Source organism: Pinus tabuliformis, chromosome 7, assembly GCF_031772625.1.
Source record: "Pinus tabuliformis cultivar Carrire ecotype Pingquan chromosome 7, CPIR1, whole genome shotgun sequence".
NCBI classification, from domain to species: Eukaryota; Viridiplantae; Streptophyta; class Pinopsida; order Pinales; family Pinaceae; genus Pinus; species Pinus tabuliformis.
Window position 1 is genome coordinate 231855840 of NC_142293.1, and position 72089 is coordinate 231927928.

A 72089-nucleotide genomic window follows, 5' to 3' on the forward strand; every position below is an offset into this window, starting at 1 on the left:
ACCTATGACTATACTGAAGATGAGCAAAAGTTGAAACTTTTCCCTTCCACTCTCAAAGATGCAGCACTACGCTGGTTCATGGGTTTACCTGGGAATATTATCACTACTTGGGCTCAGATGCAGCAAGCTTTCAACACCAAGTACCGGGATTACTGTAGGTCCAAGGAAACAAAGGGGGAAATCTTTCGGATGTCCATGGGAAATGATGAGTCCTTAGAGGATTATGAGGAGAGGTTCCAACTAAGCTATAAGCGGGCCAGGTGCACACTTGACCCTGAATCCCTCAAGTTGGTCCTACTCCGAGGAGTCCCTGAAGACCTCTTAGATACCCTTCACATGCTAGCTGGAGGGGACATTTACCAACTGCCTTATGAGGACATCAAGACTGTATTCAGAAACCACTCCAGGGCAGCTCGGAAACGAGGTAGAGGAAACCACCTCTCCACTAGTGTCCCTTTCTCCAAACATGAGCTTGCAAACCAATTAGAAGATCTTAAGAGTGAGGTGAGACAAGCCATTTCCATGCAGCTTGATACATTCAGGATTCAGCAAAAGAAAGAAGAGGCTGAGAGAGCCTTGGCTGTCTTCTGTCCTAGGTGCACAAGGAGGCACCCTAAGAACGAATGTCCATTGCATTCGGTTGAAGTGTTTTTCGTTTGTGAGGAGGACCATCCCACAAATCAGTGTCCAACCTTACCTGGGTTTAAATCCATGTACCAAGGGACCGAAGCTCCCACAGAGCCTCTCTATTACCTCAACCAAAGGAGGCCACAAGGATCTAGACCTTATTAGCAGGGGATGCAAGGGGCATCTCAAGCTTATTACAACCCCAACCATTCAACTCCTATGCCTTCCTGGGGTCCCCCTGCTCATCCTTCATGGTCCATGCCTCCTCCATGGTCTTATCCACCTCAGTACCCCACTCAACCTACTTCTCATCCATATCACTCACATACCCAGCCACAGCCTCAATGGAATGCACCTCAATCGGGGTGGAGGCCCCAATACAACACTCCTCCTGCCATTTTGCCTCCACCACCAGTGCAACCTCAACCATTACCTCCTGCTCCTCCGAGGCAACCTCAAATGCCTGCTCAACCGAACCCGAACCCCAACAATAGACAAGCCCAGCATGTATACACTGGGGAAACCTCATGCCCTACCTATGCTGTGGAGATCCAGGAGATCAATCTTAGATCTGGAAAGACTCTTCCAGATCGCCAGCCTCCTCCCCCAGAGGATGAGGAAGACCATCAGGAGAGTGAACCAAAGCCTATTCCACCCTTTCCTGAGAGACTAACAACCACCACACAACCTAACCTAGAAGAAGATGAGCTTTTGGGTGAGCTCAATCAGTTGTGTGTAAAAATCCCACTCCTCCAAGCCATCAAGGATGTGCCAATATATAACAAGCTGGTTAAGGAGAAGTGTTTCAAACACCCAGGCAGACGGAAGAAAGATGCCTCAACTATCAATGTCATAGGAAAGCTGTCTGACCTTATGCTAGGACAAGTCATCTGCCCAAAGTACCTAGATCCTGGAAGTCCTGTAGTAGATGTTCACATCAATGGCACCATTATCCCCCACACCTTGAGCGATTTGGGGGCGGCCATCAATGTGATGACCAGGGATACCATGCTTAAACTCAATCTACAGGGTTCCTTGAGGAAGACCTCGACAGTACTGCAATTAGCAGATCGCTCCACCATGACTCCCGAAGGGATTGTGGAGGATGTCTTGGTCTCCATTGATTCTTGGGAATACCCTGCAGACTTCCTGGTTCTGCAACCAAAGGCCAAGCTTACTGGATATCCTCTCATTTTGGGAAGGCCTTGGTTAGCTACTGCAGATGCTTACATAAGTTGTCGGGCAGGAAACATGACCATCAAAAATGGTCCCATGTCCAAGCAGCTAGTCCTATACCCTCCTGCCCAACCCTCTTTAGAGCATGACTTACCACTCTGGTTGGAGGAAGGAGAAGAAGACGAGGTGTATTCAGCACCTCTGTGTACCCTAGATACCACTAGAAGAAACCCCCCAACCGAGGATGACTTGATCGAGAACTTGATCCAAAACCCACCTTCCAGTGCACTACCCTTAGAAAAATTGGTGGAGGATGCCCAAGCTAGCACCTTAGTGGATCTTTGTACAACCAACCCTGTCACTCCCAGAGTTAAGAATGTGGAGTTCGGCCCTGAGAAAGCATTGAAGATCAGCTCCTCCTTATCTCCTTCTCAGGAAAAGGAGCTGTGTAGTCTGTTGGCCAACCACCTAGATGCTTTTGCTTGGAGCTATAAGGAAATGAAAGGAGTCCATCCTTCGGTCTGTACCCATCATATATACATCAAAGAGGATTGTAAACCGGTTAGGCAACCGCAGAGGAGAATGAATCCTGCCCTTAAGGACATTTTCAAGGAAGAATTGCAAAAATTGTTGGATGCCGGATTCATCTACCCCATCTCAGATAGTGAATGGGTGTCCCCTCTAGTGTTGGTTCCCAAGAAGAATGGGAAGTGGAGAATCTGTGTGGATTACCGTGAGCTGAACAAAGCTACCAAGAAAGACCATTTCCCTCTACCTTTCATAGATCAAGTGTTGGATGGACTGGCAGGAAAGAAGTTCTTCTCTTTCCTGGATGGGTTTAGCGGGTACAATCAAATCCAAATCAGCCCGGAAGACCAAGATAAGACCACCTTCACTTGTCCTTGGGGTACCTTTGCCTACCGAGTCCTTCCCTTTGGGCTATGCAATGCTCCTGCTACCTTTCAGAGAGCTGTCTTGAGCATCTTCTCGGAGCTGGTCCATGATGCAGTGGAAATATACATGGATGACTTTACTCCATATGGGGCCAACTTCCAGGAAGCATTGTCCAACCTGGGGAAAGTCCTAACCAAATGCACCGAGATGAACCTGTCCCTCAGTCCTGAAAAATGTGAATTCCTGATGACTGAAGGGACCGTGCTAGGCCATACCATTTCTTCCCAAGGATTGCAGGTGGATCCTAACAAAATTGCTCTCATCAAGAGGGTTCCACCTCCCCAAAAGGTAAGGGATGTCCAGAGTTTCTTGGGATTAGCAGGATACTACCGGAGATTCATTAAAGATTTCAGCAAGCTAGCCTCGCCATTGTTTGGTTTGTTGGCAAAAGATGTGGAGTTTAAATGGACTGACGATTGTCAGAGGGCTTTAAATGAGTTGAAGGACAAGTTGGTGTCAGCCCCAATCCTGAGAGGTCCAAACTGGGCCCTATCTTTCCACATCCACACTGATGCCTCGAACAAAGCCATAGGTGCAGCTTTAGGACAAGTTGAGCAGAAACTTCCATATGCCATTTACTTTGTTAGCAAAAACTTGTCCAAAGCTGAGCTGAATTACACTGTAACCGAGAAGGAATTCTTGGCTGTGGTCCATGCATTGAACAAGTTCCGACATTATATTACTGGTTACCAGACCTTTGTACATACTGACCATGTTGCTATTAGATATTTAATGAATAAACCAGATGTGAATGCTCGTATAATTAGATGGTTACTTTTATTGCAGCAGTTTGATCTAACCATTGTTGATAAACCAGGTAGAGAAAATGTTGTTGCTGACTTCTTCTCTAGATTGGATTTGTCTGCAGATGAAGATGGGACGGTGGATGACCAGATGCCTGATGAGCATCTGTTTGCTATCTCAGTACTCTCTCCATGGTTTGCTGATATAGCAAACTACCTTGTTTCAGCTCAGTTCCCTCCGCATCTCTCTTCAAAAGAGAAGAGCAGAATCATCATAAAAAGTGCCTCATTCACTTGGATCGGGGGCAACCTGTTCAAGCTTGGCCCCGATCAGATCTTAAGGCGTTGTGTAAGGGAGGAGGAAGTCTTTGATATCCTCCTCACTTGTCATGATGGGCCTTGTGGAGGGCATTTTGCAGCAAAGAGAACTGCCTTCAAGATCCTGCAGGCAGGCTACTATTGGCCCACACTTCATCAAGATGTCAGAAGATATGTCAGTCAGTGTGACCAATGCCAAAGAATGGGGAAACCGACCCAAAGGGATGAGATGCCTCTCAAATCTCAAGTGACTCTTGAGACATTTGAGAAGTGGGGCATGGACTTTGTGGGTCCAATCAATCCCTCTTCAAGGCAAAGATCCTACATCATTGTGTGTACTGACTACTTGAAAAAGTGGGCAGAGACTAAAGCAATCAAAGCAGCAACAGAAGAAAAGGTGGCCGAGTTCCTAAGAGAGAACATCTTCTATAAGTTTGGCTATCCAAGAGAGCTGGTCACCGATCAAGGGAGCCAGTTCACCTCCAACCTGGTTGAAGATCTCCTAGCTCATCACAAGATCAAGCATAGGACTTCCACTCCCTATCATCCTCAAGCAAATGGGCAGGTGGAAGTCACCAATAGAGCATTAGAAGGGATCTTGACCAAAGTGGTGAGCAGCAGCAGAAAAGATTGGGCAGATCGTCTGGTTGAGGCCACATGGGCCTACAACACCACTTGGAAGACCACCACCGGTTTCACACCATATGAGCTGGTCTATGGGAAGAAATCTTTGTTGTCCATTGAGTTTGAGTATAACACTTTGAGGATGGCAGCTCAGCTGGACCTAGATCTCAGCCATGCATAACAAGAAAGGTTGCTGCAGCTGAATGGCCTGGATGAGCACCGCATGCAGGCCCTCCTTCACTCAGAAGTGGTTCAACTTCAGAGGAAGGTGTGGCATGACCAACATCTCCATGACAAGCAATTTCAGCCGGGAGATTGGGCTTTGTTGTATGATTCCAGATACAAAGATTTCAAGGGGAAGTTGAGAACTAGATGGCTAGGACCATATACAGTGGAGAAGTGCCATGACAATGGATCTGTCCTCATTCGAACCATTGATGAGGAAGCCATTCCCATGCTTGTCAATGGGCATCGATTGAAGATCTACAGGAGACCTCTCTCAAGACAAGAGTTTATCAAAACTATGGAGAAATCTGTATTGGTCATAGAGAAGGGTTCTGCCTCTGCCTCTGGCACACCCTGAAAGAAGCTCTGAAAAAAAAAAAAAAAGGAAAAAAAAAAAAGAAAAAAAAAGAAAAAAAAAAAAATAAAGATCCTTGGGTGAAAACCTCTCTGAGGCGCCCAAGGCAGGTAGTAGGGGTGAAAACCTCATTGAGGCGCTCCTATTGCTTTTTCAAAAAAAAAAAAAGAGAAAAGGTTGAAAAAGATCCTTGAGTGAAAACCTCTCTGAGGCGCTCAGGGCAGGTAGCAAGGGTGAAAACCTCTTTGGGGCGCCCCTGTTATCTTTTCAAAAAAAGGGAAGAAAAAAGAAAAAATAATAAGCACAATATGAAAATTGCATGCAAGTTGCAGATGTTCTATGGAGGAGAAGGAGCCTCTTCAATCACAGCCAAGGGTCCTTATCATGCTGTCAAGGAACCTCATCAGTACCTCCTCCAAGAGCACCCATGTTTTTCAAGGTATGTGCAATTTTATCATGGTTTGAATCTTCTACAGGAAGCTGCTGTCTTTCTACAGGAAGGCGCAGTCTTTCTACAGGAAGGCGCGGATTTTCTACAGGAAAGTGCAGACTTTCTACAGGAAGGCCGAACTTTCTACAGGAAGCTCTGTGTCTACAGGAAACTTCCTGTAGAAGTCTGGGACGGCCAAAAATTTGTTTCAAACGGAGATCTAGCGGCTGAGGAATGGGTTGGATGCATGCATGCCACTGATTGGCACCCCTGAACATTGTTGTAACCTTGCTCCACCATCCTCGTCGCCATGCAACCAAGATCCCTGCAGCAGCAAACCAGATCAATGAGTTCTCGTGGTAAAGCCATTTGTCAAAGAAGAGCAAGCACCGAGAGTTCATACCACATCCATGTCGAGCATCAGAAGCTCCGGGAGCGTGATGAGAAGATTCTATCCCTCGTCGTGCAGCATGCACCCAAGGAGGCGAGACTGTTACAAGGCACCCCGCGGGAATCCTGTAACAGTCAAACCTGCATGAGTGGATACCATTCACAGCACCGGCCTCTGCAAACAACACACGGACGCAGGCAACCAGATCATCCACTCCATCGCCAGAATCCTGTAGCCATGAGCCTCCGGGACTGTGTAAGCCGCATGCAGCAGGTAGATCTGCTCCCCGTCGTCCAAAAACCGAAAAATCGTGTGCAGCCGCGCGCAGGTAAGTGTCTCAACCCTTCCTTCCACCAAATCGCATGAGTATTACTTTGATTTGTTTTGCATGGCATAGAAATGAATGGTTGAGCGGCCGTATGGCCAGTTGACTGGCCACGTCGGCCAGTTATGGTATAGTCGGATGCTTGGGTGGCAGCCACGACAAAGAAATACGCAGCACGCACGTGAGGATAGTCCCGTCAGCCGAGAAACGAGTTTAACCGAAAAGGGCGGCGGCAGATCTGTGGGAATGAATGCGGCAGCGACTGAATGTGCAGGTGAATGATGGGTGACGTCGCCCAACGGTCCGGCGGGGACAGCTCACCCCCCGCGCCACGAGCTGCGCCGATTCAAAATCTAATCGGCTAGATTATGCGCATGTATTCATCAACCTCCACTTCAAAACTCGAGTGGCTCTTCTGATTTCCTCTAAACGTTGATACGTCGAGCTTTCGGCTACCAAAACACCGGTGAAGCACCTCTCGACCGCTGGCCAACTACAATCCTCCCCGAAGTTTGCACACTGCTCCTACAGGAACAGTTTCTACAGGAACGCAGTCCTACAGGAAGCAGTCTCTACAGGAACGCGGTTCTACAGGAAGGTGAATTCCTCACGTAAGAAAAGGTGGCAGAAAAAAGGTAACCCTGAAACTCCTTCCGCAATTGGCTTTCAAAGGTGGCAAGATCATTATTCACAGTCTGGTCATAAAAATATCGGATTGTTGTGCCTATATTATCGCTTCTACAGGATAGCAGTATAATTAGACTGTGTTTCGTGAATTGTATGCATGCTCTGCCTAAAATAGACCGAATCTCCTTTGCATTTGTCACCTTTAGTCAAAACCCCCGTGTTCATCATGCCGGGTGGGTTTATCAGGCGGGAACCCACAGATTCCACCAAATTAAGGAGAAATCCCGCAGTGGTAGAGCTCTTCACCAGAGCACAATGGATGCCTTTTTGTGATAAGCTGCAGGGCTACGATGATGAAGTAGCCGAGGAATTCTTGCAGGCATTGAAGCCTAAATCCCAGACACTGGCCACAGTAAGCTTCAGAGGTCTAAGCCTCCAACTCACCCCAGAACATATAAGTCAGATCACAGAGCTGCCCATGGGTCTGCCGTGGGATAAAGAAGAGCGGAAGCAGAGCCAGCAAGCAAAGAAAGAATTCTTTCCACCTGAGGAAGAATTCTCAGAGGATAAAAACGGGGTGAGAAGAACGAGTTTATCACCACCTTGGAATGAAGTCAGTTTGCAAATCATGAAATATATTACTTGAGAAGGTCGGTTCAGCATCATGTATGCATATCACTTTCGGTTACTCACTGAGTTGAGGCACCGAATTGACCTTCCTATAGAGAAAAAACTGAGCATCCCTCATTATCTCTTGCAGTCCCTAATGGAGTGTGCTACCAAGCTAAGAGAGGGCATACCTGATCAGATAGCCCACCATGGGTTAATAAAATTGCTTGTGGAGGATGCACTGCACTCATATAAAGTTCCCCTCTCCTGGGAGTCATTTAGGAATCTAACACGAGATAGGGACATTAAAATGTTGATTGAAGATAGTGGCTCCTCCAGCAGTGAAGACAAGGAAGCAGTGGCTGAGGAAAAGAAGGACAAAGAAAAGGGTGGCACACCAATCCTGTCAGCAAGGGAAAAGAGGATGAAAGGCAGAATGGACAAAGCTGAGGTAGTCCACGTCAGCCCAAGTACCTCAATAGCACTTGCAACCAAAGCAAAAAGCAAAATTCGGGCAGGCAAGCAAGCAAAGACGGAGACACCTGTACCTACAAGAAGACAGAAGCAGGCTTCTACAGGAAGCCCGAAAATTACTAAGGAACAGACTTCTACAGGAAGTCCGGAAACAAAGACACAGGCTTCTACAGGAAGCCCAAAGACTCAAGAAAAGGCTCCTACAGGAAGCCCAAAGCTTCTAAAGGAAAAGGCTCCTACAGGAAGCCCAAAACCGGTCAAGAAAGGGTCTTCTACAGGAAGCCCGAAATTGCAGAAACAGACTTCTACAGGAAGCCCCAAAAAGGTAAAAACCAAAGAAAAGGAGGTGGATGTTCTGGCACGGGAGGCAGCAGCTGTATTAGCTGGCCTCAATACGCCACCTAAGCCAAAAGACAAAAGGAAGAGGGAGACTCCTCTGTACTTTAAGGCTCGGAGAAGTGTTAGGATAAAGACGGGCAAGCCACAGGCCCAATCCAGCAGCCCGATCATCATCGAAGATACACCTACTTCTCCCAAAGAAAAGTCACCCTCCAAGGTCACAGTCACCTACGAGAAAGGGAGTCCAAAAAAAAATACATGGCAGGAAAAGTTAGAAAAAACTCAGCTACAGGAAGCAGAAAACGTTCTACAGGATACTCTGGCCCGGCTACAGGAAACAGAAAAGAGGGAAGGAGAAGGACCCTCATCACCAAGGGAGGGTGAGGCAGAATTGCCTGAAGAGATAGCAAGAGAACACATACCAGAACCTAGCCCTTCGCCCAATCTGAATTCATATTACACCTTTTTAGAGGCGGGCAAAATCATACCGCAGAAATTCACCGTGCCTCTATTTTTTGAACTAGAGAAAGAGAGAGTCTGTTCCCACACATGGATGCAGATCGCCAAATCAAAGGGTGTGGCAGACATAGACCCTCTACAGGATCAACTCAGGGAGGTCAGGAGTGAATTCACCATGGCTAAACATGTGGTTAGTTGCCAGCAGGCACTTCTACAGGAAGAAAATCAGAAGCTACGGTTGCAGCTACAAGAACTAAAGACAGGGGCAGGAACATCCTCCAAGGACATCACAAATGAACAAGAAGGCAAAAAGGAGCTGACCACCAGTCTTGAAGAGCCAATGACACTTCTACAGGAGGCAGAACAGCAGACAAGAATTGAAGTGCAAGCCTTAAAGGAACAACTGCTACAAAAGGAAGAACAATTGGCCTGCATGGCCAGTTGGGCCATGGAAGCAATTCAGTGCAGAACGCCCGCAAAATCTTATGGATTGTTTTTAAAAGATCAATGGCTTCAATTCCAAATAAACACCTTGGCCCAAAGAGGTATTGCACACATCGAAAACCCACAGCAATTCTCTGAAGTATGCACTACTAGTTCGGCAGAAGACAAAGCCAAATTGGCAGAGTTTTACCTCCACAACTTGGCTTTGCCTAATGAAGTCTCATGGGATCCCAACATTGCCTTGGGTGATATGCAATTGATGGCCCTCGCCCCATGGTTAAACCATGAAGATCAAAGAGCAGTTGAAGAAAAATCGGTCATGAACCGAGAAGTGATCGAACCACTGTTCATTAGGCCGGAACTAGAGGACCCGATGGCACTCATCTCAACCCACCAACAGTTGGCTACGGATCCCACAGCTTCCTTGAAGTTTATGGACCAACAAGCCTAGGCCATAGCTCACTTTGAAGACATGGAAAGGTTGTTGGGAGAAAGTGCTGCCTAGGCTTGTGCACGCAGATGGAATACCATGGCCCACAGCCTGAAAATCCGGGAGTACCATACCCCCATCCGAATGAGAGAAGCTTTGGCAAGGGTTTACCTTTACAAGAAGTCCATGCAAAGCCTCCAGGCCAGCTGGATTGGCCTTAAACTCAGCCCACCACTATTGCTGGGATTGACTGAAGGAAGTACAAAGGAAGATGACAGTCAACAATGGGAAGAGGTAAACGGAAAAGCAGGGTTTCACATCTACAGAGAGGACCCTACCACAGAACCTTGGGATGCAAGAGAAGCAGTGAAAGCAATGAAAGATGAGGACCTGGACTAAGTTTCTCAAGGATGAGCAAATAGTTTAGCTGGGGGGTGATGATGAGCCCCAATTTTTGGTATAATTTGGGCTCATTTGGCCTACTTGTTTTGCTCAAACCATTCACTTTTTACTGATTATGCATGCATTTCTTAGTTTATTCGTGTTGTTTGTAGGAAGAAGGGTAGACACTTTATCTACGTGACTAATGCATTATGATCTCAGGTTTTTGCATTAAAAGGGAGAAAAGACCACGTGAAAAGGAGACAAGGAGACAAGGAGGTGGCACTGCTGGTTTTTAGGAGAGGATGTCCACAGTCTTGGGACCTTCCTCGTGATTCCCACCAAGAACTCCGAGCTCCAATCCATCTCCCCACCGAGCTTAGAAGCAGCCAGTTTTTCTACAGGAACAACAGTTATAACTGTTCTACAGGAACAACAATTATGACTGTCCTACAGGATCAGCAAGTTAAACTTCAGTTGGACAGTCGAGCTCCTAAAACCAAGGACACTTGTTGGATGATCGTTTTTGCATAAGTATGGAGGTCGTAGCCTTTGATAGGTTGTTGAAACTCTCGCATTACTATTGTAATTTTTGAGCACAGCTCGGTCTTTGTTCCTTTTTGTAAGCCAATTTGGCATGATATCAGATTATGAATAAAGAAGGCAGATTTTGATCTAGTTCTGAGTTTTCTCAAGGAGCTATAGCTCTCAGGTTAGGGCCCAACCTGAGAGCGATAGATCTCCTCAGTGTTGTAATGTGTTATCATTTCATTCCAGCACTTTGAGTTTGTTTATTTCCACATGCAATTCGAATTCACAGTTTGGTTATTTAGTCGTTTTTTATGAGCATAGATAGGACTAGTTTATGGTGATTTTCTTTCAGTTGCTTCAGTTTGATAGGAGGATAGATATAATCTCTTGGAGCTCCAACAAAAAAGGTTGAGAAAGTATCCACTGCCATCTCCGTTTGGAGATTGGAGTGCAGCCTATACCAGCCACAAAAATACGCAGTTCTTCACTTTATACATGCTGCAACATAGTCTCGTTTATGATAGATCTTTCCATGCACTTCACTCTTGCACCATACACCTTCATCACTGCTTCATGCACATTCCTCACACGCTTTATCTTGCTGTTCATTGAGTTCAGGTAGCTTAGGTTAATGAATTTTCATCTTGGTGACAGTCATAAGCATTTGTTTCATTTACACTGCTTTTCCTCATTCTATTACCTCCTTCTTCATCTTGATCACGCATACAACCACATCCTCAACCTCTGTTACGCTCTGTTATCTCCCAAACTCCTCCACTCCTCACGTAACTCCATCCTTTAGACATTTAATTGTTTTAACCCTTCATCCATCACCCACTTCATCCACTCGTTCTTCATCCTACTTCTCCACTCCTGAGCCATCCCCAGCCTTATTCCTACCTTACACATCTTCCCCTACCATTCCATCACTCCTCCATCACTTCAAACACCCACGGTAGGTCATCCTGTAGCAATTTGTAGACTTCCTGTAGAAACCTGTGCATTTCCTGTAGAATCCCATGCAGACATCCTGTAGGAGGCCACTCACTCGGTTGATGAGCCTCTGAACGTGAGGAACCTCTGTGGACTGATGCTAAGGATCTCTGGGGACCTCTCCTAGCCTCCCCAACCTTTCCCAAGCTTTCCTTCCTTCCGCATCACATCTGCACAACCAAACCCTAATAAGCACAAAATCACAATCACTCCATCCACTTAAAGAGAAAATACAAAAACATGTCTTTTATGCTGCAAGTAGATTAGATTCATGCATTTTCACTTATTAGAGGTAATGGCATCATTGGTAGAAGTTTCCTTCACATTCTTTGCATCATAGAGGTTAGACTAGTCAAATTAGGGTTTCCTAGGGTTTCCAGGCTTTGATTTGCTTTCAGTTCATTTTTGCCAAGTAGATTAATCTTCTTTGAGCTAGCTTTCGTCCATCATTGATAAAGCTTCTTCTGTGAGCCTATAGAAGTTGGCTTGAGCCCTAGCGGACATGTGCGAGTTGACCAAGTGACAGCTGCGACAAGAGCTAGTACTTGTGCATACAGCACCGTCGCTTCCAAGTTTGTACGAACTACCGGGTTGATAAAATTAAGAGACAGGAAGCCCCAGGAGTTGTAGCATTATTGCTACAATACTGGAGCTCACCAGCCGTCGAAAGCTTTAAGGGAGTTCGACGGTGAGGATAGGGTTGGGGAACCCAGGGTGAGCCAACATGAAGCTGACATGACGAGGTTGAAGCACCTTCATCAATGATAGTTTTGTCTATAACTTTACCTTTCGAAGTGATATGCACCCGAAATGAAAGCTGGTGGGAAAGGGGAGCTTTATACTTGTCCATGTTGAAAATAGCAAGCATGGAATCCGTAGGGTCAATACCTTGGATAGCCGAAAGCAAAGTTTTTCTTTGGGTGGGGCATGTTTGTAATACTTCAAGCGTCGACATAGTCGACGGCGCTTGCGCTAAATCCTCTACGATGTTGTAGTGTTGGGCGGAACATGCAGATGTATTGTGTGTTGTGCGTCGAAGTGCCCCTTTTGGGGGTCGAATTACAAAGTCCTCAACCGACCTTTCGATATGAAAATCGCTGGGCGACGATGGGTTTTGACTTGAGGATGGTTCTGCTGCAAGAGCGATAGGAGCTCCATAAGATTTGGCTCTTATGGCGAGTTCTACCCTTTCAAATGTGAAAATGGTAGAAGATCCTTCACCAGCCGAAGCATGTTGTGAACCATCGTTGCCCCCTGACGTGGGTTGCAGTTGGTTTGCAATAAGATTTTGCTGCTGTTAAGTGGGAAAAGGATTCCTAAGGACAACAGGGGTCTTACCAATGTCCCTTTTGGCAGGGTAATATATGCATTCCTGAAGCCGCGAACAACACCAGGTTGCATGGTCTTCAGCACAGAGTTTGCAAGGAAATCTGGCAGGTGTATCCTTTTCATCAGCAGTAGGTGCAGTGGCCTTCTTTTTTTGGTTGGGTTTCTTTGTTGACTACTCTTCAGAAGGAGCGGTCTTTTTCTTGTTCTTCTTGTTCTTGCCACTGGATTTCTGTGTAGACTGCAGAGAGTTTATCGCAGTGGTAGGAAGAGCAGTCAATTTGGTGGTAGCGGAAGCATTGGGGTTGCCAGGGGCATTGGGGATTATGTCGTAAAGAGTGCCAGACTATGAATATATAAAATCTGAGTGTTGGGCATGACGTATGGATTGGTCTTTTGTAACCACACCACCTAAAGCGACATCTCTAGCGATTTGCAGAAGTAACGACCTACAGAACTAGTCCGTTAAGAGAAATTCTGGGAGGGGAGCTTTGACTAACCTCCGCCTACATCTCCATTCATGAATATGATCGGAGATGTGGGTGGCGGTATCCTGATGAAATGAAGTGAGGAGCTTTGTCCAAGTCTCATAGCGGATAGGTAGCTGGAAGTGCTTCAGGAATTCCATCGCTAATTTATTGAAGGTATTTACTGACGCGCGTGGTAACTCAATATACCACTTTGCTGCATTGCCAGTAAGGGTGCAGGGAAAAAGACGTAACCGGACACTATCATCCACCATGGAGTTAGAAACACTCCAAAGATGGTAGGTGGTGATATGGGTGCCCAGATCCTCCCCTTGCTTGCCATTGAACTTGGGAATGTCTGTTGGTATTTTATGCGGGATCGGCAGCCATTGTAAGTTGTGATAGACAGGGTCGTTTTCCAGCTTGTATAAGTCAGGAATATTAAACATTTCCAAAAAGGGCAGAGAGTGAGGTGCCCCTGACTCGGACCATGGTGATGACGGATGACCTAAGGAGCTATGTGCTCCTCCCATCATTTGGTTCGCCATAGTGTACATGGGTTGCGTGGTGTAGCAGTTGCTTTGCGGTATGGTGTTGTAGAGTGGATTTCCATGAGGATTTTGATACTAGGGTATGAAATTTCCCCCAGTATAAGCGGTGCCCCCTTGACTCATCTGAGGCTATGAGTAGGGTGCCCCCATGGACTGGTTGGGAACCCCTTGTGGATTTCCAACCGACACAAAACTAACCATTTGGCTTTGATTGACAGAGGGAACACTCATGTCAATTAGCGACTGTCTAGGCATACCTGAGAATGGAGAGGGAATTGTGACATTCCCTACCAGCATGTGCATATTGGGAACCCCCCCAAATATTTGAATCTGGGGTTTGGAACTATACATTGGTATCTGACCGTGTTGTTGGTAAACAGGAACCGCACCCATAGTGCCGCATTGAGTGTTATATGGAGCATTATTTGTGGCACTTGTCGAAGGTATGAATTGTGGCACCATAGGAGTGGAACCTAGCATCTGCTGGGTTCCACTGATAGAGGGTGTTATGTGAGTTGTCGTACCTGGGAAAAACGGGATAGCGGGATTCCACATTACTGGTGTTGTGATGACCATCGACTGGGGAAGTAGTAGACGACCAACTGTGTCTCTAAAATTCCACAACCTGTGAGTCGTCGGATGGATAGATGGGAAAGTTCCACCTACTGAAGAAGGAAGTATAGGTACCACGGGAACCACGATAGGGTTCGACGGATTTTTGAGCGGAGTGTTAAAGTGAGGAAGAAATCCTTCCGTGAAGAAATCCTCCAGCAAACTGGAATCGTCGGTCATCCACACAGATCCCATGTGAGATTTCGGAGACTGATTCCTCGAAGATGAGGAATCTGAGTCAGTGGAACTCATCGGATCTTCCACAATGAGTGGAGGAAGTCCTAACAATCGTCTAGAGTGAAGACAAGAGCCGGATGTAGCCACGGTGACCGTTAAGTTTTATCAAATAAATTTTAATGTGATATTCTTTAAAGTCTCAAAAATGATAGCACTCAGGTACCTAAAAATAAAAAATACACTAAATATATCAATCAACAAATAGAGGGAAAGTACCTCATCTGATAAGCACTGATCACTGGAGATGAAACCTAGTATCTCAATGAATAACAGAGAAGGATGGCCAAATGTATGGTTACGATTACTCTAGAGCTTCGCCCGAACCTCAGATTGAGGGGCCAAGTACTCTCGTGAAGATGAGCACCCTCCCAAAAACTAAAGACAGAGTAGATCCGTCCATGTTAGGTACTAGGACAGCCCGTCCCAGTCACCTTGTGTAAGTACCTAGAAGTTTTGGCCACTAGAGATACCTCAAATCATAGAAATTACCAGGGGGGACATAGTCGTAGACAGCATGCTATGTGGGCAGGAAACCTGAGTCCTCGACTCAGTTTCGAAATCCTCGAAGGGACCCCCAGTACACAGAATTCCCAAAGGATTTGTAAGAGAAGGCAAGCTACCTTCAATTACAGTCTGATGTTGTCTCGTATTTCGCTCCATTATTAGTGGACTGGTCCTGGTAATATGAGTTCAGAAGGATTTTTCAAACGTTAACGACACTAGTTTTGGTTTTCAACCTTGGGCAGTTCACTCACATGCTTATCCCAAGATCCTAGCCTAGCTAATGTTGGTTTTCTCAAAAGAGCAACTAATTGATTTTAATATAAATTTTAAGTGTACTTGATTATTTTTCTTCGGTAGGGATGTTGACGTATGAATATGGTGAGACTCTTGACTCAATAAATCATGCAGAATAATGCTTTGAAAAAAAAATCAATTTTTTATACAAACAAGTCTTATTCTACATATTCATCTATTCACATATTCATAGATTCGCCTGCGCATCTAAAGCCATTCAACACTTGCATAACCAAAAGATTATTTTTCCAATATTCACTAACAACTACTGAAAGCCAAAATGAAGCAGCTTACAACTATTTCGACAGAAGGATGAATACAATTTATCAGTCTTTCTTTCAAAAATAATGTATTTTAAGAGAGAAAAACTAAAACTTTTTCCTAAAAAGAAAATTTCAGGACACCAAATTTGCTAACATAATATAGTTACAGATCTTACTTCACCCCATGAGAAAATTCCCCCGCCCCTTTTGGTCCACAAACACTACTGGAAATCATGGAAATGGGAGACTAACGCTCTGTTTCAATGTAAACAGAGATTTAGTTGGTCCACTAACACCCCTTGTACACAGGCACAATGCTTTATAAAGCGTTGTTTAGCCTGGTAACCTGCGTTAGTGAGGGAAATTTCTCAAACAGAGGGCCTTTAGAATTAGTTTCTGAGGAGAATGCAAACTAGTAGGATGTAACAAGATAGTTGGTGGATCAAAAAAGGATTTGAAGAAGTAGGGAGCTCTTAGAAGAAAGAGAAGAACTGAGAGGAGTCCGGGTAAACTGGGAACTAGATGTATAGTCCCCAGTAGAGTCGCCAATTCTGCTATGGGATAAAATGCACGGTGTATGGAGAATGAAAACTACCCTCAAATGCATTCCTAGGATGTTTGACAGACTGTAAGATTATCTACAGAATCTACCAAGTTATACACATGTTCATCTATCAAATATCAGTTAACCAAGTATGGAAAGAGTGTTTACCTCAAATATCCTTCTAGATTTGTTTGGAGATCTCAATACAGCCAAGAAGAACTCCTCCAAAGCCGGCTCCAAGACAATTCCTGCACAAAGGAAAGGCAAACACAATCACAACATACAATCTAGAGAACTAATATAAGAATTCACAATGAACATATATTTGTATACAACTTAAACTACTCAACTTGACAAGTATCGAAATTAAAAACTCAATGAACAATTTTATTGACACTATGGAGTAGGGAACACAACTATAGTTCTGTATTTATAATGGAAGAGTGATTACAACCATCTGTTGTATCAGCCTTCCCTTGCCCCTTCTTCCTCTATCTCTCTCTCTCTTTCAGCTCACTTCTTCAAGTGTATGACAGTTCACAAAGCCTTAATGGGCTATCCTTTCAAATGCTCTAACCCCTTTCACAATGGCCCTCTCATTGTTTATGTAGCAATCGAGTTAGGGCTTCCAAGATCCTCCTAGAGTTCATTAGGGAAAAAGCCATGAACCTGCCCTGTTTTCAAGATTTTTCCCATTTGCCTTCATTCTCAGATTGGAATTTCCCCAAATAATTCGATTTTTGGGACTTTCCCTGCTTTTCTTGAGAAAATTTAGGGATAAATATCTAGATATTTGTGAGCAGATTCGTTGGCTTGACCCACTGAACATCTCTTAGTTTCACTAACTCTCCCCCTAGTCCAACAACTTGAGTTAGCAGGGTGACTAACACTCCTCTATGCTTGGTAACAAGCTTTATAAAGCAGGTTAGCAGTGCAAAACCAGCGTTAGTGTGGATTCAAGGCCTGCAATTGTGGTCTTTGCTTCAGTCATGCTATCTTTCATCTCTGAGTTGATGAGGAGGTAATTTTGTCCTATAACATTCACATGCCTTAAATCTTGATCAAGACCCTTCTTTTGAATCTTGTGATGACCGTCTTCAAACTGATGATCCTAAAGAGACCAAGATTGATTCTACACCTTTTGTATATACTCCTATACCTTATAAAATTCTAGATCGATACAAGCCTTTGATTTTACCTCCTATATCCCATGATTTCCCTAAAAACCATGACCTATATCTACCAAGATTTGATGGTGAATGTGACAACATCACTACTAAGAGACATGTACTGAATTTTGAGTCTTTTCTCGACCTTTTTAAAGTTGATGAGGAGGATGTCAGTATTAGGCTTTTTGCTCTTTCTTTGCAAGGAAAAGTAAATAGTTGGTTCAAAACCCTGCTTGATGCAAGCATCTCAGATTTCCAGTAGTTCGTCAAAGTGTTCCTCGACAAGTGAGTGGTCAGACAGAACCATTTCTTAATTCTAGAAGAATATAACCAGCTGAAAACACTGCCAAGGGAGACAGTACAACAGTTTTCTGCCAGATTTAACCAAGTTTATTATTCGATGCCTGTGAATATAATACCTCCTCCTAGATCCACTCTCTTGCACTACCCGGAAGCCTTTGATCCGGAAATGGAGTTTTAGCTGAGGGAAAGGAACCTTGCAACACTTGAAGAGATGCAAAACAATGCAGTATATGTAGAGGCTAATTTGTTGATCAGAGGTAAAACTCAACATTTTGGTAAGTGCGGTAGAAGAGATGATGCAAAATATCACCACAAGGAATGATTATGATGTTCAAGATCATGGCTCGCTGATTGAAGAAGAACTAGTGGCTGATCCAAAACATCTTCTTTCTTATCCTAGTTGTCATAGATATGATAATAATTGTTTTATCGATCATCTTGTAGAAGAGATATCTATTGATATGACATGTATGCTTGATGATGTGTTTTATACTAATGATTTGCCTAAGTTTGATCAGTATGATGATGATTATGTTCTCCAAACAGAAGCTAGTCTTGCAAACAAATCAACAGCTGGTTTGTGGAAGGAGGAAGTTCATTTTCAACAGCTTGAATACAATGATCAACCATCACATATTAGCTATGGAAGTGAGGAGGAAAGTGCAGCAAATGTTGAAGTAAGTGAAGGATCTTTTCCTTTTTGTTTTACTTCATTTCAGTTCATCAGAGACAACTTTCATGCAATCAGAAATCAATTGCTGATAAGTTTTGATTTGGAGCTTCTTGAGGGCAAAGAAATCCTTGTTCAAGACTTCTCATATCCAGATTTGCAACCTTTGAATGCCATTGATTGTCAGGTTGTAGATGAAGACTTGGAAGCTGGAACATATTATCAAATGATGCAAGATGATTTCATACCATTATGTTTTGAATCATTTTAGTTTTTGAAGGGAAATTTGCATAGTATATCTTCAATAAAGGATGGGCAACCTATAGAAAATCATGCAATATCATCAGAACCAATAGAAAATGTCTTGCAACAGTCTTTTCAAGCTTTTCACGATCCAATAGCTGATGTGTTGGATGATGTCTGCAGTCGAAGTCCTTCTTCATTAGCTACCTGTGATCTTGAAACAATTATTGATACAAACTTGATTTGGCAGTCAGTTTCTTTGTCATTATTAGTAGGAGTCTCATCACAAAGCTCAGATAAAAGTTCGCCTTCATGGTATGAGGAGAAGTAAAGTAATCCATTGGATGAGCTAAGTCCCAGTGTGCATGAATTTCAAGATCCTTATGCAGTGTTTTTGGAGTCAGATAGAGAATCCATATTATTCAACGGATTCGTTTACAAGTTTTCATGGCAGTTTCCTTTTAGTGGTTCTCTCTTGTTGTTCATAAGAAAGAACTTGCGGAGAATTCAAATAGTAGCCAAAATACTTACATGGTTGCATTGGTTGTTTCATTTCACTTTATCAGGTGATGAATGGAACAATTAGAGTATGTTTTATTGAATAAGCTCCATTTTGAGCATATTTTCCAGTTTGTCAGTTGTGTTTTAGAATTGAGTCAATTTCAAGTCTGTTTGTGTCTTTGATTCATCAGTATTTAGTCACGTAATTTCAGCTTGAGTTTATTGATTCCATTGCCCAATGGATAAGGCACTGGTCTGCTTTCCCAAAGATCTGTGGTTCTTGGCACCTCCAAGTAGCTACCATCCCCATTGGAGCCAATGTTAGTGTTAGTCTTTGAACCTTCCTCCAGTGATCAAACATGCTCTTACAAAGTGATTTTAAGGTGTCAAAGTCAAATTTTGTCATTTCAGTGAGTCTTCAAGTAAAATTTTGTCATTAGGTATTAGGTTTAGGATTTGTTTTCACTCCTTTAAAAGTTTTCCAAGTGTCGGTTCATGTCACCATTCAGCTCATGTACCATCATTCAAACAGTTTTCATCATCATTTCAGGTTCCAATGTGTCATTTTACACCTTGTTTGTGCTTCAGTTGTGCTTAGGTAAGGCACATTTCCCTCTCATAAGGTTTTTGTTTCTGAGCAAGAAAAAATGAATTTGGAAAAAGTGAGAGAGGTTTTTTCCCAAAATAGGCCAAGTAATAAAAACCACCATCACTTTTTACACAGGTGTCATGGTTTTAGAGAAATGTCAAAATAATAGTTGCCTCAGGAGGGTTGTTTCACCTCTCGAGTGACCTTGGGAAAATCAAGATTTCTCCTAGCCGGGTTGACCAAATGACTTGCTTAATGAGTCAAATGATAAATAGACACAAAGAGATTTCCAATGAGCTATCATGAGCTTGATTTGGAGTTGATAAAGACCTTCAAAAGTTGACTGCAATAGCACTCTGCATTTAGGCAGCCTCATTTTTCACATTTTGACTAGTCTTGGGATATTTTACTTTTAACGGGGAAATGAACTCCAAATTGAAAATTTGAAGATATTTTTGAAATTAGACTCAATAGTGTTTCCAACAAGCTATCCCGCGCCCAATTTGGACTCTAAGAAGGCCTCCAAAATTGATCTGCAAAAAGGCGTTGCGCACCTGTCAGTTGGCGCTGCGCATTGGATGGTTCCTCTCAGTGCAAAATAACACTGGCGCTTCACATTAAAGTGGCATTGCACACCTATTGAACCCTCCCAAAAACTGATCCAAATCACTCCAATTTGCCTTAGTTCTCCAAATTTTCCTCTTGACAAGTAAGTAACACAATTATTCTTGTTGAAAAAGGGTTTTTTTTTTTGCATCAGTCTATGGTAATTGTGTTTATCAAAAACCAAACCCTATTTTTCACCAAATCCTCTCATAAAACTTTAAATATCATTCATAGGTTGTTGTCATATCTCATCCATTGGTTGTCCCCCTAAAACCCTATTCCCTCTATCCTATTACGTCCCACTCACTCTCCCCCCTAAACTTCATTCCCTTATATAAATTTCCCTAGATCTCATCCCTTCATACAAACTTCCCAAACCCTACACCATCCCTAAAACCCTATTTACATACATAACCCTTTACCTTAACCCTATACCCTCAATTCTCAAAACCCTAGTCATCCCCTTCATACCCTATTCTCTCAAACCCTACGCTCTATCAAATCTCACTCATATCCCTACTTCCTCTCACTCATTCCCTTTCCTTCGAAAATCTCTTCATACTCATCATTCACCTACATTATCTTTCTTTCCCCACTAGCATATACAGTCAAATAAGACAATGGACAGTGATTATGAGACTGGGGAAGAGACCCTCAGTGACAGTTCTAGGGAACTAAACTTGTAGCAGAGGAGACCTCACAAAGGAGGAAAGATAAACAGGGAGGAAGCCCATTAGCCTCAGAGAATTACTTGCTTGTCCCTTTGCCATCACATGTTTCCAGCATCAGCCTTGTTATGAGTTTTGTGAAATGGTGGAGAGGGTCAAATATCACTATGAATTAGCAAGGCTATTTGTGTCTCACTTGGACAATAGTGAAGTACAACTTTTTGGTTTCACTTTCACTCTGTCACCTGCCATTATTTCAGAGGCTACAAGCATCCAAAACATAGGTGAAAAATGGAACAAGGAGGAGAAAAAATTAGAAATTGTTGCTGATGCCTTCTTAGCTCATCATAGCAGTGCTTGAGGTTGCTCTGTACCAAATTTGGGGCAATTTTGAGAATTTTTTGTCATTTTCAAATTTTGAAATTAGAAAAATAGGAAAACCCAATAGGTGCACAGTGCCACTGCCACTGCGCTTTTGATGGGGACATTATTTTGAGAAATGGCTTACACCATTGGATTCAATACGAAAAAATAAGTAAACCCAGAAAATTTGGTGAAGATATTGGCCACCAAAAGGGCAAAAAAAAACCCAAAAAATGCCCTCACTGCCACTTTTTTGACCCACAGGAAGCAGTGTTGGAAGAATCAACTTTTGGAGGGGAAAATGACGTCCAACTCATGAAATTTAAATTTTTCCAAAAACAAGATAGGCAGGACTTTCCAACAAGCCATCTTGGGCCTGATTTGAATGATTGGAAGACCTTCAAAATGACCTATGAAGTGGCACTGCGCATTAAATTTCTGGCACTGCGCATTAAATGAATTTTGCCAGTTTTTGCTAGAAAAGCCAAATTTCGCCTAGTTTTCTCTACAGTTGACTTTTTCTTGCTCTCTTGGTGAAATTAGCATGGTAAATGATGTAAATTGATGTAATTATAGATGTAAAATGCTTGATAGGGTAGATACATCAAGTCAAAGGTGGTTTTGAGCTGAATGAATTGGTTTCCTTGGTTTTAGAGCCAAGCTGTTACACTGCCTACTTTTGTGTTCCTAGTTTAGATATGGTTGAAACCACCTCTTTTCTCATGGATTCGACCCCTGATGGATAGCTTAGATGGTTTTGAGGTCTATATGGTGTCTTTTTTCAGTCATTTGCAAGGGTTGGACCCTTTTGGAAGTGGTGCACTCATTGTATACTTGTATCAACAGATTGGCAAGGAATAAAACTAGGTTTTATAGCTATTTTTGTGGGATTCTTGTGATATTGAGTTTATGTATTGTTTCTTCTTTGTAATGAGTTTATATGACGTTTTATATGTATCCACATCTCTCTTTCTCTCTTCTAAACTAAATGAATCAAGGTGAATAGACAAAATACACTAATTTAGAGTGCTTTGTCTTGGGAATGCATTTGGTTTTCTATGTTTTCAACAGTTTGAAGAGGATTCATGTTCTTCATGCCTTCCTCAACCCCTCAGTAGTCTAAATCTACCATCTCAATCATTTTCTAGTACATAAATCCTTTGTCTACTTTCCCCACAGAACATGTCTGTATCCTTTATTTGATTTCCCGGACCCAACCTGCCTGCTCCATTTGATCCAGCAACAAAACCTTAAAAATCAACCCAAAATCCTTTGAGCTACTATATCTAGTCTAAAATCTACATTCAAATCAATCATCTCAAGTCATAATTGCAACCATCCTAATTGAGATTGACAAGGAGAGAGCCCTCTCCTGACCTGGTAAGGTTAGCTACTAGTTTAAGCGTGGTTTGTAGTTACCCTAAAATTGCCTCCTTTCAGCCTGAGGTTGATCTAGGCCCTAAAATAGTGGCAACCATACTAGGGAATGTATTTTTATGTTCCTCAGCAAATGTATCAAGTTTAGATCTGATTGTTGATGGTGGACAACAATCAAACACCGGAAGGCTAAAATCATTCGTCTGGCGACTCTAAATCAGTTTCAAGATCAGATCCAAGGACTCCACTAGAGGATGAACCCGACCAGCAGAAACATGAAAGGACAATATGGAAAGATCAAGTATTCAAGTTGTAATTTCATCCAAGACATTATGTCCTTTGTTATAATTTTTTTTTTCTCTTTTCCCAAGAATGTCAAGAAGGCTTTGCAAAGTATATTGTATTTGAGACAAGATCCTAGACCTGCATTTAATTATTTCCCTTTGAAGATTGTGAATACCAAATATTCACTGCTGTGGGGTAAAATGCATGGTGTATGGATAATGAAAACTACCCTCAAAGGCTTTCCCGGGACCTTTGACAGACTGTAAGATTATCGACAAAAGCTACCAAGTTATACACATGTTCATCTATCAAATATCAGCTAACCAAGTATGGAAAGAGTGTTTACCTCAAATCTCCTTCTAGACTTGTTTGGAGATCTCAATGCAGCCAAGAAGAACTCCTCCAAAGCCAGCTCCAAGAAAATTCCTGCACAAAGGAAAGGCAAACACAATCACATCATACAATCTAGAAAACTAATATAAGAATGCACAATGAACATATATTTGTATACAACTTAAACTACTCAACTCGACAAGTATCGAAATGAACAACTCAATGAACAATGTTACCAACACTATGGAGTAGGGAACACAATTGTAGTTCTGTATTTATAATGGAAGAGTGATTACAACCATCCGTTGTATTAGCCTTCCCTTCCCCTTCTTCCTCTCTCTCTCTCTCTCTCTCTCTCTCTCTCTTTCAGCTCACTTCTTCAAGTGTATGACAGTTCACAACAACTTAATGGCCTATCTTTTCAAATGCTCTAACCCCTTTCACAATGGCCCTCTCACTGCTTATGTGGCAATCAAGTTAGGGCTGCCACGCTCCTCCTAGAGCTCGTTAGGGAAAAAGCCATGAACCTGCCCTGTTTTCAAGCTTTTTCCCATTTTCCTTCATTCTCATATTGGAATTTCCCCAAATAATTCGATTTTTGGGACTTTCCCTGCTTTTCTTGAGAAAATTTAGGGATAAATATCTAGATATTTGTGATCAAATTCGTTGGCTTGACCCACTGAACATCTCTTAGTTTCACTAACACTCCCCCTGGTCTAACAACTTGAGTTAGCAAGGTGACTAACACTCCACTATGCTTGGTAACAAGCTTTATAAAGCATGTTAGCTGTGCAAAACCAGTGTTAGTGTGGATTCAAGGCCTACAATTGTGGTCTTTCCTTCAGTCATGCTGTCTTTCACCTCTGATTTGATCAGGGGGTCATTTTGTCCTATAACAGATGCCCCCTAAAGTGTGAGATCAGAGGCAGAGGTGATGGCGAGAATACTTTACTAAACTTGTAATTTTTTTTCAAAATTTTTAGAGAGAGAAGCTTTGGGTGGCAAGGAAAACCTAATACAACAACATACATATATATAAACTGCTAAAATCATGTCTTAAGTCAGGCATTCCCATGCTCAATAGCTATGTCAGAGAAATATTCTCTTCTGAGATATAACAATGTTGGCCGCCGATAAGCACAGAGTGGATCCAGTGTCATAATAGATCATCCTGAAATAGCTATCTCCAAAGAACAATATTCGCAGCTTGGGAGAGGAAACAAGGCTAAATGATGCAAACCTCTACCCAAGGTATTAATTTCTGCTTCACCGAATAGCATAGATCAGTACATTTGATAAGATGTGTTGACGTCGAACATGCACGAAAATCATCTGATTACCAGTCAATAATGGAGACCATTAACAGATGCGAGGAAGGCCACCAATAATGGTGATGGTCTCCAAGATGCACAGTGAAAACTAGCGAGTGTGAAAGATTTCTTTGTCATCGAACACTCATAGAATCGCTTAACCAGGAGCCAATAATGAAAACCAGTGGTCAAACACAAGGTAACCTGCCACTAATGTTTTCAAGTACCAAGGCACTGAATGTGTTTTTGGGTTATCTTCCTAGATAGAGAGTTGAAGTCAATAGGAAGAAACCTGTCGAAAGGTAGGTAATGACGTGTCCTACTTCAGTTGACACGAAATCAGACAAGAATAATTTTGTTTTTTGAGGAATCTTTTGAGCATTTGGGTCTAAACAACGGAGGGCATGATGAAAGGATATGTATGATTGGTTGATAGAGGAAACAAACGGGAACCCTTGAACAATAGAAGGCATGACAACGGTTTTAACTAGACAGCACTAGACTCATGAACACTACAGAGTGTTAGGATACGAAGATGAAATTACATCGGGGTATATAGCCTAAAACTCATAGGTTGGTAGGGTTCATATTGAGAGGCCATTAAAATGAAGGTTTATCTTAGGGAGTGTCATGTTGAGGGGAACGATTGCTTCCAAACCATGCTTTCAAATATGGAATACAATTGTGTTACCTACTTTCCCCATCTGATTTATTAATGAGTCCAGACGGGTAAACTCATCGATATTTTCATTTTTAAGGAGTCTAAAAAGGATCGCAAAAAGAACGACTCTTTGACCTATCTAATTAGTTTAATGAGTCCAAACAAGCAAACTCGTCGATTTTTTCATGTTTTTCTGAAAAGTATCGTAAAAATAATGACTCTATATCTTGTCTGTGTAATTTAAAGAGTTCAAACTAGACAAATCAGTGTTCTTTTCATATTTAGAGAGTTTGAAAATATCATAAAGAGAGACTCCATGGTGGTCCCTTTGTCATAGTTGTTAACTGGATGCGACAAAAGGTTAATAGTATACCCGGATCGGTTACTTTTTCGTCTTTTAATCTATTTAACCTGGATAAAGAGAAACCTATTTTCAATAGATGTCGACCTCATTTTGTTACGAGTATGAGGCGATGGACTAAACTCGCTTTTTGTCGTGAATCTTTAATGAGTCACCCGATGACAAAATCAATACCTTCATAAAAAATTTTAATGAGTCAAATGAAGAAAACTCAGGAGGGGAAAAACTCGAGGATTTTTCGATTTAAGAGTGAGAAACGGTCCCAAAAAATAAAGTGCTCTACCGTCTATTTTTAACGAGCCTGGTAACAAAAACTCAGGATTTTTCAGTTTTAACGAGCAAGAAAACTACCTAAAAGAATGCTCGGGTTATCTTTATCGAGTTTAACGAGCTGAAAGACATAGCTCGGGATTTTTTCAGTTTAAAGAGAGAGAAAAAAGCACCTAAAAAGAATTCTCCTTTGGACTTTTTCAGTTTATGAGCTGGAAAAAGATCAAAAAAGAGTTGCTCAGAGCATCGTTGCATGTATTTAACGAGCGTAATGATGAAAACTTGGAGATGTTTATATTTTTTAAAGAGCAATAAATATCTCAAAAAGTTCTCTAACTATCTTTGCATATATTTAACGAGCTCAACGATAAAAACTCAGAGATGTTTATATTTTTTAAAGAGCAATAAAATATCTCTAAAAGTGCTCTAACCATTATCGTACAGACTTAACAAGTGCAACAATGAAAACTCGGAGATGTTTATATTTTTTAAGGATCAATAAAATATCCCTAAAAGTGCTATATTTCTTCGTTGTAGTAGTTTAACGAGCCTAAAGGAGGAGACTCGAGGTTTTTCGAATCAACGAGCAAGAAAAATACCATAAAAACCACGCTCGATCTTCTTCATGGTAGTTTAACAAGCTTGAAGAAGGAGACTCGAGGATTTTTCGGATTAACGAGCAAGAAAAATACCATAAAAAGAATGCTCGATCTTTCTCAATCTCATGCTTGACATTAGAAGGGTCTATGCCATGCATTTCCTCATAAGACCAAGGAAAAACATCGTGGAAGTCCCTAAATGGGTAGGTGAAGCTCACAATTTCCTCAGGAATGTGATTGGTTCCACTCTATATCTTTTCCACGATGCCTGTCATGACAGAAATATCAGGGAGCAATGTTTGTGAAATATTGCCCCTGTTTCCTTTCGAGTCCAAAATTTGGATAGTCGTATACGGTGAGGAAACGATTTCATGTGCGTCATGTGACAGGATTGGAAGAGGCATCGTGTCTGAATCAGATATCGAAACATGATTGTGCGAATCCTCCCAAGGTCGCTCTTCTAACCTCGTGATCTCTCTAATAGCTTCGTCCATCAGTAGGACTTGATTGAGTAGATTGAAAGAAAGAGCGGTTATGGGAGGGATAGTGGTACCGTTGGCCGAAACCAAAGTGACCGGAGATTCAGATGCAAATTGAATGGCTTGGTAGGCCGATTCAGCTAGTGACAACGACATTTTCTCTCCATATGTGTCAATGTCTAAAGGAGCCGGTAGGATCCATGGATCGGTCTTTTCATGAGGAATAGATGAAAGCATATTGACCATTTGTGAAATCTGTGGTAGCTGCTGAAGAGGGAAACAACCCATGAGGGAAGAAGCCTTCAGTAGACCGGTACCTACACTGACGTAACTGTCAGTTCCACCTCTTACTAGGGGTACGAAGCCACTTGGTAATGGTGAATAATGAGGGGTGCAGAAAGACAACTGATCTACTGTAATAACCTTTCCATCCAATGGAAATTGGATGATGTGAAAGATAGTAGATACGACGGCCGTCATGGCATATGTCCAACTATGACCCAGCAAGAGATTATAGTCGATTTTCTTGTCCACGACTTTTACGTCCACCATCACTGTTTTCCCAACCAAGGTGATGGGAAAACTGGCTAGGGCCCAACAACAACTACTAGATGCAGAGGTGCGGGTGGTATTCTGGTTTTGCGGTCGAAGATTTGACAAGCATGGCAACTTCTGACTACGGTTATGCAATCTTTGAACATTGTTGGCCAGAAGTAACCTGCGCGTAAAATCTTTTGTGCCGTAGCGTAACCAGATTGATGCCCCCCACACATGCCTAAATAACAATCATTCAGGACTTTTTCAGCCTCCTCATGGGTGAGGCACCTTCGCAGAACTGTATCGATACTGCGATGGTAAAGTGTATCACCGACGATCATGTCATCTTTTGCCTGGTATCGTGTACGTCGTTGTTCTGAGCGAGAGGTATTAGGCCTGTATGTTTGGGTTTGGAGATAGATGATTATATCTCCATACCATGGATCGCTCGACGATATCAGAAACAAAGATTCATCCACGATTGATGCTTTGGATGTTGAATCATTGGACGATGATGGGAAGTCGCATAGTAACTCCGCGAAAACTAGAGATTTCTTTGATTTGGATTTTACGAATTCCAGATCAAACTCTTGCAAAATAGTTATCCATTTCGAATATTTGCCCCCAAGTAACTAACGTGATAGAATTTTAGTCATAGGGTTGCAATCTGACAAAATGGTAGTTTTGCGAAAGAAGATATAGTGTTGAAATCTCTGTACTACTTGAACAACTGCAAGAGCCAGCTTTTCAACATAGGAGTACTTGCTTTTTGTATCATTTAAGTTTTGGCTTAAATAATAGACAGGATGTTCAATTCCATTGTCTTCTTGAACTAAAACCATTGCGATGGTTGTATCTACTGCAGCTAGATACAGGTTAAAGTCTTTTTGATAGTCAGGAGCGTACATTAATGATGCCTTTATTAAGGATTCCTTTAGAGCATCAAAGGAAGCTTGCGCAACCTGATCCCAGTTGAAGGGTACTTCTTTTTTCAACAAATGTGTATAACCTTTAACAAGTTCGGCGTAATTTGGAATGAACCTCCTCAGAAATTTTGCTTTCCCTTGGAGTTTCTGAATCTGAAGCAAATTTGAAGGTGGAGGCATATCGATGATTGCCTAAACCTTACATGGGTCGAGTCGAATCCCGTCGTTAGAAACCACGAAGCCAAGTAAACGACCAAAACCGACACAAAACACACACTTGTGTGGATTGAGTCGTATCTTATAGTGTCGACAACGTAGAAATATAGCTCTCAAATGCTACGGATGATCAGCCCGCTTCCGTGAATGAGCTGGTAGATCGTCGAGATATGGTTGAACGATGTTCTTGATGTCATGGAAGGCATAATTCATAGCCCTCTGAAAAGTTTCTCCTACGTTCTTTAAACCGAAAGGTAGTTTGCGGTGCGTGAATGTGCCCCACGGACATATAAATGCATTCTTCAACTGGTCATGTGGGCGGTTATTTATTTGATTATACCCAGAAAATCCATCCATAAATGAAAAGATTTCGCATCTGGTGCATTCATCAATTATCTGGTCGATGAAGGGTGTAGGGTAGTTGTCCTTTGGACAAGCTTGATTTACATCCCTGTAATCAACACACACTCTAATCGTTCTTTGCTTTTTCATCACAGGAGCAATATTCGATACCCAATCAGTTAGAGGAACCGGGTAAATGAAACCAGCATGTAAAAGTTTTTCAAATTTTGCCTTGATGGCAGCGGCTTTCTTCGGGTGCACCTGCCGAAGTCGTTGTCCTACCGGTTTAACATCTGGATACATCTTGATTTCGTGTTCAACTATGCTCGAGTCAATGCCTGGAATTTCTTCATATGACCATGCAAAGACATCTCTGAATTCGTGAAAGAGAGCGCAATATATTTCCAGTTTTGAAGAAGAACAAGATTTTCCGACATGAATATTCTTTACAACATTAGGTTTGGTCGAGATATTTATGGTGATAGTTTATTCAATATTGGATAGATTTCGCTCGGAATCCACCGTATTTACAGTATTTGATAGAAAATCAAAAATTGAACGATAATTAAGGTCGTTGGAACAATCTTCATGGTAATCCGAAAGATGGGAACGATGGTGGTAACCTTCCCATGGTGTCTCTTCTATCATCATTGACTGAATGATTCTTTTGTCTGTAGAATGTACATGCGACCAAGGATCTGAAGAGGTGCCATATTCCTTAGACCTATCTATCCAAACACTCGATGAGCGTTGATTTGGGTTTGTCGCCCATGCCAAGAAAATTGATTGCTACAATATTTCTATTGGGCTCGGAGGTAATACCTGGTGATGATCCATGCTAACAAAATTTTCAGAAATCTTTTGAATCTTTGTAGATATAGAAGATATCATATTGCAGGTTTCCACCATGGCCACTTCCGCCAGATTACTCGGAGGCGGTAGGGCAAAAGTACCCATTAAGGTAGGGTCTTTTAGGAGGCCTACTCCGATATTGTGAAGTGATTGAGAGCTTCCATGGATCATCAGGATGCTTCCCGTAACTTGTGAACTGTTGGGGAGAAAGGTTTGTTGATCAACGATTGTAATTCCTCCTTGAAAGGGAAATGCAATCTTTCTAAAGTAAGTTGACACAACAGCAGCCATAGCATAAATCCAGGGCCTTCCCAGTAGGATATTGTAATCGAGGTTTCCATAGATAACTTTGATGTCAATTTCTACTATTTTTCCCCCCAGTTCAACTTGCAAGTTACTTAAAATCCCGTACGGGGTGTATGTTAGTCCATCGAATGCTTTTAATGTTGTTAATGATCTTCACAAGGGTGGTGAGCCTAAAGTTTTCCAGCAACTCATTGACATAATGTAGGTAGATGCCCCCTCATCAATAATTGTTCGATGAACAGTTTTGTTGAGGACTTTCACTTGTATGAGGAAAGCGAGTTGAGCTGGTAACTAAGGTTCATATCCTTTATGATTAAAGGCCACAAGATTGGAATCCATTGGGTCAATCCCACCTATTGCTGATAATAGAGCCCGCTTTTGGGAGGGGAAATTTTGCAGTACTTCAAGTGTTGACATAGCGGATGGCGATTAGGCCAGATCCTCTACTATATTATAATTCTGTGCTGCTCGAGCACGAGGATTAAATGTCGATTTGTGTACTACTCCCTTTGGAGGCTTTATCGTTAGCTCAGGAATGATGGGTGGCACAACTTCGGTTGAAGTTGTTGTCGAACGAGTAGGTTGATCTGCATCCTTGTTGTTCGACAGCTGTGGATTCCCGTAATCTTTATTCCTTGTCGATATCAAAGCATCTTTTTGTTGCTTCGAAATGGACAGCATAAGCACTTGGGATGGGGAAGCATTGTCACTAGCAACCAGATTGGTTTCTGGGTTTGGAAACGGATCAGTCAATACCGCTGAGGTTTTTGAACTCTTAAAGAACTTCTTAAACTCAGCTTTATGCAGACAATCTCTCATCCAATGGTCTTCATCACATATGTGACATGGCCAATTAGGTTTCTTTTGCCTAGAAGGGTTTTCAGAAGATTTTTCAGGAGATGAATCATCTTGTTTCTTATTTTTGCTTTTCCCTTTCTTCTTTCACCCTGGTTGCTTCGGTTCTTTGCCTTTGTCGGTCGACACGGCATTAACCTCTGAGGCAGGAAGTTTATCATTTGCCTTTTTACTGGAAACTGCAAGGGCTTTACTAGATGATGCCTTTGCAGTTTGCGTACTTGAGGTGCCAATCACGCCATCGCTGTCATGAGAGTCCTTGTTTGATTTAGGAGGAGGAGGAACGAAAAAATCTGATCTAGGAGCATCAGGAATTTTGTCATAGAGCATGCCAGACTGAGTATAGATCAAGTCTAGATATTGCGCACGAGCAATGACTTTCTCTTTAGTGACAACTCCCCCCTTAGCCACATCTTCTGTAATAGAAGGTAACAATGACTTAATAAACCATTCAACTACCAGCTGATCAGGAACATATGTTTTTACCATTCGATGATGACGTCGCCACTCATGAATATGATCAGATATGTGAGTGGATGTCGTCTGCTTAAAATTGGTAAGAAGCTCCATTCCTGTTTCGTACCTTATTGGTAACTGAAAATGGGTTAAAAAGGTGGTGGCAAGGGCGCTGAAGTTATCGAATGAAGCTCTAGGCAATTCGATGTACCATTTCATTGCTGGACCAGTTAGCGTTCGCTAAAAAAGGCGAAGCTTAATTGAATCATCATTGAGAGTGTTGGACGAACACCATAGATGAAAGGTCATCACATGATTTGACGGATCTTCACCCAGATTTCCATTGAATTTAGGAATATCTGACGGACGTTTATGAGGAATCTCTGGCCACCAAGGGGCGTAAGCAATTGGATCATTTGTTAGCCGATTAAGATATGGTAATTATAAAGTTGTGACGAAAGGCAACTGTTGATTCAGGTTTGATGAAGCATACCCAGGATAAGATGGGATCGCCTAAGCAATGGGTCTTTGCATACCATCATAATGTATTTGATGTTGATAACTTTGATAAGGTTGATGGGCATAACCATTATGATATGATTGATGGTAACCGTTTTGAATATATGGCTGCCCATTACCCGCAAAGCTTTGTTGCTCAGGTCCTCGGTAAGCTTGCTGGAATTGCAGTTGTTGATATTTCACCAGCCATGGTTGTGAGGCCATTTGCTGTTGTCCAATACTAGATGTTTGACCAAGATGAGGGGTGATAGTACCCATTTGAGCCTCAGTCGCTTCAATTAAGGAGCCACTAATCAGCGATTGTGATTGAGTCGAGGATACAAGAGGTTGTTGCATTACAACCTGAGAGACTTGCGGTTGACATACAATAGGCACCGCTTGTACTTGCGACACCGTCACAATAGCCGGTGTAGTGGGAATATTTGACACAAGTTGATTTGGTTGCATTTAATATACAACTCTTTGTTGTTGAGGCAATATTGGCACCCAACCACTAGAGGCAATTCCAGCTTGACCCAAATTCTGTTGTGAACTGTCATATGGTTGTTCTTCCGGAGGGAACAATGAAAAGGCATATTGCCCCCCATATGGCGGCAATCTAGTGTTTAAAGGGAAAATTGGTCTTTGTAGACTGGACTGCCCAAATTGATACTATTGTGAAGGATCAATTTGCTGAGACTCAACATAAGAAATTCCAGAAATTATTCCGGACGAACAAACAGGAACAGACCATGTTGTTGTAACAGTCCCTGGGTGGACTCCATCTAGCAGTTGAGAGCTAGTTGGGACAGATGGTATACCAACGAACATTGTCGAAGTAGTGGTAGGAGGTTCTGTTGTTGTTGTATCGGATGACACAGTCCTAGATGTGGATGGTTGTTCAGACATATCGAGTCTATCCAAAAGACTTCCTAGCGATTCTATAGGAACTTGCGATGAAGGGTGACTAACTTCTATAGTAGAAGGATATAGGTGGATCCAAGTTCCAAAATGAAATGGGGTACTTGTTATAGACATTTTTGTGCCTTGCATCACTGAGAATGAAATGTCAATAATTAAGGGATCCAAAGTCCCTAAACATGTTGTTCCTACCCCTAGAGGAACAAGGCCAGCAAACCACAGCAGTTTACAAAAGTTCTCCACCCGAAAACACTCAAAAACAAGGCAATTCTGGATCATGTCAACTGCTCCACTGAGCATCTGCGCTGAATGTCAACTGCTCCACTGTCTACCTGTGCTAAATGTCAACTGCAAAGAAGGCTACCTACGCTGAGCGTAACTAGACAAGTGGCAGACTCATTTCTCAAGGTGTCAATGCCCAGGAAGCTTCCAAAATGACACTTGGATCAGAGAATTCGACTGGTGATGAGTAAGAGGTTCCAAATCTCCAAGTGGAAGCAAGAACCTCCAAGTGGACTCAAGAACTGAAGTGGGAGAGGACACTAATCAGCTCCATGCAAGCCTCAAGCTGACTCATCCTTTCTCCAAAACTCCTATATATAGATCTCTCTCATGAGGTCTAGGGAGGCTAGATTGTAATTGCAAAGAATTGTTGTTGGTTTGTGGTTGGATCATTGGGTGTTTATGCTTTGAAAGGGGCTGAAGAAGGAATTCCATTCTGCTGGGAAGGAGATGCTGGGTTGGAACCCCATGGGTTGTATCTCTTCCTGAACCTTGTTTATCAATCAATGAAGCTTCTTGGTTCTTTCCTATATGCTGGTGTTTATTGTATGATTTGCATTAGTGTATTTGATTTACTTCTAATCCTGAATCATTTATGAATATGTATATTTGCCTTTGTGTAGTGTCCTTCTCTTGTTGCATGTAGTTGTTCTCTTGTCACAGGTAGCTGTTCTCTTGTGGTCTTGTGGGAGCAAAAGAAAAGAGGCAAGTAGCTGTGGACACCCAAAGAGGAGAGGATCTAGATCGAGGGACAACTGAAAGATAACGGTAAGTCTACCAATCTCCTCTCTTTCATATTTCATAAAGGAAGAAACCGAAGTAGTTGCATTCGTTTGTTGCTAAGGCACTATCACGCCTTAGGTGGATAGGATCGTCCTGCATAGGCATTTTTCCCCACAACAAATTGGCGACTCCACTGGGGAAGAACTTTGTTTTAGTCATTTTGTTTGAGTTTGCATCATTGTTTACTTCATAGACTCAACGGCAACAATCGAACTGCTTTGCAAAGTAGAATGTTGTTGCTTTGATCCTTCACTGGGTTTTTGTCTATGATCTCAACAATGGACTCACAAATGACTTGATGATCCTTTGTGATAGTCTTTAGTACCCTTTCAAAGCATCCCTCTGTTTATACCTTGCTTGTGTTTCTGATTTGGCCTGAAACAGTTGATTTTTGAGCATTTTATGACCCGGAAACCAAGAGAAACGAGAGTTTCTCCTTTCAGCGCAGGCACTGTGAAGGCAGTCTGCATTTCAACGCAGGTCCCGTGAAGGCTACCTGTGCTGAATGTCAAACTAACAGTGTTGTACCTGCACTGAACCAGTGTGGCCTTGTGCAGCTGGGGTTCCTTGCTGTCTTTTGCCCTGTCTTGATCTCTGTTTTTGCTGCCTTTAACCAGCATAGGTACCACCTCTGATACCCCTTTTCTTTGCTTGTATTCCGCCTCATTTTTGTACAAAAAGACTGTAAGTGTTTTTATGTGTTTGTGGCGTCATTTACAGTTTTCCTTTGCATGAGCGAAATAGTCATCCTGTAGCCTTGATTCAGATCTGATTGAGTGATTGATTGTGATCTTAGGAGAGAGTTCATTGGCTGTTTTTAGTTTGATTATCATTTGCTTTTGCTTATTGGTTTGAATTTGTCACTTTTAAGTGTCGAAACAAGTATTTCTTTTGAAAAATCGCAAAGTGATTGTAATCTCTTCTACCCTTGCTGATTTGGGAAAAAGTAAACTTGTTTATTTTCAGTCATTTAAAAGCAAATTCGAAGTTGTGCAAAAAGCTTTCTTTGTAGGCATTTATACTAAGAAAGTGAAAACAAACACCTGCATTGTGCATTTGCATTTTGATAAGTTTGCATGTTGGATTTAGGAAGAGTGCATTAGAGTGTGCTGATTGCTCTTTGAGAAAAGATAGTCGCTCTCTTTTCCCTTAGTAGCTAGGATTTTCAAAGTTGAAAGATTATAAAGCTTGCTTATCATCTTAGACTGCATTTAGGAATTTGTACCAATACATCTCGTGGTGATCCTGAAAGACAAACTTTAAAAAGATCAACTTAAAATATATTGAATGAACCTAACAACGCTTTGCAACATAACGCTCATCGTAGAGGTCTAGGTAGAGACGTGTTCTGGCGTCGTTAAACGTAGTGACTGTCGATCTCTAAGAAGGTGGGTGATTCCTCCTGAGGGACGATAGCACTAATACGGACTTGTGCTCCCACGTACCGTCGCGTATATATTGGGAGACCCCTATAGGCATATATCCTTTATCCTTAGGAAGCCGTGTCGGCCGCCCTACTGATCGCAATGCAGTGAACACAGCATTCATGAAGATCGACCACCCGTACTGTAAAACGTATTATGTGGTTTTGCGAAAGGTTTGGCACACCCTCTGCCTAGATCTCCAGAGCAGTTTCTTTTGGCCTTTTTCAGACTCTATAACAGAAAAAGTCCAACCGAGCATTTGTCACTTCGGGCTCATTAAAACATCGAAGGAGACTAGAGTCATCTTTAGCTTTTTCTCGACTCTTTAAAACTGAAAAAGCAAGTTGTGTCTAAAGCGTCGTTAACAATTTATTTTAAACGGAACAATCACCCTTATTCCTGCGTTGATCTTTGGGTTGAAAAGATGGAGCACACCAACCAGGGAGTTCCCCTTGGTGGAAATCCTAGTCCCTTCTCCTCTTGGGGAGATGTTGGTGCGCCCCACATGGCCACATTGTCGCTTCCAGGATTGACAATTGGCCTACCTGTATGGCTCTTTTCAACCAGTGTCGTTCAGAATGCCACCATTCCTGAACAGTCGAGTCAACAGTTAGATCAGACAAGAGTTGCCCACCAGCCTTCGACTTCATCTTCCTCGCCTCCTTCCTCTTCGCTTGACGGAACTGGTCGGTCAAAGAACCGAGTTCCTAAGGAGAAAAAGGAGAAGAAGAAGAAAGAAAAGAAGCAGAAGGAGCCTAAGGCGACTGGGGGAAAACAAGCGTCATCTAACAAAAATCCACACACAGCACTCGTAAGGCCTAAATCACCATGCGTCATATGCAGGGGAGACCGCTTCCATAGAGATTGTCCATGTATCCCTCGGATACAAAGAGACTGGTCCCCCCGTTTGCACAATTCGGTAGCATCGACCTCTGATAGCCATGTCGATTGTTCACCGTCAACTAGTGGGAGTGAAGCTCCAAGACAGAGCGGGAAAGCTAAATTTCCCTGCAGACTGTGTGAAGGCGATCACACCATCCACCGTTGTCCCTTCTTAGACGAGGCGAAAAGAGTTCTGGAAGATCGCCCAATATTACGAGCGAATCTTCTTCCTGGATATCAAAAACTCTTTCCAAGTCCCTCGCTAGTTGAGAATCCGGTTGACCCGCCCAGGTGGTCAGCCGAAGCACCTGTCATTGAAGATGAACCGTCTGAATCCATACCTGACGAAAGTCTAAAGGTTGAAACGGAAGTTGACCCGGTTTTGCCTTCAGAGGCTCTATCTTCGAATGACACCATCAGAGAGGAGAATAAAGACGAAACCGTCCAAGTTCTCTTCATCAGCACTGACTCTGATGATCAAGGGGGAAATGCCACCATTCCTTTATCGCAGGAAGGAAGTTCATCAGAGCGCTATCCGGCCGTTTACTCGGTCCCACCACCAAGCAACCTGGTTGTGTCCTTTGACTGGAACCAACTAGGCAGACCCCGCTTGCCAGCTAGCATACCATTCAGAATTATTGTCCAAATATATAGAATGGTAATGGCTGGTACAGTTATTGATGAAGGGGCATCTGTGAGTATCCTTTCCTCTATTGCTTGGAAAGCGCTAGGTTCGCCGGCGCTTTCGCCTGAAATGAGAAATCTATCAGGCTTTGATAAGGGAACCAGTCACCCTTTAGGGATCCTCCCCAATGTGCCAATAACATTGAAAGGGAAGACCGTTCAAATGAACGTGATGGTCGTTCAAGGACCCTTGGATTATAACCTACTCCTTGGACGAGACTATATATATTGCATGGGAGCAATAGTCTCCTCACTCTTTAGAGTAATGTGTTTTCCGCATGGAGGAAGAATGGTCAAGCTCGTGGAACAACTTTCGTTTCCCGGATCACACATTGCAAATAGTCATATACCATCCCTAAATGGTCTATTCACGCAAGAAGTGTCTCAACCCACGGTCCGTCCTCCTGATGAGCGCGAGTAATCCGGGAGGATATGACTGGAACCCAGGGGGCATGCGTCCTGGTCTGCTTCGGCAGAGAACTTTGGGTATAAGGTAGGTTTCCGCGGGAGAATATGACTAGTTTGTAGCCCGCCCATGTTGGAAGAGGGTTATTCTAGAATAAGATTCTTTCGTCAAAGTTATGTGAGTTGACAGACGGAGTCTCTCACCGTTGTCTATTTCGGTAGACATCGATGAAGAAGTGTCTTGTTTGCTGTGCAAATGAAACAGTCTTTGGGTAACCTGAAAGAGGTAGGCCTTTCCTGGTAGAACAAATGTTTTATCTGCAAATTGAGGGGTAACCTTGAAATTGTACTTTATACCTGGGGGCATGCAAACCTTTTGGAGTGCTTGCAAGGGGCGACTATTTATTTTTTTAAATTTTTAGGTCCTTCCCTTTAAACCTGTAGGTCTAACCCTTTAAACTCGTAGGATTAGTCGTTTCCAAGCTTGCATAACGAAAGGATGCGGAGCAAAGCGTAGTGAGATGAAGCTCCATAAAAAATAGCAATCTCCCGTGAGACACTCTTATCATATGACTGGTATAATCGAGCAGTTTTACCGCGGAATTTATGCTCGTTAAAAAATAGAAAAGCGAGATCCGAGCAGTTTTAGCACATAGTTCATGCTCGTTAAAAAATAAACATAAGATTGAGCAGTGTTTTGGCGCATTCAAGCTCGTTAAAAAATGAACCCATACCGGTAAATAACCATTGAGTATGTAACCTGATCAACAATAAAAGCCTTGGTTGTGTTTGTGTACCGTCACCTCCACTTTTCATTTGGCCGATCGTTTACCTCCATATGATTGTTTACCCATTTTGGGGAACAACTGCGAAGAGTGATTTCACCTAGCCATCCTTGTGACACTGTCGTGATTGGAAAATTCCAACCTGTACCTGGAATCAGCTGCTAACCCTGTTCATCACTCGTTCCTCAAAAGACGAGTCTTCTTTAAGCTCTTTTCAACTGACTCATAAAATATGAAAAGATTGCCGAGTTTTGGCCTTCCAGATCGTTAAACGACCAGAAGAGCTATCCCTCCTCTAGATTTTAATCTTTTTGGACCTGAGGGATTATTGCACAAAAAGATCGAGCGCTTGTTTTGTTCGGCTCGTTAAAACTATCGAAAACTCATCCCTTCTGTATTGTTTTATACTTTTTCGGACTTAAGGGATTAGATGACGAAAAAGGAATTGTGGAGTTAACTTTATGTACCTTTTCAGACTCTCTAAAAATGAAAAGGGCCGAGTTTTCCTTGTCGTTAGACTCGTTAAAATCACTAAATAGCGACAAACTTGTCTTTAGACAAGAACGAGTTTCACTATCGCTAGGCTCGTTAAAACATAGCGATGGGCTTGCCCGAAGGGCAGGTTATAGAACAAGCATATGTTATCCTCCTCAAGCTTGACAAAAATAAAGAGGTACTGGTCAACAATGACTGGGGAAAAATTGGGAAAAAATCAAGAAGTCTTTGATGGTAGCAGGTCGCTCTTGAACATGACACTTTTCCTCCGTAACCATCGGGTTGGGTTGTTTCATTCACCGGTCACATCACCATGGTCTTTGCCACACCATCCATACTTGGGGTAATGCTACCGATCCATCGCATCAGTGTCGCCATATGTTCAAGAGAAGTCGTTCAGAAAGAGTCAACCAGGTCCCATCCACTGCCATACATTATCCTTCATCCATTCATGACCGCCACCCTGAATCATATGTCACAAATTGTTTTCACCTCCACTAAAATCATTAGCTCCGTTCCATGTCACTGATGTGGGATTCATTAAGGCCCTCCTTTTACGGATCGCTTCTTGTCGACATCAGCTCATTATCCAAGAATTTGATCTAGGAACAACCCCTTCAGTACTTTGAAGCTTGCATGCCTCAATGGCAAGTTTCTCACTTCCGGCGACAGGTATACATCAATGACCTTCGACCAGAAGATTTTGCGTGGTGTTCGACGCCAAGTCCTTTATTCACACCACGTGAATTGTACTGCAGTACCTTGAGGGTCATTATCATTATCGGTGATTCCTCTCGCGCTTGTTAACGGTTTACATTATTGACCGGTAATCAAGCGATGTCTTTCCATGTTCGACTTCAGCGCAATTCTCACATGGATCAACTTGTACTTAGAGTGAAGATCGAACGAGTATTGAAGACCCCGGATCTAGTTTCATCCATCCGGGCTGCGATAATATATTCAGGAAAATAAAGACATTTGACATGTACATCATTGCAGCAGATGATCATCCTACTCAAAGGATGATAGTTTCGCCAGAATTATCAGTCTACCATTAGACGATCGTCTGTTCTATGTACCAAAATGTATTTATAAAGCTGAGCATGGGAATGCCCGCCTCGGCTAGATCATGAAAACAGAATGAATCATAATGTATTGTATTGTATCTTATTACAGGTCTCCTCCCAGCAAATGGATGAACTTCGGACTCCCCTGGATAAAGCATTTCACCCGATAAACGACCTCATACTTTAGGGGGCAACTGTTATAGACATTTTTGTGCCTTGCATCACTGAGCATGAAATGTCAATAATTAAGGGATCCAAAGTCCCTAAACATGTTGTTCCTACCCCTAGAGGAACAAGGCCAGCAAACCACAGCAGTTTACAAAAGTTCTCCACCCGAAAACACTCAAAAACAAGGCAATTCTAGATCATGTTAACTGCTCCACTAAGCATCTGCGCTGAATGTCAACTGCTCCACTGTCTACCTGCGCTGAATGTCAACTGCAAAGAAGGCTACCTGCGCTGAGCGTAACTGGACAAGTGGCAGACTCATTTCTCAAGGTGTCAATGCCCAGGAAGCTTCCAAAATGACACTTGGATCAGAGAATTCGACTGGTGATGAGTAAGAGGTTCCAAATCTCCAAGTGGAAGCAAGAACCTCCAAGTGGACTCAAGAACTAAAGTGGGAGAGGACACTAGTCAGCTCCATGCAAGCCTCAAGCTGACTCATCCTTTCTCCAAAACTCCTATATATAGATCTCTCTCATGAGGTCTAGGGAGGCTGGATTGTAATTGCAAAGAATTGATGTTGGTTTGTGGTTGGATCATTGGGTGTTTATGCTTTGAAAGGGGCTGAAGAAGGAATTCCATTCTGCTGGGAAGGAGATGCTGGGTTGGAACCCCATGGGTTGTATCTCTTCCTGAACCTTGTTTATCAATCAATAAAGCTTCTTGGTTCTTTCCTATATGCTGGTGTTTATTGTATGATTTGCATTAGTGTATTTGATTTACTTCTAATCCTGAATCATTTATGAATATGTATATTTGCCTTTGTGTAGTGTCCTTCTCTTGTTGCATGTAGCTGTTCTCTTGTCACAGGTAGTTGTTCTCTTGTGGTCTCGTGGGAGCAAAAGCAAAGAGGCAAGTAGTTGTGGACACCCAAAGAGGAGAGGATCTAGATCGAGGGACAACCGAAAGATAACGGTAAGTCTACCAATCTCCTCTCTTTCATATTTCATAAAGGAAGAAACCGAAGTAGCTGCATTCGTTTGTTGCTAAGGCACTATCACGCCTTAGGTGGATAGGATCGTCCTGCATAGGCATTTTTCCCCACAACAGTACTGGATGGAAGACCCTCCACAATCTCTTCTATAGCAATCAGTCCAGGTGGAAGAGGTAGACCGTCAGGTCTGTAAAATATTTATGGTGCCGAAGAAGGTACAGACTCTGCAGTGACAGATGTTGGAGGGGTGACACGTTCCGAATCAGTCCTAGATGGAGTTGGTTCAAGAATAGAAGTGTTTACCATTACACTAGGATCAGTTATAATGTCCTCTTGTAACTGTGGAACTTCTTCTCTAGAGGCGGGGATACCAGAAATAGTTGGAGTAATTGGAGTCTCTAAGGATGTTGAAACACAAGTTTCAAATAAACCAGGAGACTTTGACCTAGTTAAACGAGATCGCTTGGCCCAGAATGGTTTTCATTTCCGGAGTCAAAGATGGTTGACTCATTAGTCTCCGCGAACGACGAGGTTTTGATTGACTTTCTTCCACGATTGCGGATTACTTGATCAACTCAAAATAAAAAAGGAAAAATGTTATTCCGAATTAAACGAATTTTACGATGCTTTGACACAACTTTCTTTTTCAATTTTTAAGAGTCGAGAAAAAGCTAAAGGTGACTCTAGTCGCCTTCGATTTTTAATGAGCCTGAAGTGAAAAGTGCTCATATGGACCTTTTCTTTTGAGGAGACTGAAAAGGAACAAAAGTGACTACTCTGGAAATCTAGACTGAGGGATTACCAAACCAATCGCAAAACTGCAATATACTTTTATGTACGGCAGTCAATCTTCCTGAATGTTGTGTTCAGTGCATTGCGATCGATAGGGCAGCAGACACGACTTCCTAAGGATAAAGGATATAGCCTATTGTGGTCTCCCAATATATACTCGACAGTACGTGGGAGCACAAGTCTATACTGGCACTTGTCGTATCAAAGAGGAGGAATCACCCAACCTACGATGAAAATGATAGTTACCAGGATTTATGACGCCGGAATACGTCTCTAGCCTAGACTTCAAGATGTTGTGCGTTAGGTTCCAAAGCATTTTTATGTTCATTGAGGTTTATTTTACAGTTGATCTTTCTTAAGAAGTTTTCCTTTAAGGTTCACCGCGTGATGTAGATATACAATGCCTAAACATCAATCTAAGATGATAAACAATCGTTTACTTTCTTTTAGCAATGAAAATCCTAGCTACTAAGGAAAGAAAAATAAAATTCTTTCAACATAGAGCAGAGAGCACACACTAGATGCACTTTTCCTAAATCAATTTCTGCATGCAGTCTAAATGCAAATGCACATGCATGTATTTTTTTCAGTTTCTTTAATGTGAGAATGACAAAAAGAAAACTAAGTACAGATCTGAACTATCTTTCCTCAAAGTGACACTTTAGCAATTTCTGTTAAAAACGAAAGGAAGACTAAGACGACACTTTCAATTCCGACTTGAAAACTGCTTTCGACACTTCAAAGAATTGATTATTCAAATCAAATACAATAGCAAAAGTGTAATCAACTATCTAAAAGTGGAAGACTTTACGACACTCTTTTTCTTGATTGAAAACGATAGTTGCGACACTTTCAAATCAAAAGACGACAGTTCGATTAAGCTACTTTTTGCAAAGGAGAACTGTAAATGATAAAAAAATACATTTAAAAACATTCACAATTCTTTATCAATGGAGGATGAATAATGCAAAGGAAGAAGGTTTCAACAATGATATACTGATCATAGATAGCAAAACTACTGAATAATGCTGAAGACAATGAAGAAAAAACCAAAATCTGGAGGTAGAAACAGTCTCACTCAATCATCACACCTGTAACACAGGGAAACAAGGATGCATCTCACCTGCAACACATGGGAGGTGCGATGCATCCAGGTTGCCAATGAGAGACAGTGTGATGGTCCAGGGATGAGACTGAGCTTGGTTTTCACTCACAGTTTGCAGCTAAGTTCAGGGATTTAGGGTGAGCTTTTGATAGGCAGTAAACACAAAGTATAGGGGCTGATCTAATGAGGTTATTTGAGCTACCACCAGGGCACTTAGGATGTTTGCAAGTCATATGTTCAGTTTATAAACCAACTCAGAGATTGATCGAAGCAGCGTTGATCTACTTTGCAGTTGCATAGCAAAAGCAATTCGAAGGCTAGCTGGCTTAACTTCAGGCTTCGTCTGTAGTTTATAAAGCAAACAATAGTAACAAACAAACAAACTATTCGCTCCCCAGCGGAGTCGCCATTTTGTTATCGGGAAAACTAGTGTCTATTCAGAGCTGTTAGTCCCACTAAGATGGGTAGCTATCTTAGAAACAAACAATTCGAAGTAACTTGTGTTTTCCTTTATGAGAGATAGATGAGAGAGAAGCAGAAGAGTACCAACCTCAGTCTTTCACTTGGCTCCTTGCTTGTTTCCTCTCTCCTTTGATAGAGATTCGCCACCCGCTTCTCACTTGTCCCGCTTCAAAGAACACCTGTAGAGTCAAAGAAGCAAAATACAATCAAAGCATAGAGATCTATAACCATAAACAATGCAGAATTAGATGTACATTAACCATACAAATGCATACATAAATACAAGATTCAGAAATATACAAGTATATGGAGGAAAACTCAAATAGCTTTATTGATAGAAGTAGTAGAAGAGAGGATTACAACCCAGCTATATGATCCAGCATCATCCTCCCAACATGAAAGCCATCTTCACCTCATAAAAAAAAAAGATCACCCAACAATACAATGTCTAAAAGAGAAACCAACAACACTTCCTTACAAATTACAAAATTCTAGCCTTTGGATATCTGGGATGAGGGATCCATATATAGATATTTGCAGGGGGGTGAGTCAGCTTCTGGGATTTTGATTAGTGTCATTTCACTGATAGTTCTTGGTTCCACTTAGAGATTTCATGATCTCTTACTCATCCCTGGGCGAATTCAGAGAGGCAAGTGTCATATGAGCAGTTGCTAGAAGATTCTTTGAGTTTCCACCTAGCAAACTGCCTCTGCCATCTGTCTGCTCTCGTTCATCGCACCCTACAGAAGGGATTTTCAGTATGCATCGCACCCTTTGTGTGTAGCAAGTGAGATGCATCGCACCCTCAGCATGGAGCAGCCTGTATGGTCCAGTTTTGACCAGTTCTGAGCAGTTTTTCAGGGAGAACTTCTGCGAAATTATGTAATCAGTTGACCTTGATCCTTTAGGGTATGAAACAACACTTTTAGGGGTTTGAGAGCCCTTGGTTTATTGACATATATGGTTGGGGTTGCAGTGCCCAAATATGTCTATAACAACAGTAAGGAATGCGCATTTTTCCCAAGTAGTTGAGCAACTGCATGCATGGATAGTCTAGTTGACCAGTTCCACCCGGGACCAAGGAAACTTGACCTCCATGCATGCATGACTTGATCTTCCCAAAATAGCAAGAGACAACATGCAAAGGGCATCTCATGATTTAGGGAGCTATTTTTAGTGGCCAGGGGTTACATGCAAAGTTGTTTTAGAAGTTTCCCTCCAAGTGTCCCTTTTTCCTAGATTTGTGGCATGCGCGTCATGAGACCAAACTTATTTATTCGATAGATTAGAGCTCATTCATTCACGTCGATCTTGGAGCTTTGACATTCCACAACACATCAAGGACTCTTTGACACATCTGACTCGGCTATTCACAGGTAAGTGGCCTCAACTTGTCTTTTTCAGCATTTCTGTAGCTTTTTATGTATTCTCTTGTGTGAGTGTTGTTTTCTTGATTTCTTTGAACGCATGATATTGTTTACATGTATTCTAGTTTTTCTTGGCTTTGTTTCAGTTTTCATTGTTATCTCACTGTTGTCTAATGCATGAAACTGTTTTGCATGGACGTTTGCCCAACCGACGAACTGCCTCACCCACATGCATGTTGATTTGTTTGCTAAATCCTTCATTCATTTTTTTCATGCACTATTTATCACTTCTGCTATCACTTAATTTCACCATGGATTCACCGTCTTACTTGCTTTCAGTTGCCCGTCGGTGAGTCGGGCCAACCTTGGCTCGGGCTCTACCTTCACCAAGGCTGCATTGCACAATTAGGGCGAGGAAGGCTCACCTTCCCCTCCAGATTTGTGCATTCTTGCCCTGCACTGACCTCCAGGACTGTTTTGCACATTTCTGGAAAACAGTGGCTACTTGGCCCAAAAAATTGTGTAAATCTGACCCTGGGCCAGTAGTCCTTCCCAGCTAGAATTGCGCATTGCGCAATCCCAACAGTTAGTTGCCTGACTAGATTGCGCATTTCGCAGATCCAACAGCCAGTCCTGCTTCCCAGATAGCCCAGATTGACTTTTTCAAAGTTCCAACAGCCAGTCAACCAACCTCCCAATGAAAGTTGCACAATATTGCTCATCAGTTTCCCAGGTATGTGTTGTGTCCTTCCCTAAATTTCCTTTGTTTTCATTGACATATTTCATTCCATGCATGCTGCTTATTTCCAGATCTTTCAGGTGTTCATCTGTCTCAATGGCTTCCAAGAGAATAGGATCTCAGGACACTGATGGTGTTGCAGCTGGAGCATCAGTCGAGCAGGTGTCCTCTAGTTTGCCAATCTATGAAGATACAAAGTTGTATCTAAACAAGGACATCAAACTGAAGTGGAAAGAGGTGAATGAAACATTTGTAGGTACTTTTAGGGAAGACCGTCAGGCATACGTGAATATTCATAAGTCCCACTTGTACCAAATTGCATGCAAATACCCCGCGTTCCCATGCGTGGAAATGATTCACTAGATCGTCTCTCACACTGACCCCGAGACGATGACCTTGAGCAGTGCCAGTGGGACGAAGCTTGCAACCTTCTAGGCACAAGATTACGATGAGATGTATCATATGACCGAGCCCATGACTATCATGAATCCTCCATTAAGCTTGCCCAACAGTAGACTGACAGAGACTGTTATGAACATGTATTTCAAGTTGTTTTCTGAATGCAGCTTTAAAGGAGTGATCATACAGTTTTCTGGTCATTCGAAGATAATCCACCCTGCATGTCAAAGGAAGCAATGAAGGCATTGCTAGGCATTGCAGATTGGTATGCCTCACCGTCTGACACGTTCATTTGAGTCTCCAGTGCGGAGAATCCTCTGCATGTTCTGCCAAATTTTACCTTGGACGTGCTTGTCATGCATGAAGTAGCGTATCATATCTCAGCAGGATTGACAGCTAGACTGCAGCAGAGGAAGAAGGCACCTTGGCCCACTCTTCCATTATGGATTGGGTTATATGTGATCCGGAGCATTAAGCAAGTAGATGTCGAAGTTGAACAGATGAATAAGGACCCGTTCGACCTTCGAAGCTTCAACCCATATGACCCACATTGCATTGTGAAGGATCACTCCATGAGAGTTCAGTTCAATTAGATCCATGGGGCATTCCATTGGGCTGAGGAAGACTCATGGAGGTATTGCTACAATTCCTCCAAACCAAATGAACAAGTCGGCTTCGTTGTAGAGTGTTTAGCAAAGTAGCATCACGGAGAACACCAGCAGTAGCAGCAGAAATATCAACAACGAAGGGAGCAGATCCAAGCATACCTATGCGCAACAAAGGGAAGAGGAAGATTGTCGACCGCATGGAGAAGGAGAAAAGCTGAAAGTTTCTAGCAGATCAACTTGTAGAATAAGCAGCTATGGATATTCAAAAGAAGAGGCAGCAACGTGACAAGCGAATCACGCGAAGGTAGAGGGATAAGAAGTGAATGGAAGAAGCGGAGAAGGAGTTGCATGATTTGAGGGAGCAACTATGGAAAGAACAAGAGTTGTGCCAACAGGAGAAGGAAGCACAGCAGCAGCAGATTCAGCAAGGGGTGCATCACGTGCAAACAAATGAAGCAACGCCCATACAAGTAGTTGATTCTTCTTAACTACTAGCATTAGGTGAACAGGGTGAACCCTCACAGGGGCAAGACTTTGCTCATGAGATAGAACAGGCTCTTAAACAGTTGGATGCAAACATGGAGCAGCAGGAGTTGGAATAGGACACCGACCTCATGCATCACCATAGAGAAGTCAACTCACCCGCTTCAATGCATCCAGATGATGAGCAAGTCTCGAATCACCAAGGAGGCACTGAAATCCATGGTGGTCAGCCGAAAGTAGAGGTGCATAACATCTCCTTTGGTGAATCTCACCACATAGTTGTGCAGTCTTACAGAGTACTAACTCCGGAGGACCAAACATCCCCTCCGTAATTTGAAGAGCAAGTGATCATGACTGATGTGCACAAGCATCCAGTTGCTATGGTCGACGCAACTAGAGTGTATGCCAAAGCCACTAGCTTAAGTGTTTGTTTTCTCATTGTTGAGAATGAGCGAATGGCAAAGGAACTACAGGTGGCCAAGCAGGGAGGAGACTTGGTGAGAATGTCCACCCGAGCTTAACTAAAGAAGGCAATTCTAGATGAAGTATTGCCCTTGAACACAGTTATGCAAGCATTGTACTCCAAGTTTGGTACCGTGCATCAAGCAGTCGTTCATCTCGATGGCAGCAATGATGTGCAAGAAGAGCATGCATCTTGAAGAACATACATGCTATCATTGATAACATGCAAGCATGGACAATGAAGTACAAGGGAGCCCCACTTCACTTTCCAAAGATGATGAGGGCCAAGGCGGTCGAGCTGCAAGCATGTATTCGGAGTCAGATCTGGAACTACGAGGACCTACCACAACTCATCACTGGCATACAGGCTTCCAATGCATGAGTATTCAAAAGCATGGATGTTATAGTGCACACTCATGCAATCCCATCACTTGGGACTCTCACCCAAGTGAAGATAAAGAAGCAGGTCCAACGGGAGCTTGACTCGTACTTCGACGAGTTGATGCACATCGCCACCAGCCTAGACTTGCCTATCAGTGCAGACATCATGTGCAAGTACATTTCGGGTCTGTCCACACTGAAGACAATGATGTGCATGCTCACAGACGAGTTGGACAAAGGAGCTCGAGCAATGTACCCAGATGCTATGGAGCCAAGGTTCAAGTTTCAGATGGATGTCACAGCAAAATACACAGACACTATCAAGGACTACCAATCTTAGCATCAATATGTTGTTGTTGATCATCATGATGATGTCGGGTAGTTGGACTTTTATTGTTGTCTAAGTCCGAATGATGTCTAGTTTGGCTTGTCCAAGCCATTGTTCACATGGGTACATGTGCATTGTAATGTTGAGTCATGTCAAGTGTAAGACAAGTGTCAAGAGTGGATGTAACAATTATAAAGTAAGTGAAGGGTCATGAGGGTAGTTGAACAGTCACAAAGGGGAATGTCAAGGGTCACCTCACCCTTTGCTATAAATAGTCCCTCATAACTCATTGTATAGGCTTTTGGTCAACCAAGCTTCAACTACGACTATCTTGAAGAAGGCTTAGACAATATTGTAATGCACCTTGGATTCTCCACTACATGAAGCTAGTACATCTCTTTGGAGGGGCAAGCAGATGCGGCTATAACGTTCCACCGTTGTGGCTAACAGGTTTACATGGATGTATTGTATGATTGACACTTACACTTCTTTAAATAATAAGAGCAATCACATTTTCATGCATATATTGTTATTGTAGTTGGACTTCTCTAGTTGCCTTAATGATATATGTTGTTTAACTTACATACTTGTGTATGAACTGATTCACATGCAATTATATGAATCTTGTTGTTAATGTGTTGTATATGTTTTTAATGTTGTCACCATCCATGTCGACAGTTATGCTTAACATTAGACAAGCATTTCACATGAACCTTGCTAAAACAATCGTCACACTCGTCTTAGACTGATCTGTGAATGTTGTTCATGTTATCTTACCTTGTATGATGTGATTGTCGCATTCGAGTGAACTATTCCACCAGAAGTTGTGCATGTCCTTTGTGTTGTGTGTTCCTAGCCGAGTTGGGACTGATCCCTTTCAACCTGGAATGCATCTTCACCTTCTTCTCCCTTCGAAGTGTTAAAACCTCTCATGCAGCTGACAGAGTTATCTTACTTGCCTCTGTGCGACATCGTGGTCAAGGTATTACCTTACGACCCACTGTTGGGACTCCTACACCAAATGGTCTGAGGTCTAGTTGGGACTTCTGTTTCTGGGAAAACTAGTGTCTTTTCGACCTGCTAGCCCTCTAGGATTGGCAACTGTCATAGCAAACAAACAATCAAAGAAATTTGGGATTTTCTCTATGTATGATAGATAAGTGAGAGGCAAAGGAACCAACCTGGATCTTCCACTTAACTCCTTGCTTGATCTCTCTCCCCCTTGACAGAGCTTGCACTTCCTCTCCTACTTATCCTTCTTAGAGAATACCTGTAGAAACAAGTAACAAAGCACCATCAAAGCATCTTGATCTATTATATCATAAGCATTGCAGAATCAGAAATACAATGAACATACAATGGCATTCACAAATACACAATTGTATGGAGGAAAACTCAAAGAACTTTATTAAAATAGCAGGGAGAATTACAACCTAGTTGTCTGATCCAGCATCATCCTCCCAGCATCAAAGCCCTCTTCACCTCATGAAAAGCAAGATCACCCAACAATATAATGCTCTTTCTCAGATACAAACTATCAGCACTTCCTTACAAATTACAAAATTCCAGCCTCCAGATCTCTCAGATGAGGGATCCGTTTATAGATGTATGCAAGGGTGTGAGTCATCTCTGGGTTTTTTATTAGTGTCATTCCACTTGTTTTTCTTGGTTCCACTTGGATATTTCTTGGATCTCTTACTCATCCCTGGGCGAATTCAGAGAGGCAAGTGTCATAGGAGAAGTTTCTGGAAGATTCCATAAGCATCCACTTAGCAAACTGTCTCGGACATTTGTCCATCCTCGCTCATCACACCCCACAAAAGGCCTCTTCAGTATGCATCGCACCTGGTTAGTGTAGAAGTCCGTATGCATCGCACCCTGACAGTGGAGCAATCTGTATGGTCCTGTTTTGGCTAGTTCTGGATGGTTTTTTAGGTGGACCTTTTGGGGAATGATGTAATCAGTTGACCATGATATTTTAGGATATGACACAACACTTTTAGGGGTTAAAGAACCATAGTTTATCGACATATAAGATTGGGGTTGAGGTGCCCAAATATGTCTATAACAGTTGCCCTCTAAAGCATGAAGTCGTAAATATTTGATGTCGGGTGAAATGCTTTAACATGAGGATTCGAGGTTTTCGAAACTGGAAGGTGACTTGTATAAGATATAATACAATACATCATCAAAATATAAAATTTTCATGATCTAGCTGAGGCGAGCATTCCCATGCTCGGCTTTATAAATTCATTTCATGTACATAGGACAGATAATCGTCTGCAGTTGCATACTGGTGATTCTTCATATGTAGAGTCATCTTCCCTAGCTTAGATGACTATCTGTGTAGCTTCTGTGTACATTTGATGTCTTTATATCCCTGAATATATCATAGCCCGGATGGATGAAACTAGATCCGGGGTCTTCAAACTCGTTCAATCTTCGCCCGTTGTACAAGTCGATCCATGTGAAAATATGTTCTGAAGTCGAACATGGAAAGACATCGCCTGATTACTAGCCAATAATGTGAGCTGTTAACAGACGCGACAGGAATCACCGATAATGATGATGACCCTCAAGGTACTACAGTACAATTCACGTGGTGTGAATATATGATCCGATGTCGAACACCATGCAAAATCTTTCGATCGAAGGCCATTGATGTCAACCTGTCGCTGGAAGTGAAAAACCTACCATTGAGGCATGCAAGCTTCAAAGTACTGAAAGGGTTGTTTCTAAGTCAACTTCTTGGATAATGAGCTAATGTCGAAAAGAAGTGACCTGTCGTAGGAGGTCCTTAATGTATCCCACATCTACGACATGAAATGAAGCAAATGATTTTCTCGAGGTGAAAACTATCTGGTGATACAAGGTTCAGGAATAGTGGTCATGAAAAACGGAGGTTAAAGGTACTGCAGTGGATGAGACATTAACTGGATGGTGAATTCTCGACTGAATGACTTCTCTTTAACATATCAGTGACACTGAGATGGATTGGTAGCGTTAACCCCAAAAATGGATGGTGTGAAAGACCAATGGTGAAATGACCGGTGAACGGAATATCCCAATCCGACTCAATCATGGTGATGGAGTGAAAGTGTCATGTTCAAGAGCGACCTGCTACCATAAAATTCTTCAAGTTTTCTTCCCTTTTTCCCCAGTCATTGCTGACCAGTACCTCTTTATTTTTGTCAAGCTTGAGGAGGATAACATATGCTTGTTCTATAATTTTCCCTTCGGGCAAACCTGTCGCTATGTTTTAGCAAGTCTAGCGACAATGAAACTCATTCTTGTCTGGGTGGACAAGTTTGTCGCTATTGTTTTAGCGAGTTTAACGACAAGGATAACTCGGTCCTTTTCATGTTTAGAGAGTTTGAAAAGGGATGAAAAGGAAACTCCAGCAGTTCTTTTTCGTAGCATAATCCCTTAAGTCCGAAAAAGATTAAAATAATACAAAAGGGATGACTTTTCGATCACTTTAGCGAGCCGAAAAAGACAAACGCTCGATCTTTTTCGTGAGATAATCCCTCAGGTCCGAAAAATATTAAAATATATAGGATGGATGGCACTTCCAATCACTTTAGCGAGCTGGAGAGGTCAATAGCTCGACAATCTTTTCATATTTAGCGAGTCTGAAAAGGGTTTAAAGAGGACTCATTTTTTAGGAACGAGTGGTGTTTAGGGTAGCAACTGGTTTCGAGTAAGCTTGGAACTTCTCAAAACATGGTGATGTGAAGAGGTTGATTGTTGAAACCACTCATCACATTTGTTCCTCAAAAGGGTAAATAATCAAGTGGAAGCATATGATTGGCCAAAAGGATGGAGGTGATGGCAGGAACACAACCAAGGCTCAAAAGGCTGATAGCATGGCAATCACAGAGGTTACTTACCGAAGGTGGGTTCATTTTTTAATGAGATTGAACTCTGGGGGAACATATGCTCAGTGGGATGTGGGTTCATTTTTTAACAAGCTTGAACCTTGCGGAAACTATGCTCAGATGGAAGCGAGTTCATTTTTTAGCAAGCTTGAACCTTGCGGAAATTATGCTCAGTGGGATGCGGGTTCATTTTTTAACGAGCTTGAAGCTTGCGGAAACTATGCTCAGATGGAGGCGGGTTCTTTTTTTAGCGAGCTTGAACCTTGCGGAAACTATGTTCGATGGGATGCGGGTTCATTTTTTAACGAGCTTGAACCTTGTGGAAACTATGCTCAGTTTTTAGTTTTTCTTTTTATGCGAACTAGAAATGACCAGACTAAAAAACTAGAAAAGACAAAAAACTAAAAAGCTAGAAAAACTAAAAAGCTAAGGAACTACTGAGGTTAGGTAGGATGGTTTCATCAGCAGTTGGACAAAACACTTCCTTTGCTTCGTCTGCGGTACAGAAAAAGGTGAATGGTGTGTCAGACCAATCACCTAACCTAAGAAGTTTAAAAAGCTAAAAAAAATTGAAATTGGTCGTTTTTGGCTTGCATAAAATGGCTTGCATGCCGCCAGACATCAAGAAAAGGAGAGTCTCTAGTAACCATATGGAGATCATTGTGGTTAAGCAGGATTGTTTTCGTCAACAGAGCAGACAAAACACTTCCTTGGCTTTGTCTACAAAATAGACAAAAGGTGAATGGTGTGTCAGACCAATCACTTAACTTATAGGGAAATTCATATGGTAGGATGGTTTCGTCAGCGATTAGACAAAACACTTCCTGGGCTTCGTCCACATAATGGACAAAGGTGAATGGTGTGGGACAGCACTTCCAATCACATAACCTACAGGAAAACCTATCTTTTCAGCTGGGTTCGTCTTAAAATAGACAAGGGGGCATGCCCCCCTAAGCTTCGTTACATTCACCAGTTTACTCGCGGTAATTAGGTGGATGGAATGAAGGTTGAAGAGACACTCTTGATGCAAAAGGACCATTTAGAGATGATGTTTGACTTGGAGCTGTGTTTGAGCCCAGAAATGAAAGCTGGTCAATAGTGACAATTTTGCCTTCATGCGGGAAACACATCACTCGAAAGAGTGTCTTGCTAGTCGATTCCAATCAAAGGAAGTGACTAGACTACTTGGAGGGGTACCGAATAAATGGTAGAAATGACCCCTTGAGTCGCGAGAACTGGGGGATTCCCTTCCTGTTGTGAAGGAATGGGCGGATTGCCGCCAAGTTCATCGGTCTCTGAGTTAACAAAGAGAATTTGAACGGTATCGTTCTCACTCTCTCGAGGATGAGTATGATCTTCTGAAGGTAAAACTGGGTTGACTACCATCTCAACCTGTTGACTCTGGTCCAGTATGGACTCAGAAGATTCACTCTCAGTGATAGATGTTTCGACCAACGGTTGAATTATGTCAGTCGGATTTTAAACTAGTAAAGGACTTGGGGAGAGTTTCCCGTATCCAGATGGAAGTCGCTGCGGTGAAGCAGGATGGTTATGCAAGACTCCTTTGGCTTCATCCAAAAAAGGACAACAGGGAAGGTTATGGTCCCCTTCACATAACTTACATGGAATTTGGACCTTTCTTCTCTGCCCATTATTACTAGTTGATGGTGTGCTGTCAACTTTATCACCAGAGTTTGACGACACCGCTTGGTGCAAATGGGGGGACCATTCTCTACAAATTATGCATGGATCTTTAGGTTTGAAAAGCTTAGTGTGTGAATTTTCACCAGATGCTACATGGTTTCCCCCTTGCTTAACTGACTTCTTCTTCTTCTCCTTCCCTTTCTTCTTCTTCTCAGGCACTTGGTTACTAGCATCACTATTTTCACCAAGCAAAGATGAAGAAGGGGAGGGGGAAAAAACAAAGAGGAAGGTGAGGGGTCAACTTCAGTATCAACTGGATGCTGATTCGATTGCTAAGGAATCAGGGTGTTTTGAACGAAAGAGGTTGAGAATAGCCGTACTGGCAGGCCAATTGTGATTCCTGGAAGGGACAATGTAGCCATATACAAAGCACCAATATTTCCCCAAGAAGAAAATGGACTATGATTCCCCTCAAGAGGGATTCCTTGATTGGTGGACTCCATTATCTCAACCTAAGATCAACATAGGAACAAGGATGTTATTCTGAAATAAATAAATTTTAATGACGCTTTGACACAACTTTGCTTTTTCAATTTTTAAGAGTCGAGAAAAAGCTAAAGATGACTCTAGTCCCCTTCGATTTTTAATGAGCCTGAATTGGCAAGTGCTTAGATGGACCTTTTCTTTTAAGGAGTCGAAAAGGAACGAAAGTGACTACTCTGAAAATCTAGACAGAGGGATTACCAAACCAATCGCAAAACTGCAAAATACACCTTGGTGATAAATTAAAGAGAAATTACCAAGGACTTATGTACGGCAGTCAATCTTCTCGAATGTTGTGTTTAGTGCATTGCGATCGATAGGGCGGCAGACATGGCTTCCTATGGATAAAGGATATAAGCCTATTGTGGTCTCCCAATATATACGCGACGGTACGGGGAGCACAAGTCCGTGCTAGCACTTGTTGTATCAAGGAGGAGGAATCACCCAACCTTCAATGAAAACGATAGTTACTATATTTTTACGACGCCGGAACACGTCTCTAGCCTAGACCTCTAGATGTGTTGCGTTAAGTTCCAAAGCATTGTTAAGTTCACTGAAATTTATTTTAGAGTTAATCTTGTTTAAAAGTTTCCCTTGCAATGGTTCACCGTGTGATGGAGATTTAAAATTCATAAATATGTAGTTTACAATGATAAACAATCGTTGTTTATTTTGAGCAATGAAAATCCTAGCTACTAAGGAAAGAAGATTACGATTCTTTTAAACAAAGAGCAAACAACACACACTAAATGCACTTTTCCTAAATCATTTTTCACACACAGTCTAAATGCAAATGCATGTATTTGTTTTCATTCTCTTTAATGTGTAAATGCCAAAAAAGAAAACTAAATGTAGTAAAGATCTGAAATATTTTTACTCGAAGCGACATTTCGACAATTTCTTTTTCAAAATAGAAAGGAAGTCTAAATGACACTTTTCAATTTCAAATAGAAAATGCTTTTGACACTTCAAATATCTAATAAATCAAATCAAATACATGACAAAAAGTTCAATCGACTATCCAGGGAGGGAAGACTCAACGACACTTCTCTTTTTGACACAAAACGACAGTTACGACACTTTCTATACCAAAACGATAGATTGATTTAAGCAACTTTTCGACAAAGGATCGTAAATGATGGACCAATACATAAAAATATTTACTAATCCTAATCAATGGAGGCTGATCTATCTGATGCAAGGAGGCTTCAGTAATGAGATACTATTCATAACAGCAAAACAACTAAACATAGCTGAAAACAAGGACAAAAACCCCAAATTTCAAGGAGGGAAATAGGCTCAGTCAATCATCGCACCTGGGCTTCAGAGAAACAAGGATGCATCGCACTTTTCAGACTTGGGAGGTGCGATGCATACCGGTAGACAGTGACAGACAGTGCAATGGGCCAAGGAGTGCAACTGAGATGGGTTTTGGCTCAAATTTGCAGCTGATTTCAGTGAGTTAAGCTGAGCTATGATGGACAGTAAAGAGCAAAGTACATAGGTATGATCTTGAGAGGTTATTGAGCTACCAAAAGGGCATATAGAATACTTGTAAGTCAAATTTTCAATTCATAAACTAAACCGAAGATTGACTGAAGCAGCATTCATCTACTATGCAATTGCAGAGCAAGAGTAGTTCGAAGGCTATCTAGCTAACTTCAAGCTCCATCTATAGTTTATAAAATAAACAACAATAACAAACAAACATCTATTCGATACGCAGTGGAGTCACCATTTTGTTTCTGGGAAAACTAGTGTCTTTTTGACCTACTAGCCATCTAGGATTAGCAGTTATCCTAGCAAACAAACAATCAAAGCAATTTGGGATTCCCTCTATGATCTTCCACTTAACTCCTTGCTTGATCTCTCTCCCCCTTGACAAAGCTTGCACTTCCTCTCCTATCCGCTTAGAGAATACCTGTAGAAACAAAGTAACAAAGCACCATCAAAGCATCTTGATCTATTATATCATAAGCATTGCAGAATCAGAAATACAATGAACATACAATGGCATTCACAAATACACAATTGTATGGAGGAAAAGTCAAATAACTTTATTAAAATAGAAGGGAGAATTACAACCCAGCTGTTTGATCCAGCATCATCCTCCCAGCATCAAAGCCCTCTTCACCTCATGAAAAGCAAGATCACCCAACAATACAATGCTCTTTCTCAGATACAAACTATCAGCACTTCCTTACAAATTACAAAATTCCAGCCTCTAGATCTCTCAGATGAGGGATCCATTTATAGATGTATGCAAGGGTTTGAGTCATCTCTAGGTTTTTTATTTGTGTCATTCCACTTGTTGTTCTTGATTCCACTTGGAGATTTCTTGAATCTCTTACTCATTCCTGGGTGAATTCAGAGAGGCAAGTGTCATAGGAGAAGTTTCTCGAAGATTCCATGAGCATCCACTTAGCAAACTGTCTCAGACATTTGTCCATCCTCGCTCATTCCACCCCACAGAAGGCCTCTTCAGTATGCATCGCACCTGGCTAGTGTAGAAGTCAGTATGCATCGCACCCTAACAGTGAAGCAGTCAGTATGGTCCTGTTTTGGCCAGTTCTGGATGGTTTTTCAGGTGGAACTTTTGGGGAATGATGTAATCAGTTGACCATAATCTTTTAGGGTACGACACAACACTTTTAGGGGTTAAAGAGCCCTAGTTTATCGACATATAAGATTGGGGTTGAGGTGCCCAAATATGTCTATAACAAATTCTTACTAGGGAGATCCCCTTGACATGTTGGCAGGTCCAGCATCGTCAACATTTATGGCGCTAGAAGGAGGGCTTGATGACAAGTAGTGTCCTCTCATCCAATTTTGAACCTTTGCATATCTTTCATGGAGTCTTGCACTCTTCTTCTCCTGAGGTGTTTTTCAAATCATGAAGATGTCTCCATCTCGGGGAAGCTTTTCGAATCGTGAAGTGGCCTAGCCTGAGCACTTACATAACTTTCTTTCCATGATTCATGAGGAAGATGAGTTTTCTAACAAACAGGTCAGTTTCCTGCTTACATACACACTTCGCGAATCTCCATTTCGTTGGGTGCTTAGCCTACCGGCTGACACCGTGCACTCATTTGAGCACTTCTGTGATCTTACTGAAGACATGTTCTATGATTTTGATCCAAACCATCTTGACTGGAAACTGTTACAGCAATGGTGGGCTTCGCATGAATCCATCATTGATTTTTGGCAGCGCTTCCATGACTTGCAGTTTCAAGCTCCGAGGAGCTAGATGAAATTTTCTTATCTTTGGGACCGGTTCGAGTATTACCTTAAGAAATATGCCCATCCCAAGAGGAAGCTTGAGATCAAGCCTCGCTCAACATTCTTCATTGATGGAACTGCACAATCTCATGTGGGAGCAGGCACTGTCTCAACTGACTGTCTGCCTCCCTCTCATTCAACAACTCCTCCACTGCCCAGTGATGTTGAGGATCATGCTCACACACCTGTTCATCCTTCACACTCTCCCAACATCACTCCACTCAATTTTCACGCAGATTTGGTTGTGAGTCCTTCAAGTTCTCATATGCACTCTTTTCTTCGACCTCCGTCTTCACACTCAGGTGTTCCTCCGAATGATGTTGCCTTGTGTTCATCCATTCCAAACTCTTTGCTTGTTGTGAACGAGGAACAACCCATTGACGGAGTTGGTGTTGCACAACCAACATGCACTATCATTCATGAGGAGTATGAGTGGGAGCTTGAACATCAAAACTCGGCGAAGGATGATTCCCTTCGGTCTGATCCCCCTCCATTCTTTCCTAACCTCTTTGGTGAGCCTACCATCCATGATTTTTCATGTGTGTCTTCGTCCATGGGTGCACCCATTGTTGATCACTCGCATAACTCACTATATGTTAGTCCATCATTCGACAATGGAGAGGATAAGTTATTCATTGAAGATCCACTTGATCCTTCATATGTCTTTTCCGGAAACACAGAGGATGAGGTTGTTCACTTTTCATCTATCCCTCTGTTTTATTTATCTAATCATAAGGATGTCGAAGAATTCATTGATTTTTCGGATCATGGCGGTCATGATCCATTTACTTCCATTGTTTATCACGATCATGAATATATTGTAGTTGATCTTTCGAAGCCACCGATTTGTGTTGATCTACCCAATGATGAAGTTGAGACACCCAAGACTGTCGAAGCACTTCAGCTGGAGCTGATGGTTATGTCAGGCCCTCGCTCTCTTGGGGTTAGTCTCACTTCCGATCATGAAATTTTTCAATCACCCAAGGCTCCTCATCACTCGTTTGAATGCATTTAAGATCCATCTCACACACAGATCACACTTCCTCCACTCGAACTGCACGATCCCATTTCTCATGCATTGGAGGAGTCTTATATTGCAAGCACTCATGCGCGATGCAAGTTATCTTTGTTTCTTTCGTTTGCTTGCATGTCTCAGTCAAGAGTGTTCTTATGCTTCAAATTTCACGTAGTGTCACACAACACCATGATAAGTCCACAGACTGACCGTCATGCACATGCACTCACTTATGTCCCGTGGGCACTTTGAAACACGAAGTGTGGTTGTATTCATTGTTATATATTTCTTGTTTGTTGGTCCGCACAACTAGGTTACTCACAGACCAAGCCTTCACCAACATGGATCTACCAATGTGTCAGTGGTTGCATTGGAAGTATCACTTCACGTGATCAGGCCCATGAACTGTTAGTATAGGAGTAGGAGTAGTGTTTGCTTTCAGTTGCTTGCGTGCATGCTTGTTTTCTTACATGCTTTGCTTGCTTGTTTGTGTGCTTGATGGTTTTCTTACTTGTTTTTCTTTCGCTTTTACTCCTGCTCTTGCTTTGCTTTGTTGTTTGTTTCGTTCATAGGTTAGTTTGCATGAAGCCATGTGTGACTCATGAAACAAGTTGGGTAAAGTACAAGAGGGCTTGTACAACTATCACTACTTGGTTATCTGTCATCTTGCCTCTATATGATGAGCTTGTTACTTTTAGTCCATGATATGTCGAAGGAAAATACATAATATTCGAAGTGAACCTTGGTGAAAACACAATGCTTGCACGCTAACTAGTGTCACCTTCTCTAGTCGGTTGTTTTTGGGTTAACCCTTGTCAGCTCAGTCAAGTAGATTAAGGTGAGGGGGGAAACCTTAACAGGTACGTCAGAGATACAATAAATTACTTCTCTTCTGGAACAACCTCCTCTGCTCTCAATAAGTTGGGATCCCTCTTCCGCCTCTAAAATGAATAAGTGTTATGCACAATAAAAATGAAAAAAGGAAAAGTTAAAAAATTCAAAATGAAAATGAGTAAGGCGAAATAAGAGAAAGGCTTCTTACGCAGGGAGGTGATGCAAGTAACTCTGCTAGGGTACCGACCAGGCTCGTTGGCAGCGAAACCATGCTTGTGTTCCTATGCGACTCCACTGGGGTACTGTCCAGGCCTGCTGGCAGTGGAGCAACACCAAAGGTGAAACTAAGACTCTGACGACTATACTGCTTGTGCACCTATATACCCCTCAACCCTAATCGAAACAGTTGTGTTGCCTTGCCTTGGAATGTGTGTCAATCGACCAAGAGTCTGGTAGATGCTACACCTTACATCAAGCTAGTGTTAAGTCAATATGAGCTGAGAACTGAACAATACTTCCGGAGGTGTTAGAATTGTTTTTCACGAACAAGGTCCATTCAAAGAGCTGGAGTTCTACCAGTGTGTTGCCAAGTGTTGTAGCGGCTATAACCACCCTCCAAAATTTTTCCTTAGCTTGTTTTGGAGCCTCCCTACCAACCTTACACATCACTTTGTCTTACTTCGTCAAGTACTCAAGATTCAAGTGTTTCCCTCGCACAAAGGCAACTTATCGATCACAGTTGATCCATTCCCCTCATTGGCTGCTCACACAGACTTGGTCTAGCTGCAGGCTGAGAAGCTTCCCCTTGAAAATTGCGCATTTCTGGAGGGCAACCAGCCTTCCCTCCATGAATTGCGCAATCTTGCCAGCCAACCCTCCCAGTAGGATTTGTGCAAATCTGGGCAACAGTCAGCTGCTCTACCCAGAAATTGCACAATCCCCTTGGGCAGTCAGCCCAGCTCACAGTCAGGAATGCACATTTTTCCCAAGCAGTTGAGCAACTGCATGCATGGATAGTCTGGTTGACCAATTCCACCCAGGACCAAGGAAACTTGACTTGCATGCTAGCATGACTTGATCTTCCTGGAATAGCAAGAGACATCATGCAAAGGGAATCCCATGATTCAAGGAGCTATTTTTAGTAGCCAGGGGTTACATGCAAATTTGTTTTAGAAGTTTCCCTCCAAGTGTCGCTTTTTCCTAGATTTGTGGCATGCGCGTCATGAGACCAAACTTATTTATTCAACGCATCATAGCTCATTAATTCACATCGATCTTGGAGTTCTAACATCCCACAACACATCCAGGACTCCTCGACACATCGGGCTCAACTATTCATGGGTAAGTGGCCTCAACTTGTCTTTTTAAACATTTCTGTCGCTTTTGGTGTATTCATTTGTGTGAGTGTTGTTTTCTTGATTTCTTTGAACACCTGTTGTCATTTACATGTATTCTTGTTTGTCCTAGCTCTGTTTCAGTTTTCGTTGTTATCTCACTGTTGTCGCATGCATGAAATTGTTTTGCATAGACGTTCGCCCAGCTGACAAACTACCTCACCCACATGCATGTTGATATGTTTGATGAATCTTTCGTTCATGTTTTGCATGCATTGTTTATCACTTCTTCTATCACTTAGTGTCACCATGCATTCACTATCTTACTTGCTTTCAGTTGCTCGTTGGTGAGTTGGGCCAACCTTGGCCCGGGCTCTGCCTTCACCAAGGTTGTATTGCGCAATTAGGGGAAGGAAGGCTCACCTTCCTCTCCAGTTATGCACATTATTGCCCATCACTGGCCTCCAGGACTATTTTGTGCATTTCTGGAGGACAGTAGCTGCTTGGCCCAAGAAATTGCGCAAATCTATCCCTGGGCCAACAGTCCTTCCCAGTTGGAATTACGCAATCCCAGCAACATGACTGGATTGCACATTGTGCAAATCCAACAACTAGTCCTGCCTCCCAGACAACTCAGACTACCTTTTGCGCAGTTCTGGCATTCAGTCACCCAGCCTCCCTGGGAAATTTGCGCAATCTTGCTCATCAGTTTCCCAGGTATGTGTTGTTTCCTTCCCCGGATTTGCTCTGCTTTCACTTACATATTTCTTGCCATGCATGCTGCTTGTTTTTCGATATTTCAGGTGTTCATCTATCTCAATGGCTTTTAAGAGAACAGGATCTCAGGACACTGATGGTATTGCAGCTGGAAAAGCAGTCGAGCAGGTGTCCTCTGGTTTGCGATCTATGAAGATACAAAGTTGTATCTAGACAAGGACATCAAACTGAAGTGGCAAGAGGTGAATGAAACATTCGCAGGTACTTTTGGGGAATACCTTGAAGATCGTCAGGTGTACGTGAACATTCATAAGTCTGGCTTGTACCAGATTGCATGCAGATACCCCGTGTTCCCATGCACGCACATGATTCACTAGATTGTCTCTCACATTGACCCCGAGACGATGACCTTGAGTAGTGTCAGTGGGACGAAGTTTGCAACCTTCTGGGCATGAAATTACAATGAGATGTATCATATGACCGAGCCCATGTCTGTCATGACTCCTCTATTCATCTTGCCCAACAACATAGCTCACTCCAGAGACATTCTGAAGGATTGGGTAAAGGAGTCAGCTCATTTCAGGATGACACCCAATCAGATCTACAAGACAAAGATATTGAGGAAGGAATAAAAATACTTGGTCATATTCGCATGTCAACTGAGGGCCAAGAAAGCAATGAAACCTTTCCTCAGAGTTGGGTGATCGCACTGGACTAACTGCCTAAAGAAGGAAGACCATGCAACTGGTCCGGCATACTAGCTCATCAGTTGAGGGAACAAGTCATGAAGGCTCGACAGACACCCGAGGGTATGCATACAGAGATTTATATGTCTGCCTACATTCTAGATGCAGTTTGTGCCTGAAATGAGTTCCCGGGCTTAGAGTGGGCATGGTCACTGGCGGAGACTGTTGTGAACACGTATTTCAAGTTGTTGTCCAAATGTAGCTTCAGAGGAGTGATCATACGGTTGTCCGATCATTTTGTCACCCAGTGTACAGTGTTGGGTTGTGTTATATTCTTTCCAGGACTAGCCCACATAGTTAACCAGGGGGTTAGAAGGAAGGCATAGCCCCCCCTTCGTTGCGTCGATTGCATAGCCAGGGGGGTCATAGGGGGTTTGAGGGGTGCAGGTAACCCCACTCTATGGGGTTCAGGGTAGCGCCCCAGAAAATTTTGTTTTTGGACCCCATATTAGGTTGGGCGGACCTACCTATGGTTTTGTGCATGATTTTTCACACATGGTTTTGGACGCGATGGTTTTTGGTCCATGGTATTGGATGCTTCGGCATGTATAAATATGTATTGTAACATTGAAAGGAACATAATGAAAAATCAAACTGGTAGTCCCGATTTTGGGATCCAGGGGAAAATCTTTGTGTATATGTGTTTTATGTGTTATGCTCTCGCATTGTTTATTTTCTGTGTTTTAGAATTCGTATGCAGGTAATTTCTGTATGGTGTTAAAACCTACATTTCGTATCAGAGTTGTTTTGGCTTCAAGGGGACGCCTTTGTTTCTGAGGGGTTTCACTCGAGCCTATGGTATACCCTGTTCAGTGGGAGATCTGCGGGATCGATTCTAGTGGTGAAAGAAGATGGCGAGCAGTGGAAAGATAGAGATCGAGAAATTTAATGGTCAGAGTTTTGAGTTATGGAAACTCAAGATGGAGGATTTGTTGGTGGATAAAGATCAGTGGATCGTGGTAGATCCAGGTACTAAACCAACAGGAGTGTCCGATGAAGAATGGAAGCAGTTGGATCGGAAGGCAAAGAGCACAATACAATTGTGTGTTTGATATTCAGTATTGCTGAATGTATCAGGGGAAGCTACGATGAAGGTTTTGTGGGACAAGTTAGGGACTTTGTACCAATCTAAGTCTCTGGTGAATAAATTTTTCCTACTGAAAAAGTTGTATAACCTGAGGATGAAAGATGGAGACTCTGTTGAAAGAGCATCTGAATGCATTTAATAATGTGGAAAGTCAGTTATTATCTGTTGAGATTAAAATTTCAGATGAAGATAAATGCATCAGTTTGTTGTGTTCTCTACCAGATTCGTGGGATAGTCTGGTTATTGCAATAGGTAGCAATGCAACTGCCTTGCAGTTTGATGAGAGCCAGAATGGTGATGCCTTGTCCTTTGTGTTGTGTGTTCCTAGCCGAGTTGGGACTGATCCCTTTCAACCTGGAACTAACCTTCACCTTCTTCTCCCTTCGAAGTATTAGAACCTCTCATGCACCTTCCTTGACTCTTTACATCATTCACACCCTTGCTACTGACATAGTTATCTTACTTGCCTCTGTGCAACATCGTGGTTAAGGCATTACCTTATGACCCAGTGCTGGGACTCCTACACCAAATGGTCTGAGGTCTAGTTGGGACTTATTATCGGGGAGATCCCCTTGACATGTTGGTGCGTCCAACACCATCAACAGGTTGAGATATGGTGTTCAACAAGGGATGATATGCAACGTCGTCTTTATTGCAACCCTTGATCAACATTATGGAGGGGTATGCAACTCTTATGATGTAATGTCTTATATTTATGGACCCTAATTCAAATTAAGGGGAGATGTTGAAATTAAGGGAGAATGTCACTCTTCTAATATAATCTCTTCTCTCCATGTTCCCCGATTCAAATCAAGAGAAGATGATGAAATTAAGGTAGTAATATTTGTTTAAATGGTAATAGTCTTCAATTGTGATTACTTGGTATAATGACTAATTGACTTCATTATTGTATTACCAAGATAAGGTTTAATAACTAACCTAGTCAAGTTTATTTTATATTACTCTAGGTGACTAAGGCCTGCGTAGGCATTTATGTGGGCTTATAACCCCCTCATGGGGGAAGGGAACCACCACATAACTTATACATAAATGAACACCTCATGATCCATTCGCAATTCCATATTCAATTATTTCAATCATTTAGTGATTGATTATTTATCTTATAGTCACTTACACTTTGTGTTTCATCTTGTTTAAGGGTCATCTTGCCTTCTCTTTTCAAGCTTAAAATTTCACTTGTGTTTGGAATATCTCACACTGCAACCATAATTCTTTATTTTAAGGGTTTAATAAATGATTCTCTCTTCTCTCTCTCTCTCTCTCTCTCTCTCTCTATTACTGTCTGTTGGAGGGTTTGTTAGTGTTCCATTTGTGAGAAAATCAGAAAGGTAGAAAGATTCTTTTGTTTTGACAATTACTTGTGATATTATTGTATTCTTATTAACTTTCTTTATGTTCTTATTTTATCTTCTTCTCATCAAGAAATCATCAAAATAAAAGCATGGATATCAATGATACTAGATATAGGCAGTCAACCAGGGCTAAAACCCCTCTAAAGGGGATAACCCAGTCAAACTCTTCCACTAGTAGATTCAAATTAAAATTGAGACAATACAAGACCTTAGACCAAACCAAACGATTCTCCTCACTCCACCAAGTCATCCTTTCAAGATGATTAAACAATCTTCAATATTTAACCTTAGTCTAACAACTTCAACTCATAATTTTGTCGCTCCAGCTTCCAGAATTTCGACCCTAATGTAGATGTGAAATTTCAGCCCTCCTGCAGCAACCCAAAAACTCACACTTGTGGCAGAAAAGAGACAGATTTAACTTATTTTTTCTTGACAAGTGTCTCCTTCTCCTTCGTTGGGGTTTTCTCCTTCTCGATACGTATTTCGCTCTTATTTTTCTTCTCTAACAACTACATATCAAACTTGATTTTCTTGTGCTACAAATGAGGTCAATTTGCTTATATATAGTGGTTTATGGCTCCCAATTAGGCTTACTTGTCTTCTTTGAGGTCGATTTGCTGGAGGAGGCCTAATTGACACATTTTACATCAAAATATTTTTCTCTCTTAATAGATAAATCCCAAGAAGGGTCTATTACATGATGACAAGAACTACGACTCATGACATAAACCCTAGAAGCCTACAATGGAGGCTTTGACCTAAAAATAAATAAATAAAGCATGAAACACATGCTAATAAATGATTTTTCTTTTACAAATAAATTTCCTTTTTATTTCTTTTGAAAAATATATTACATCATGACCCAAGTACAATTATGAAGACTGACACTAGTTACATTCTTCAACACTTCCTCTTAATTAGGGAGGTATTCATAATTACATATATACAGAGGTATATGGAAGATATCAAAATGATATTCTCTACGAGGAGTCACATCTCACACAATGCTACATATTATATACTTGAACAAGTTATCTAATCAGGTGGGACTAAGGTGTGTTCCAAGCTTCAACTACTCAAGGTACCATCATGCTTTAGCTCCAACACAACTCTAGGGATCTAGGCATCACATTTAAGGTCAGAGCTCAACAAGACCAATGATACCCTCCCTACTTTGGGATCTAGACATCATCACAGGGCAACCAAATGTCCTCCCAAGCAGCTTGTTACCCCAAGATGATTCATCTCTCCTTATTAACTAAATCAGATATATCCACCAATCCAAGCATTATTCAAAACGTTCAACCTACTTATGGAGAGATCCTGCATAATCACAACCCCATTTAGTAATAAAATTTCAAATATATACAAGTAAGCACAAACCTTCGGGGTCTTCAATCATTTTGATGCTACTTAGATTACTATCAAATTATCCAAATACATCTTGGTGAAAGCTTTCTTCGTTAACTTTTTCAACGACACCAAACACAACCTTAACATTTTTTCAACATGATTTAGTCTTTGTTAACATATTTATGCATCTGTAGTACTTTCATTCCTTCTTTGATCTCATACTTTCTTCAAGGTATTCACTATATCTGTCATAATCTTCCCTCCCTCTTAACTGGGGAGATATACTCATTCTTTATATCCAAGCTCCCTCTCAACTTGGGGAGATCAACAACTTCATAACATTGGAGAAACTTCAATCTTTCAATTTTTTCAGAAACATTATTCTTTCTTATGGTAACACGATCATCTATACATCATTCTTGTAGCTTCCTTTATCTATCATCATCATCATTATTATCAAGTCATCTCCAACATCTTGAAGATTATGTACCCCCAAATCTTCAACAACAAGTACAACCAGGTAGAAGCATGAAATCAACTTTATCAAAATTATTAGAATAATCAATTTTAGACATCAAAAGCCTAAACCTAGTTAGGTTCATCGTCAACAAGGGTTACATCTTTTATATACTCGACTTCAACAACTTGCTAGGGTTTAGTCACACACGAGATTCCATAACCAAGACTTAAAGTCTTATATATCATCAAGAGAAACAAGTTAGTAATCCAATCATATTATACATCTAAGGTTTCAAGAATATGTTATTAGAATTTCATGTCAAACTTTACTAGGGTTTTGTTACAAACCCTAAATTTCTTTAAACCAAAACATGAATAATAATCAAGTTATCATTCTATTATTTCATATCAAACTTCAAAATTAAATATACAACAAATTTTGACCATGATAGGGTTTATATTATACAAAAATACATACACCTAGGGATTTTTTTCTATAATCTCACATTGACTATAGCAAGGATCTTGTCATAAACCCTAATTTATCAAAACCTAAAGATATAGGGTTTCATTATATAACATAGACATCAACAACAAACTTTAAAAAGGGTATGGTTTTATCAAAAAGATTATCAAAATCCTAAGCATTAAGAGAATAAGATTTCATCATATGTTCTTGATTTTATCTACAAACCCTAAGTAGACAAGGATTTCATTATTAACATCGACATACCCTCAGCAACAAAAGGTTAGGGTTTTACAGTGAACCCTAAAGGTTAGGGTTTCAACAAAATGAACAAATGGTAAAAGATAACCAGGGTAGATTCAATCTAGTGGTTAATCACCCTAACAAGAATCTTTATCATTCAAAACCCTAGACATAAGAGAGTCAATAATATAAAGGAATTTTCAAATGAAAAAATAATCATACCTCCTTATGTGAAGAAGATGTGCAACGAGTTAAATCAAATCAAACATACCTTGAGTTGTTATATAACAAACCTTGTAGAGTTTCTTTGATAACAATCTTACTTTCATGATACAAGTCATTCTTTGAAGTTTCCTCCACAACCTTTATGTATTTTGTAAGCTTTCCTACAAAGGAAAAATGCAAAGAAAAACTTATGAGTATGTAATACAAGCCAATCTAGATGTATGGAGGAAAACAAACGTGAAAGAGGAAACAATGGACAAGATACTTATCTTTTGGTAAAATGGTGAAGGCTCCCTCTCAATTCAATCTTTCTGAGGGATACCTACAACTTATAAAAAATAATTCAAGAATTTCTATCAAGACATATTAGATCTATGAACTATAAAAATCAAAACATAAAGCATTACAAAATCAAAAGTAGAAGGATATTAGTATCCCTAAAATACTTAAGAAAATAAATCTCCGACTTCAACTTTTTCAATTTTATTTTTCTTGGGTAGAGGTTAATCAACAAATATTGTATGTTCTCTTTCTCTCTTCTTATTCCTAGGATTTTCAGGACATTGATTCTTGTAGTGTCCCATCTTATGACAATTGTAACATTCAATTTTTGATAGACCAACCTTCTTCTTTGGTCCTTTAAATTTATTTTATTCTCCCTTCTTCTTGTGTTGAGTGGAATATGCATTGGAGCCGTTGTTCTCTTCATCTTCATTCTTGTCAACTACTAATGAGATGCAGGCTTCTTATTGACTGCATGCATGCCAGATTTATTCAAAGGATGGTGTGTCTTTTCCACTGCTAATACCTGATGCAATAGAGCTCCATGATTTTGGTAAACCTAATAGTGCAACAATCACAAGTTCTTTCTCTGGTACAACTTCATCAATGGCTTGTATTTCATCTCTTATTCGAGAGATCCTTACAAAATAGGAAGATATATTGTCATCTTTCGTCATCTTTATTCTTCTTAGTTCATTCTTGAGACTAGCTATTTGACCAATGTTCTTGATGGTAAATAGTTTGGAGAGAGCTTCATGCATCCCTTGTGCATTATTTTTGTTGGATATGTATGGGATTATATTGTCCTTCACTCCATCTACAATTTAGATTCATGGCCAAGATGTCAGTTTCCATGTACTTTTCCTTTCCTGTATCATCCATTGGTTTCTCAACTTTTCCTTGCACAAAATCCAATACTTTTCTTAGTAAGGATGAGATCTATCCTCTTCTTCCATTGCCTAGAGTTGGAGTCTCTTTCTACCTTATTTTCTATCTTGATTGAGGTTGCCATAGACTTTATAATGTCTTCCTTAATTTGAAATACTTTCTTCCCCGAAAACCTTTTTCTTAATCCTTCCTTCAATAGATTTTCAAGCTGCCTTTTTCATTCTCTTCTTTCACCTTAGATTTGATACCATGTTATAAAATAAAAAAGGCAAAAATATTCTCTTATTTTGACGATTACTTGTGACATTTTTGTATTCTTATTAACTTTTTTATGCCCTTCTTTTATCCTCTTCTCATCAATAAATCATCAAAATAAAAACATGAATATCAACGACACCATATATAGTCACTCAACCAAGGCTAAAACCCCTTATGAAGGGGAAAACCCAGTCAAAATCTTCCATTAGTAGATTTAAATCAAACTTGAGGCAATCTAAGACCTTAGATCAGGCCAAAAGATTCTCCTCACTCCACCAAGTCAGCCTTCAAGATGATTAGACAATCTTTAATAGTTAACCTTAGTCAAACAAATTCAACTCATAATTTCGTCCCTCCAGCTTCCAGAATCTCGACCTTACTGCAGATCTGAAATTTCGGCCCTCCTGCTTCAACCCATAAACTCACACATGTGGCAGAAAAGAGAGAAATTTGGCTTCTTCTTGCTTGGCAAATGTCTCCTTCTCCTTCACTAGGGTTTTCTCCTTCTCCTTAGGCATTTCACTCTTCTTTTTCTTCTCCAACAATCGTAGATCAAACTTGCTTTTCTTGTGCTCCAAATGAGGCCGAGTTGCTACATATATATAGTGGTTGTTGGCTCCCAATTAGGCCGACTTGGTGGAAGAGGCCTAATTGACTCATTTTACATCAAAATATTTTTCTTTCTTGATAAACAAAGTCCAAGAAGAGTCTCGTACATGATGAAAAGAACTACGACTCATGACATAAACCCTAGAAGCCGACAATGAAGGCTTTGACCGAAAAATAAATAAATAAAGCATGAAACCCATGTTAATAAATGATTTTTCTTTTACAAACAAATTTCCTTTTTCTTTCTTTTGACAAATATATTACATCACGATTCAAGTACAATTTTTAATACCGAAACTAGTTACATTCTTCAACACCATTCAATCCTCACCTATCTCTCATTATCTCAACATGATATGAGAACCAATGTGATCCTCCTTGACCTTCTTCACTATAGAGGAACCACTTCCCATGTAACTGGGCCTATCGTAGCATTAAGAGGTGTTAAAATGATGACACATGGATTGAATTTCAACTACAATAGATAGGAAATTGCACGTCCCAGAGTCTATTACCTAGAGGAATCTTTACGCAATGTTGAAGGGAGAGCTGAGATGACTCGACGCCGACCTATTGCGACAAGAATGAGGACCAATCAGAAGCAATATCAGCAACGATTTGGATCGACCAAGGCACGTAAGCCTAAAGATTCTTCCCCGGGAGTGCAATTGAGACATAAGTGGAGGGGAGTGGGATGATGCTAGCCCAGGCTGTGATGGCATAAATGCAGGCCTGACAACCCATTCATTGGAGCATGGAGTATGTGTGGACCCATAGACAGGTATGCCCATAGGGTCAACCTTGACACAAATGTTAAGGGTGCAATTGTAATAGGTCAAGTAATAAAGCCCGAGTGACAGGAATATTAGTGGCATATAACAACTCGTTGTAAGTGGAACCACTTCCCATGTAATTGGGCCTATCGTAGCATGAGGAGGTTTAAAAATGGGGCCACATGGATGGGAATTTCAATGACAGCTGACAGGAACTTTCATGTCTCGGAGGAGGCCTCACACAATGTTGTAGGGAGAGTCACAATGACTCAACACTGGGCCGTCGTGATAGGAATGTGAACCCATCAAAAACATTGTCAGCACAATGGTGTGGACCCACCTGGGCACGTAACCCTAGAGGTTATTCCCCAAGAGTGCAAGTAAGAAGAAATTTGAGGGGAGCGACATGACGCTAGCCCATGCTGTGGTGGTATACAATGGCCTTGACAACTCGTTCATTGGAGCATGGAGTATGTGCAGACCCATAGATAGATAAGACCGAAGGGTCAACCCTAATGAAACTGTTAAGCATGCAATTGCAATGGGCTGGGTAACAGAGTCCAGGTGATAAGAATATTGACAACAAAGAATGTATGTATGTATGTGTGTATGTATGTATGTATGTATGTAAATGCATATGATTTTCATTTTAATGGGTAGCGTGCCGTTACAGAACCCAAACCCATGAATGGATCAACAACAAATAAACAATTTCCCAGTGGTGTTGAGATGCTAGCCAAGTTGGTATAGCCACGTGGTTGCCACTTGGCCAGGTTGATGATGTGGCATTTTCTTATGTGTTAGAAATTCAAATGGTCACAAGTCGAATTGAAGTAAAATTTTATATCACCAAAATCGTCTTGACGAGACAAACATAATGATGATGTTGAACTAAGGTTTTAAGTAATTTGAAGAGACTAAAATTTTTAGATCCCATTTCCATAATGACACCTTGGATCTTGGGAGAGTATAGTAACCACCCCCTCTTAATCGGTGTTATGGTGAGGATTAGGAGGGGGCAACTATATACACCATTTTGTTTACATGGCACCCATAGAGACTACATAGGGAACCCAAAGCTAGCATTTGGACGCATGAAGATGCTTTAAGGCTTGATTTGAGGACTCTTCTTCAAATTGATGGTTGATCATGATGTTTAGAAAATCATTTAGCCCTTCTAGTGCACCTTTGGAGCATTTTGAGCCCTAAAAGGTCATGACATCATGCTTATTGAGGGCTTACAGCTCAAACATGTGGAAATTTATTGACATATTTTAGTTGTTGAGCTATTGGGTTGGCTTGTAACCCATTTAATTTGTGTTTACTCAAAATTAAACATGTTTTAGTGGCTTTTAGTGGATTGTTATATGTTATAAACCTCCTATAAAAGGAGATCACCACTTTTCATTTATAAGCATCACAATTATGGATTTCAACCTCTCTAGAAGAGTTCGACTTAGCCTATTATACTTCACTACTTGAGGAGATGTGATCTTCTATGGATTTTTGCTAAATGGAGACTAGTTTTTGCGTTGGATACATCTTTTTAAGATTGAAAGAAGTCATGTTCTATGATAATTTGTGAGTGTTTATTGCATACCTTTTATGGTTTTACACATAACAAAATATTGCTAGGATTTCTATTGATTCCTTGTATAACATTTTTTATTGGAAAATCTTGGTAAATTCTTGTCTGTTTAATCTATATTCATTGAACTCCCTAGAAAACCTCCTAGAGATCATTTTTCTAGTTAATTTCTCCCCTCATAAAAATATAGCTAAGGTTAGAAAGTGAAAACTAAGGCTTTCCCTCTTAGTCCTTGCAAAAGGTTGATATATCCATGGTTTGAATCCTAAAGACTCTGTCACCCAAGTAGGGAAAAGGCATTGGGATCCCTCTGATGATAAAAAAAATTGAAAACTTTTACCGTCCCTTTCTCTCTCTCTCTCTCTCTCTCGCTCTTTTTCAGTCCTTCAAGGAACGTTACTAGGGCTAGGGCAGGGGTTGAATTAAATTAGGACTTGAGCCACTAAAGCAT